A 72,089-nucleotide genomic window follows, 5' to 3' on the forward strand; every position below is an offset into this window, starting at 1 on the left:
GTAATAAATTCACTGGATGTCTTCAAGTAAAGGATGAATGATTGTTGGGTATTGTATTGGAAATTCTTTAGATTTGGGCTTAACTTCAGATTAGATCTCTTCCCACTTCAAATTGAAGGGATTCTGAATGTTAATGTGCTCTAAATTTCAGTGCTTGGAAAAATCACCACAATTCTAATCATGGTTCTAGGCTACAACAAAGGACTTTTGTTAAGAAGAATAATGTTGAGGCAGGAAAGGGAAGGTGGAGTCAGATTTAGGAAGGCCTTAGTTTCTAGGCCAAGGAGTTTGTATTTTATGTTAGAGCAAGAGTTCTTAACCTGATGTCCATTAACTTTAAATATATATGTCTGTGTGTATATGTATGTATACACACACTGTATTTCAATATATTTGGTTTCCTATGAAATCTTGTGGACTTTGTGCATTTAAGAACATTCTGAAGTGCCACATAGTTTTCATCAGACTGCCAAAATACTAAGAACCCCAACTTAGAGATACTGATGAACAACTGAAGGTTTTCAAACAAGGAAGTGATATGATCAAATAGATTTTTATTATCTACTTAGAATAACCCATTTTCACCTTAAACTCAACATGTCTTACACTTAAAAGTCATCTTTCCCCAATCACACATAATTGGATCTTCCCAACTTTTTTATTTCTTTGACCAACACTTCCTTCAAAAAAACTTGCCTCTGAATCTTAATCATTTTTACTTCTATTTTCTTCTCAATATCAGCACCAAAACCTTCCAAGTTTCTCTCACAACTTCCTTTTTTCAAGTGTCATAATTTTAGCTCATAGTGTTATGTTTAGACTATTATAGTAGCCTCTTTGCCTCTTTGCCTCAAATCTCTTCCCTTAAACTGATCTCAGATTAATCTTCTTTAAAGAATCATCTTTTCCTAAATAATTATTCTTAAAGAGTAATTCCCTTGCTTAAAACTGTAATAATTCCCCCCCCCTTATCCAAAAGTGTAGGGATAGCTATAAAAGTACCAGGCATATTCAACTAATAGCTAACCTTACTTCAGTACTTAACGAAGGACAGCCAGGTGGCTCTGGGGATTAAGAGTCAGCCTAGACATGGGAGGGCCAGGATTCAAATATGACCTTAGATACTTCAAGCTGTGTGACTCTGGGCAAGTCACCTAATCCCCATTGCCCAGCCCTTACCACTCTTCTGCCTTGGAACCAATACTTAATATTAATTCTAAGACTGAAGGTAAGGGTTTAAAAAAAATGCTTCAAGAAACATGGGGAAAGTACATATCCAAGAGACACCTGTTACTAGAATGTATATGTGGGAAGTGTATAAAACAGCCACCAATGTTGGTACCATTCATGGAAGGGCAATTTATACTTCTGGCACTGCAGAGATGCCCATATATTTTGGCAGTGTAATTACATTGTTCTTTTCTGTTGGACCTTACTCCCTACCACTGGTATCACTATCAAAATTCAGCAGTTACCCCTACTGAGCTTTTCTCACCTCTGCCACCTACTGGGCCTTTCATACTTCCTGATGATTTTTTTTTGTAGGTAAGGCATAGAAAAATGAAGTGATAAATGTGCATTTTTTTTGATATATCGTGCAAGAATTCTTTTTAAGGCAGAACAATATACATTCTTTTATCTTCTCTAAGAAATTCTAATGTACCTTCTGGGAAGGAGGTGATAGACTATAATTGCACAATAAGACATTTTTAGATATGACCAAGTGGGTTATTTGTTTTGCTTGACTATGAGTACTTGTTTAAGGCCCTCCCCCCCAATGGAAAGGAGGTGAAAAAGAAAAAATAAATACTTGTTAACTGAGAAAATTACTTAATTTAAAAAATAAACCAATAGAAAAAAGAGTATCTTTTTTTCTATGTACACACTGTGATTTCTCAATATATGAGTAATTAATTTATGGACAGTCTAGAACTTTAGCCAGAAGAGATATAATTCCTATTGAAGAAGTACTTTGAGGAAATATAGAGAGCCATACAAATTTACTGTCAAAATCTACTACCAGCTTATGATAGAATGGTTACATTTTTATTTCCTTAACTTAAAAAAAAAACAAACAAAAACCCTTACTTTCTGCCTCAGAAGTGAGACTAAGTATCAGTTCCAAGGCAGAAGATTAGTAAGGGCTTTCTTACATTCCAGAAACCATTTTTGGGGCATTTTATGTGTGTGTGTGATGGAAAATACAGGTAGTGTTTTCACTAAAGTAAATGTTTAATGATTTGAAATACAGTTAATGAAGGCAATGGATGGCCATCCAGTGAAGATATTTGAAGACTGGAAAAAAAAATTGTAGACAAATTGAGGTTAAGTGACTTAACTAAGGCTACACAGCTAGGAAGTGTTCATATTTGAACCCAGGACCTAGGTCTGGATCTCCATCCACTGAGCCACCTATCTGTTCCCGAATTTATTTATTTCTTAGAGGCAAAGAGGGTTCATTGACTTGGCCCAGGATCATAAATCTAGTAAGTATTGTGAAGATGGAATTTCGATTCCCGGTGACCAAAACTCTTAAATATTCAGTCCAACCAAAATTTTTACCCCTTACAGTATCTAAGAACCTCCCACCTCCAAGTTTGGCACTCTATCCACTTGGTCACCTAGCTGCCCCTATTTCCATTACTAACAATGAAATATTACTTCCGACTTGTAGTTGGTCCCAGGAAAATTTGCCCAAGTTTTTCTCAGCAGAGTCAGAATTGAAAGGTATAGGCAGAGTTGGGGAAAGGAAGAGTGAGAATCATTTTCCTATGGATAATTCATATCAGAATGGCTTGTGTTTACACTGCTCCTGAGACCACTTCTGTTCAGCTGATTTCTGTCTTTGTTTTGATAATAATGATAGGACATGTTGCTTGTTGCACACCGAAAGCTAACCTGCTGGGGGCATTTTAGTCAAAGAAATAAAACCATAGCAGCTTGCTCATCATTATAACTTTCTAACTTTATTACTTTATTTCTTAAATTTATTTATTATTATATTGTAACTTTCTAACTTTATAATTATAACATAGCTCTCAGGAACTGCAAATAACCATATTCATGAAGCACCTAAATTCTACAAGCAATTGTTGGACAAGTCAAGTAATCAAAGTATAAGAAAATAAATTTTATTAAAGTTCTTACATCATCAAGTTAAACTTGGAAAAGTGTTTCCAGAGTTCAAATAGTCCAAGATATTTTGCTAGAATATTACAATATTCCACAAATTGCAAATATAGATAAATTATCTTAAAATACAGAATAAACCATTAAAATAAATATTTTCCCATTTTAAATAAGAGAATAATAAAAAAAGAAAGTAGAAATTGAAGGTAAGAGGCAGATTTGAATTACCCTTTCACAAACAGCTGAATTTTTAAAAACCCTCCCATTGAGAAGGAATGTTTAGGGGCAAGAATATCTCAAATGACCATAAATGTAATAGCACAAGGAATAGAGGGGCACTTGGCATGCTTTGCCTTTCCATATCACTAATATGAACACTAGAGAGCACTCTCCTCCATGTAGGTGCCTTCTAACAGAGTATGTTGTTGTTCAGTAGTGTCTGACTCTTGGCCCTGTGGACTATAACCCAGAGTAGCATCTATGGGGTTTTCTTGGCAAAGAGTAGTTTGCCATCTCCTTCTACAGTGGATTAAGATAAACAGAAGTTGCATAGCTTGCCCAGAGTCGCACAACTAGTGAGTAAGGCAGGATTTGAACTTGGGCCTTCCTGACTCCAGATCCAGTGTTCCATCCACTGAGCATCCTAAGTGCTTCTACTAGAGTATTCAGGTAATTAAAACAGTAACTGAAAGTTTCCACCTCACTTTAAAGGTAACCCTAAAATTCTGCAAAAGGGTAGTACTCCCAGTGTCTTCCTAAAGAAAGCATCTTCTCTTAAAACAATACCCATACCCTCCTACAAAAGCCAGAAGGTGATTCCACTTTCCTGGGAGAAGACTGAAAAGCGCTTGAATTTTATGTCCTATTAATTTAGTTCAGGTGTTTATGGATCCTATTGTAACTAGCAAGAGAAAAAATTGAAACAACTGGAAAGACTATGCCTTCAAACCCCAGAGGCATACAGGCTCTTCAAGTCAGGGGGAAAACTTCTAGATGTGCTGCAAAGAAACTAGGCGGTCCATTTGTGGAGGCTCAAATGGGAGACTCAGAACTACACTTACTAGACAAGTAGAAGTCAGAGGGCTGCAAGTGGTAGTTATAACCCTGGTTATTGTCCCAGTAAATCTGCTGAACACACTGAAAAGAGAAGCAGAACTGGATGGTGCCAGCTGGGCCTGGAGGACCCTGGGGCAATGCCACCTGGAAACTGAAGATATCTATTTCACCTCTGAAAAGTTGAGGCACATAAACACAGGGCACGTCGTGGTAAGAAGTCCAGGCATTGAACGTGATGCGCATTTGCACGACCTTCTCATAGCCCAAGTTGAGCACCCGAATTGTACCTTGCAAGAAGCGCCCCTGTACTGCACACTGTTCCAGACACACCTTCTGGGCCTGCAGGCATCTGCAGAAGCGGCCGTAGTCATCTAAGGGCTGAGAGAAAGCAAGGACGTAGCTGGACCCAGGCGGGACGCAGGCTGGAGCCAGCTGCAGAATTCTGTTCTGGAACGGCAGTTCCTCCTTAGAATTTATAATACCGCATGAAAAGTTGTGGATGGTGATCAGAGCCAACCCCTTTGTGTCCGCGAATACCACCCGTTTCTTCGCGAGCTGGCGCTCGGGCTGCCGAACCAAGCAGGGACGAAGGGGCAGTTGAGGTCGAGGTTCCCCTCCATAGGACCTCAGGAACCGGTGTAGGAGTGAATTGTGACTCACGGAGAGACGCATTGGTGAGATCTATCCTAGGCATCCCTAGAAGGGAAAAAGATCCAGGGGGCAGAAACCTGTAAAAAGATTGAAGGGGGGAAAAGACAAGAAATTAGAGGAGCTGTGGGTACGGGATAAGGATGTGGGGTAGAGGGTTGATGCCCTCAACTTTACGACCAGCCTCCCCTCACCTATCCCTTTGGGCAATTGCACCCAAATCTTCCCATCCTTTGGGGTGGGGTCTGCGGAAAGAAGTTCCGAGAAAAAAAAAAAATTGAAGAAAAGCGAGACCGAAGGCGGGAGTGAGACCTTGGGCTATGGACTCTCCAAAAACAAAGAAACTTGGAGCTCTTAGCAAGCCTGAGGAGGGAAAGCGAGGCAGCAGGGACTCACTTAGCACAGCCGCAGATTCAGGAATAATCTAGATCGGTGCCCGCTTGGGAAAAAGGAGAGCCCTGACCAAAAACCTAGGCAGAAAACCTCTGGGACCTGCTTGTCTCCAGAGTTTAGTAATCGTGATCCAGTCAGTACAGACTCTATTTTAGAGTCAGCCAATCAAAAACCTCCACTGTTGTAATTAGCCAATCACTTAAAAGAGAGAAGTGAACCAAGTTTCTTCTCTGGACTCAGCGGCTGCTGCTAGCCCCAGGCTGACTCTAACTTTGACCCTGCAGTCCAGTTTCCAGGATTGTCTGCTGGTTACTTGCCTTTAAGGTTTTCTTTTCCGGCTCCTTCTGGTATTCTGACTGCCCCTGTGCGTCTACTGAGCTAGGGTCCGAGGGCTAAAGCAAGGACAACGAAGATGGTTACTTAATTAAACAAAACAAACAAACAAATAAATAAATGAAATGGTTATCACAAAAATGTAAGGTGCTTTATTTAACGAGTTCTGGTTTTTGGTTAATTCTACAAGTCAGGACCATTGTATATCGTGATTCGTCAGTTTAGAATGACCTCCAAAGTTACCGTTTGACATGAATCCATAAGGTTTAGAGTTCACTGCATGTTAGAACCGATAGGAACTCTTAACCAAACTTTATTTTATTGAAGAGGAAATTGAAGTCCATTCAGGCAAAGTGACTTGCCTAAGGTCACAGAGAGAGTTAATGCCATGAATGGAATTAGAGCTTCAGTCTTCTGATCACCACACTCCAGTACTTTTTCTGACACAATGGAATGTCTTAAAGGGTTTAGTTAGACCTTGATTTTATCACTTCTATCAGCAGAGATCAGGACCCGTAATTGATTCACAATAATCAAACCCACAAGAAATTGATTTGTAAAAAAGAATGCTGATTTATTAATTTATCAAAAGAGCAATAGGGCAGCTGGTGTTATCTGTTTATTTCCTAAATACTAAAGTTCTTTAACCAGAGCATCTGCTTGTCTAGCATCAAAGAAGCTAGAAATCTATATGACTGTGAGAGCAAAAGGTTACTTGGTGATCACGGAATTGCTAAGCAAGGAAATTAGTTGATTTTAGGGGCCACTTTTTTTCAAATATAAAAAATAAATCTTTCCAGTAACTGGCATTGCTCAATATAGTTTCTTTTAGGTAGTGCAGAGCTGGGCTAGGAGTCAGAAAGACCTGAATGCATATTTGATCTCAGATACTTATTAGCTGGGTGATCCTGGGCAAGTCACTTAACCTGAATGTAATCCCTATCCGATGGAGAAGAATGCCCTACCTTTTGTAAGGGGTAGGGTTGGAGTCCGTGAGAGTCAAATGTTCCATAATTTAGCCAGTCTCCTCTCTGGGGACTTTTCAAGTGATTTGTTTTCAAGACTAGCATCCAGTTGACTTTGGGATAGATAAAAGATGGAAAAGTCTAACTCTATTTCATACGCTCAAGGAAAAGGCTCTTATAAGGAAAGACATGAGAGGAGTGGGCAGTCACCAACATGTTCCTATTCCCAGCTTGCAACTCTAAACTTTGGGGAGTTTCTCTTTGGGTGAGATCCACGATGCTCTGTTTTGACTGAAATGAGTTACCTTATTCCCCAATGGGAGAACACCTTCATTCTGTATTGTCTGGTATAGATTTTCCTATGTATATTTTTTCTGATTTCTATTTTGTTACAATTTGAATAAATGGACTTCTTTGCTATTTGCTATATGTACTCGATGTCCCTCAGAAATCAAAAAGTGTGGGGGCAGCTGGGTAGCTCAGTGGATTGAGAGCCAGGCCTAGAGACAGGAGGTCCTAGGTTCAAGCCTAGCCTCAGACACTTCCCAGCTGTGTGACCCTGGGCAAGTCATTTGACCCTCATTGCCTACCCTTACCACTATTGGCTCCAAGACAGAAGGTAAGGGTTATTAAAAAAAAAAAAATTAAAAAGTGATCAAAAGATACCTCAAACACAATCATATCCCTTATTCCAGTGATGGGCAAACTACAGATGTGGCCCCCTGAAATGTTCTCTCCTGCTGTGAGACATTATTCCTAACCTGAGGAATACTGTGAGTAGGATACAATACAATGAAACTTCGAAAGAGTTGCCTTAGAAACAGATTGAAAGATGAGCATTTCCTTTCCTTTGGCTCCCTCTTTAAAAAGTTTGTCCATAACTGCCTTATACTAATAATATTTATGGAAACAGACTGATATACTTCAAGCCTAGTACACCATCTCTCTGAGAAAAGCAGAGTGGTGGTTTCTAGCCCTAATTTCCTGCTTTTTCTCCTGGCTGGAATGAAAGCTTCTCTTGAGGAAGGTAGGAGAAGAAGGGGCTAGAAATGTCTATTCTGCCTCCCTTCAAAAAACACAATGACAGGCCTTCTGCCATATGTGGGCCCCTCTCTGTACATAGGACTTACTCTGTTGTTATATACTTGGGTGCTCCTTCGATAGGAATGTAATATTTGATTGCTTATTTTTTGCATGATATTATGGATTTGGGGGGGGGTGAGATTTTTAACAAAATTTTGGATAATTTTCTTTGTCTTGGACAAATTCAATATATTTCCTCCAGACCAGTCAATTTCCTTTTAAATGGTATTGCTTGACTACACTTTTTAATGAGATAGTATTTTATTTTATTTATTTTAAACCCTTGTACTTCAGTGTATTGTCTCATAGGTGGAAGATTGGTAAGGGTAGGCAATGGGAGTCAAGTGACTTGCCCAGGGTCACACAGCTGGGAAGTGGCTGAGGCCGGGTTTGAACCCAGGACCTCCTGTCTCTAGGCCTGACTCTCACTCCACTGAGCTACCCAGCTGCCCCCTTGACTACACTTTTAAGCCCAGATCAGCTTAGGCTTTTATTTAATGGACAATAACTGCCCCCCCATACACACACACACATACACACCAGACCAAATCTTATTAAGACTTGTTGTTTAGATTTTGATGAATTTAAATAGCAATTGATTTTTACTGATAACAAAAAGTGGTGGAGCTTTCTCTCCCAATATAGATATTTTTGTGATAAGGAATCCTAAGGCCATCTTTTGTCTCAGTTCTTACCTAGCCCTTAATGATAGAAGAGGCAAAGACTTTGTTTTAGAATAATAGTTTGAGGCTGGTTGCATGAGTGAGATGTGGGATGTGCTCAAGGTGCACCTATGGAAACCAGCTCACTGACATGTCTTCCCAGAGTGTTTTCCCTTTAGCAACCTGAAGTATGGTTGGATTTTTCCATCTTTTCTCTTGAAGGTTACTGAATGCTAGACTCAAAGATGAATGACATGTATAGTCTCTTAAGGGGCTCCCATTTGAAGAGCCCCCAAAGGAAGGACTGTCAGAACTGAAGCTCTTGCCTCTCACCAACTCCATCTTGCCGCTCACACAAGGCAAGGCATTCATCTCTTCTGGCTAGTATTTTATTTAGGATTTTTGTATCCATATTTATTAATGAAATTAGTCTATAATTTTCCTTCTCTGTTTTTGTTCTTCCTGGTTTAGGTATCAGTACCATACTTGAAGCCGTCCAGCAGCTTCACGAAGATTCCTAGTGGGTTGGACACTCAGAAAGGGGAACCAAGGACTGTGTGAAAATGGGTTACAGGTTAAGGATTAATGGAAAGAGAATATAAGGCGAGAATAAAGACACGCAGACACAGAAAGTTTTTGCATAAGGTAGACAGACAGACAGCTAGTAAGCTCTGATGATCAAGAGCTTATTATTAGCTGATTTCTTGTCACATTTTATTGGGGTTACAACAGTATGGGGGGAAGGGGAGAGACCAGTGGCCTGATACATTAACATTATGAGATAATCATCATAAAATGCAAACTACCAAAACCAGAAACAATATGTAGAGTTAAGATCATTATCCAGGGTGTATCTGGCCTAAGGTATCTACTGGTGTTTGATACCTATGTTAATTGATTCTTGAAGGAGAAGTAAGGAGACTGAGATAACTGACTCTCTTCTGGGGTGCAGCCTTAGGGAAGGGCTAGGGATTTGGCAAGGTCAACATTCAATTTGACTCAGGATTGCAGAGATCAATCATTAGCAGTATAAGAGTTAAGTTTTTGAATACTTCTTAAAATAATATCACAATTGATATATACCTGGATTGCTACAATACTTGTTTCATAAAAGGAGTTTGGAGTCCTAGTACTCCAAATAATTTGTTTAATATTAGAATTAGTTGATCTTTAAATGTTTGGTAGAATTCATTTGTAAATCTATTTATAAGTTTTGTTTTGTTTTGTTTTGTTTTCCTTAGGAAGCTCATTTATGGCTTGTTCAATTTCTTTTTCTAATACAGGTCTACTTAGACATTCTATTTCCTCTTCTGTTTGTCTAAGCAGTTTATATTTTTGTAAGTATTCTTCCACTTCACTTAAATTGTTAAATTTGTTGGCATATAATTGAGTAAAATAATTCCTAATAATTGTTTTGCTTTCATCTTCATAAGTGATTTGGTTTTCTTTCCTCTTTTAAACCATATTAACCAATCATTTCTCTATTTTATTTATTTTTTCATAAAACCAATTCCTACTTTGATTTATTAATTTGATAATTTTCTTACACTCACATGTATTAATCTCACCTTTAATTTTTAGGATTTCCAATTTAATGTTTAATTGGGAATTTTAAATTTGTTCTTTTTCTAGTTTTTATTTGCATATCCAGTTTGTTGATCTGTTCTTTATTTTACTGATATAAGCATCTATATATATATAAATATATATATATATATATATTTTTTAATCCGGGGACTCCATTCTAGGAGCATAGGGCCACAACCAGTAGGCAATGGGTCACTCAGGGTCACCCAGCTGGGAAGTGTCTGAGCCCGGATTTGAACCTAGGACCTTTCGTCTCTAGGCCTGGCTCTCAATCCACTGAGCTAGCCCAGCTGCCCCTACCTTAGGATGCAGTTTCTTTAGCAGATGTAGTTTTTACAGGGTGGGGTTGCTAGCCCCACGCCCAACCCTCCTCCTTTTTTCATCCGGGCTAGGGACCCTCCTTAGCCCAGGAGTGGTAAGGGTGGGCGATAGGGGTCAAGTGACTTGCCCAAGGTCACACAGCTGGAAGTGTCTGAGGCCGGACTTGCACCTAGGACCTCCAGTCTCTAGGCCTGGCTCTCAATCCACTGAGCCACCCAGCTGTCCCATCTAGAGATATAATTTCCTCTAATTACTGCTTTTATGTTAATCCCATAGTTTTGGTATATTGTATCATCATTCTTTAATAAAATTATTTATTGTTTCTATGACTAGTGCTTTAACCCATTCATTCTTTAATATTATGTTTCTTAGGGGGCAGCTATGAGAACTCAGTGGTTTGAGAGCCAGACTCAGAGACTGAAGGTCTTGGGTTTAAATCTGACCTCAGATATTTTTTGGCTGTGTGTTCCTAGGCAAGTCATTTAACCACAACTGTCTAGCTCTTACTGCTCTTCTGTCTTAGAACCAATACACATTGATTCTAAGATGGAAGGTAAGGTTTTTTTTTTTTTTAAAGATTAGATTATTTGGTCTCTAATTAATTTTCAATTTGTGTTTCCATCATCCTAAATATATTAAATATAATGCTGATTGCATTATGAGCTGAAAAGGATGCATTTAATAATTCTGCTTTTCTCCATTTAACTATAAAGTTTCATTCCCTAATATATATATTTTTGTAAAGGTGCTATGTAAAACTGAGAAAAGATAAATTCTATTGGTATGTATAGGTTTAGTACTGATGTTACTTCATTATCTATGGTACCTTTTAACATAATGTAATTTCTCTTAATTAACTCTATTTTAGCTTTAATTTTGAAATTATAATTGCTTTTTTCCTTTTCATTCTCCCTTATCCTCTCTATTTACCCTCTTAGTTCTAAACCAGTTTATTCATCTAATAGTCTCTTCCTTCTCTCCTCCCCTTATGCTCCTAGTTCTTAAGATGACCACCTTTCTAAGAGTCCCTCTCTTATTTTATCCCCTTGCCTTCTTTTCTCTTGATCTGTATACTCCTCTAAGAAACCCTCCCTTATTCTATTCTGTCCCACTCTTATTTCACTGTAAGTTAAGAAGACCTTTATTCTTTTAGATGTACGGTATTTCCTCTTACTCACACCTGATGAGAATTAAATTCTAGCACTACCAGCCCTCCACTCCATCATCTGCTTCACAGTTATAGTTCTTCCATTCATGTCTCTTTTGTATAAATGTTCCATTTTACTTTTCCCTGTCCAGTTTCATTTTTTTCTTCCAATTTTTTTTTGGTCTTATTCCATTATATTCAATCCAACTCCAAGCTTTTTGTTTATATATGCTCTTTTGAACTACCCAAGTAAAGAAAACATTTATCTTACTTTTTATTTATTATTTTTATTTAATTAGTTGATTTAGAATATTTTTCAATAGTTACATGAATCATGTTCTTTTTCTCCTCTCCTCCTATAGCCAATGAGCAATTCCACTGGGTTTTACATGTGTAAATCAAGACCTATTTCCATATTATTAGTATTTGCACAAGGGTGATTGTTTAGAGTCTACATCCCCAATCATATCCCCATAGACCCATGTGATCAAGCAGTTGTTTTTTTTTTTTTTTTCTACTCCCACAGTTCTTTCTCTGGATGTGAATAGTGTTCTTTCTCATAGAGATGTCTATCATATTCTATTGTGCCACAGTGTATCAGTCTCTGTGTATAAGGTTCTCCTGGTTCTGCTCCTTTCACTCTGCATCAATTCCTGGAGGTCGTTCCAGTTCACATAGAATTTCTCCAGTTCATTATTCCTTTTAGCACAACAGTATTCCATCACCAACAGATACCACAATTTGTTCAGCCATTCCCCAATCGAAGGGCATCCCCTCATTTTCCAATTTTTTTTTTGCCACCACAAAGAGTGTGGCTATAAATATTTTTTGTACAAATCTTTTTCCTTATTAACTCTTTGGGGTATAAACCCAGCAGTGGTATGGCTGGATCAAAGGGCAGGCAGTCTTTTAATGCCCTTTGGGCATAGCTCCAAATTGGCTTAAAGATATCATTTTTAAGGGTTACATATGTTTTCCCATATAAGAAGTAAACGGTTTGACTTTATTGGATCCCTTATAATTGATATTTCATGTTTATATTCTTTCTCTCTCTTTTTTAAAAATTCCTACCTTCTATCTTGGAATCAATACTTAGTATTCCAAGGCAGAAGCATGGTAAGGGCTAGGAAACTGGGGTTAAGCAATTTGTCCAGGATCATACAGCTAGGAAGAATCTGAGACCAACTTTGAACTCAGGACCTCTCATCTTCAAACCTGGCTCTCTGTCCCCGATCCACCTAGCTGCCACTATGTTTATCTTTTTATGTTTTTCATAGGTCAAATTTTCTGTTCAGATCTGTTTTTTTTTTATTCAAGAATATCTGAAATCCTTTAATTCATTAAATATTGATTTTTTTTTCCTTGTAGGATTACATTCAGCTTTGCTGGGTAGGTTATTTTTGGTTGTAAACATAGCTTCTGTGCTTTTCAAAATATCATGTTCCATACCCTCGTGGCCTCTTAATGTAGAAGTTGCTCAATTTTATGTAATCCTGACTGTAACTCCACAATATTTAAATTGTTTCTAGTTGCTTATAGTATTTTCTTCTTCTCTTGGGAGCTTCAAAACTTAGCTATATAACTCCTATGAGTTTTCATCTTGAGATGCCTTTAAAATGGTAATCAGTGGATTCATTCCATTTCTATTTTATCTCTGGTTCTAGAACTTCAGGGTAATTTTCATTAATAATTTCTTAAAACATAATGTCTAGACTCTTTTTTTAATCATAATTTTTCAGGTTGTCCAACAATTCTTATATTGTCTCTCCTGTATTCCAGATCAGTTGTTTTTGTAATGATATATTTCACATTCTCTTCTATTCTTTTCATTCTTTTGATTTTGTTTTATTATACTTGGTATCTTAAAAAGTCGTTACTGGGGGCAGTTGGGTAGCTCAGCGGATTGAGAGTCAGGCCTAGAGATGGGAGGTCCTAGGTTCAAATCTGGGCTCAGACACTTCCCAGCTGTGTGATCCTGGGCAAGTCACTTAACACCCCCCCCCCCCCTTGCCTAGCCCTTACCACTCTTCTGCCTTGGAACCAATACATAGTAATGATTCCAAGACAGAAGGTAAGGGTTTTAAATTTTAAAAAATAATAATAATAAAAAATAATTTAAAAAAGTCCTTACCTTCCCAACATTCACTTTTAATTTTGTTTCTATGTTTTTTTTCTACTTATGTTATTGTAGTCATTATGTAAATCTTCTTCTTGGCTAACTTCATGCAGATCTGTCCATGTGTCTCTATAGTAATCATATTTATAATTTCGTAGTAATATTCTATAACATTGATATAACATCATTTATTTAATCATTCCTTAACTGACAGGCATCAGCTTTGTTTCTAAGTCTTTGCTATCACAAAAAGTGCAGCTATAAATATTTTGGTGTATTAAGAGACTTTCTTTAATCATTGGCCTTCTTGAGGTACAAACATAGCAACAGAATCAAATGTTTTAGACATTTTAGTTACTTTATTTGCATAATTCCAAATTGCTTTTCAAAATGGTTGCACTGATTCACAGTTCCACCAACAATGGATTAGTGTACCAGTCTTTACACAATCCCTCCAAAATAGATTATTCCCATTTTTTGTCATCTTTGCCAATTTGCAAGATGCGAAGTTAAAACTCAAGGTTCCTATTTTGAATTTTCTAATATTCATTTCCCTAATTACTAATGATTTGGAGCATTCTTTCAGATGGTTGTTAATAGTTTGCTATTTTTCTTTAGAGAATTCTTTGTTTATATCCTTTGTTGTTTAGTCATTTCTTCAGTTATATCTTACTTATTGTAACCCCTTTTGAGATTTTTTTTGGTAGATATATTAGACTGATTTGTCATTTATTTTTCCAGCTCATTTTATAGATTAGAAAACTGAGGCAAACAGGATTCAGTGACTTGCCCAAGTTCACACAGTTAGTAGTGTCTGAGATCAGATTTGAATTCATGAAGATGTCTTCCTGACTCAGCACTCTATCCACTGTACCACCTAGTTGCACCATATCCTTTGACCATTTATCTATTGAGGAATTGCTTTTAGTATTTATATGTTTATATTGTAACAATTGAAATTCTTGAGAGGCAACATTTCTTAATTTTAAATTAATTTGAGGGGAGCTGGGTGGCTTAGTGGATTGAGAGCCAGGCCTAGAGATGGGAGGTCCTAGGTTCAAATCTGGCCTCAGACACTTCTTAGCTGTGTGACCCTGGGCAAGTCACTTACCCACATTGCCTAGCCCTTAATGCTCTTCTGCCTTAGGACCAATACACAGTATTGATTCTAAGACAGAAGGTAAGGGTTTAAAAATTTTTTAAGTTAATTTATTTTTAGACTGCTCAATATAATCTAAATTCCCTCCACAATCCAAACAGGTCATGAGAGTGATTGGGATTTAGAGATCCCAACTCCTCTCTCTCTCTCATTACTTCACCACAGGAAGAAGTCAGTGTTAAGGATGCCAAAATGCCCCTTCATCCTAGTTGGGTCACTGCAGTCCAAAATGTTAAGCTTGCTGACTTCATCACCCAATAGAATTTTTGTTTAGAGATAAATAAGAAGCAGATCTTTACCCTGCCTTCAATAAAAGCTAGCCCAGAGACCAGAGAGCATATCACTTTAGCTTGGAGGCTGGCTAACCTTCAAAACCCAAGGTTTAAGGAAGGTTTCATATAAAAATTATAATTCAATGTTAATTTTCCACTATGGATATTATATATATACACATATTATTTATATTTATTACATATTTATATATAATTTGTAATTCATATGTAATTATTTATATATCTTAGACGCTAAAACCTTATTTTATTGGAGAAATTTTATACAGATTTTTTTCCTATTCAACTGCATCTCTTCTTATCTAGGTACATTAATTTTGTTTGTTCAGAGGCTTTTCAGTTTCATGTAATCAAAATTATTTATTTTATCTCTTGTAATTTCTTCTATTTTTTATTTGGTTAAGAATACATCTCCTTCCTATAGCTGTGAGAAGTATATATGCTATTTTCTTCTAAATGTTTTATAGTATGATCTTTAATATTAAGGCCATGTATCCATTTAGAATGTGTTATGAAATATGGTGTAAGGGCAATTGAACCTCACATTTTATACGAAATACAATATGGAGACCCAAAGGTCATGACAAATTTCTATTTTCTGTCTTAAAAGAGGCATTTGTAAGACAGTGCCTGCCTGTGCAAAGAGACTCTGCTACATGCTATCCATCTAATCCCCCCAAATGTCAGCATGTCAGAGAATTATAAACTTATGATCCAGCCCCTTGCCTTCAGGAAAGTGATTTTTTGGCATTAAAGATCAAATAATAACATTTGACTGGAGTGTGATGGAAGGCCATCCAGGAAAGATAACTACCTGTCTTTTTTTTTTTTAAGAGCGTCAGAAATGGAGACTCTTATTATTTTTCCTCAAGAGTCTTTTCTATTTTTCCACTACATTGATAGTTAAGATAATTCTTCTTTTTGCTCTCTTGATTTGAATAAAAATTGGAAGGGATTTCAGAGGTCACCTAGTCCACCCAGTATCTGAATAGGAATCTGCCTCTATGTCATCTCAGACAATTATAGTTATCTTATACTTGAATATGTCTAGTGATGGGGAAAAGCAGCTCATTTCTTTTATTTTTTAATTGAAAAAATTTAAAAAACCTTACTTTCTGTCTTAGAATTGATACTAACCATTGGTTCCAAGGCAGAAGAGTGGTAAAACTAGGCATTTGAGGTTAAACACTTGCCCAGGGTCACACAGCTAGCTTGTTCCTTTTAAATAGCTCTACTCAGTAGGAAGCTTTTTCACACAAAGAGACAAAATCTTTTTCTCTGCAACTTTCCCCCATTTCTTCTAGTTCTACTATATGGGGCATGCAGAACAGTTCTAATTTGTTTTTCATTTGACAGTCCTTCAAATACTTGAATGCAACATCCTTTCTCCCCTCTATCTTCTCTTTTCTGGGTTAAATAGTGTTAATTCCTCAGTTTATCCTTGTATAGCATGATCTCCAATCCTCATTATCTGTATATCGAAGGTAATCCTTCTGGCTCTAAATTCTATGATCCTCTGGTCAGACTGGTGGATGCACTCTAGTTTTTCAGTCATTTCTAGAATGTGGTGCCCACAATTAAATGCAGTACTAAAGATGTAGCTATTTGTCCACTCATTTTCTGGTTCATTTCTAAGTGCACAGAGAGAACAAATCACATTTTATGACAGTTCTTACATATGAGGTTAGTAATCATCTTCCTTCAGCCTTCTCTTTACTCCGCTGGGCAAGTCAATTAACTTCTGGAACTCAGTTCCTTATCTATAAAGTAGGAGAGTTGGACTAGAAGATCTGTAAGAGTCTTTTCAAATATAAATCCATGATCCTAGGTTAATCTACTATAATGATAGGATCTATTTTCTAGCCTTTTAGTCATTCATTCAAAAGATATATAAATGCCTATCTATATGACCTTTGTGACTGTTCTCTAAACTATCTTCAGTTTCTAGTTTTTTCCTTTTTTTTTTAAACCCTTTTGGTCTGTCTTAAGATAGAAGCCCAGTGACGGTGAACCTTTTAGAGATTGAGGGCCCAAACTGCACCCCCACACCAAATGTGAGTCCCTCACCTTACCCCAGACAGGGGAGAGAGGAAGTGCTCCCATTGGGCTACTGTGCCGAGGTGCAGGTGATATAAAAAATGTCTTAAGGCATGCATGGAGAGGGAGAAGGGAATAGCCCCCTCTGGCACACTATGGCATGCATGCCATAGGTTTACCAACATGGGGCTAGGCGACAAGGATTAAGTGACTTGCCCAGGGTCACACAGCTATAAGTATCTAAGGTCAAATTTGAACTCAGGTCCTCCCAACTCCAGGTCTAGCTCTCTTTCCACTGTGCCATCTAGCTTATGCTAGTTTCTATTTTTTCAAACATGATGACCCAAACTTGACAGAATATTCTAGTGAAGGCTTATATTATATAAGAGGAAAATAATTTCTGACTCCTGTATACTATCCTTATTTTTAATATATTATGCTACCATCTGTTTTTTTTTTAAAATAAACTACTAGCAATTGCCATTCAACTTGTGGTCAGCAATCATTTCCAGGTCTTTTGTGTGTGTGTGTGTGTGTGTGTGTGTGTGTGTGTGTATAACCAACATTAATAATGACAAAACTACATGGTTGTCTATGTGAATACAGGACAGAATAAAAAGCTTTAATGAAATTAAAAGGGGCCACTTAGAAGAAAAGTAATAGGTGTTTCCTAACATGTCATCGCAGAAGTTAAATTGGTCTGGAACAATTTGCTCAACTCAAAGACATGGTGATTGCTACCCACTACCTTTAGCTCTTTGAGGTAATTGCAAATTGATTGATGATATTTTCCCCCTGATATCTTTCCAGTATCTGATGTTAAAATGACTTGTTTATAATTTTGAAGGTCAAGAGTGATCATATTTCATTTCTAAAAGATGGGCAGATCTGCCCTGTTCCAATCTGTAAGAACTTTGTTAGTCCACGATTTGTCAAAATTAATGGATAATACCATCGTTACATGTACTCTCTTCTCATATTAAGTGACAGATGCCTTATTTTTCATCATTGTGATTAAATCCACAACTAAGAATAATGTATTGAAGGGCATAGGATACTATAGGATACAATGCAACTTGTATATGTCCTACTATAGAGGGTATGCACTAAAACAATTGGTTATTGTTGAAGAGTATTGTGGTATAGTGGAAATAGAAATGGAGTATGAATCAGGGCTTCTGGTCTAGGCCAGAACCGTGCCACTATCTGTGTGGTCTTAAGTCTGTGAATCTTTATGATTCAGGAAGGGATTGTATCTCTAAGGTCTCTTCCAATTCAATTGTTCTCATTTCAGCTAATAGGCCACCTTCTACAATTTGTTAATGCCTTCTCTCAGTTAATTATCACCAATTGATCTCATATATGGTTTGATTTTACACACCTAGTTATTGTATTCTGTCTCTATCCCTTCGGTCTTTGAGGCCCTTGAGCAAAGACACCATTTTTAAAAATCATTTTGCCATTTTTTATATGCGTAACACAGTGCCTAGCATATAGTGGGTACTTAATATTTATTGACTGAGAGATTACTTATTTTCTGTTTTAGTAACAACTCTTAAGATAGAAGGGCAGAAGGGGAAAGGCTAGTCAAATGGGGTTACGTGACTTGCCCCGAGTCATATAGCTGGCAAGTATCTGAGTTCAGATTTGAACCCAGGTCCTCTTAACTCCTGGCCTGGTGCTCTATACACGGTGCCATCTAGCTATCCTCATGGTGGGACAGCTTTTTGCTAGACACCTTATAGCCAAGAAACTTTTCTTCAGTGAGAAAAGCTTGTCCTTAGTTCCCATGGCAGACATTGCTGGGAAGCCCACACCTTCTAACCTCTTAAAGAATGGAACATGTGTCTTAGGTTTCCCCCAGTAGGATGTAAGCTAGGATGTGATATAATTATTTTGGGAGAAGTTTGGATCTTTTGCACCCTGGTGGTAGGCAGAGGAGTCACAATTACATGGGTGCCAGAAGGCTGGATTCCTGGGTTCCCTGTTAGGGTGGGTGTCCAGGTGCCAGAGCCACGTGGCCAAGGAGGGGGAGCCATGAGGGTTTTTAAACCAATCTCTCTTAGCTTCCACACCCAACACAAGGCTGGCGTTTTTCTCATTAGGTGCTCTAGAAAGTGGCAGCTGTTGCAGCCATCCAGAAAAATGGAGTATCAGTTCTAGGAAGGTTCTGCTAATTCTCTTTACTAATTAATGCTTCTAAATTGGGTGGCAATTGAGCCTCCAGATCAGCTTTTATTTAACAGAATATAGAAAAGCTTCAGATTTATCATTGATGTCAGGAATGCATTCTTCTGTAAAAGATATGGCAGATCTAAGAAAGCCTTCTCCCATTACTCTCTGGGGAACATCTAAAGACATAGGCCTCAACTGGACGAGGAAGGTAGCAATGGGAGGTATTCTCCAGTACTGAAAGGCTTGTCATACGTAAGGCAGATGGACACATGTTCTTTGGGGCACTAGAGGGTACGATGCTGGGGCAAATGATGACTTTTGCAGAAGCAGATTTCAACTCAATAAGAAACATTTTGCTAACCATCGTAACCAAGAGTGGAAGAGGCAGTCACTGGACATCTTCAAGGAGAGGCTGTCTCTCCACAGGGAGGACCACCTTCAGATGTGTTGTGGTGAATGTTGGAATAAGAATTCCTTTCCAAGTCTGGGGTCAACTTGCATGACCTTTCAGCTTTTGTGATTCTATGAACAATGAACTCTTTGAAGATGGCTTCAGTTCTCTATTGAATAACTTCAGGGAAAGTAAAACCTTATCTTCTCAGAGTGACTAAAGTCAGTTAGTTTGGTTTCAACTAAAGCTACATAGTTTGTGACTGTGATGACTAAACCTAAGCATTTACTATGTGTGTCACTAGGGATAAAGAGGCAAAAATGACACATCTGTCTTTGAGGGGCATACATTCCAATGGGGGAAGCAACATGTAAATGATTCTTAACACAATCTATGTAGAGTAGATGAAGGGAAAGACAATAACATCTGGAGGGTGAAAAGGGGGAAAGGTTCAGATTTTTTCTTAAAGGAAGCCAGGGAAACTAAGAGCTAGAGGTGAGGGAGTAGCACTTTCCAAGTGCCAGGGACTGTTGGCGCTAAGGCACAGAGATGGGGGAATGATTGTCACTTTGAAGAATTCTGAGTAAGTCAGTGTAACAAGATGGAAGGGTTTTCAGCTGTGTGACCCTGGGCAAGTCACTTGACCCCCATTGCCTACCCTTACCACTGTTCTGCCTTGGAGCCAATACACAGTATTGACTCCAAGAGGGAAGGTAAGGGTTTAAAAAAAACAAAACCAAACAAAACAACAAAAACAAGATGGAAGGGTTTATGGAATAAATTGTACAAATAATGGAAAGGTAGGAAAGAGTATGAGCAGCTCTAAATGCCAGGGGATTTTAAATCTGATCCTGGGTGGTAATAGGGAGCCACTGGAAATCAAGGAGCAGGATAGGTGGCTTGGCCAGATCTAGACTTTAGAAAAATCATCTTGATAGATTAGTGGAAGATGGTTTGGTGTGGGGAGACTTGAGGAAGACTAAATGAGGCTCCTATGATAGTCCAGGCCTGATGTGATGAAAGCCTGAACCAGCACGGTGGCTTTGTGACTGGAGTGAAGGGGGACAAATGTGAGATGCTGTGAAAGTGGAAACTCTAAGATCTGGCAATGGATTAGATAAGTGGAGCCAGTGAAGAGTCAAGGATAACACTGAGGTCGTGGGCCTGGGTCAGTGGAAGGTGATGCTTTTGACAGTAATAGGGAAGTTCAGAAGTGGGGGGAGGGTTTGGAGGAAAAGAGAAGTTCTGCTTTGGACATTTCTAAAGTGTTTATGTGATATCCAGTTCAAAATATCCAAGAGGCAATCAGAGATACTTGACTATTGCTTAGCAAAGACCAGGGATAGTTACATAGAACTGCCTATATATCTATGTAGATATATAGTATATATAGAAATGCACAGAAATGGTAATTAAGCTCATGGGAGCTGATGAGATCACAGTGAGATACTATAAAGCATGGGTTCTTGCCTTTTTTTGTCATGGACCACTTCCTAGAATATTTTAAAATAAGGAAATACTAAATTTCAGTTAGAGGCAGGTGAAAATAAAGGTAATTGTTTTTCCCATTCAAGTTCATAAGGACTCAGGACAGAACCTTTGAAGACACATGACATTAAAAATCCAACAAAGGAAACTGAAGAGTGGTTAGGCAGAGGGGAGAACCAGAAAACACTGGCACAAAAAACTCACAGAATTATCTAGAAGGTGAATGAGTATCAAATGTTGCCAAGAGGTCAAAGAAGATCAACACTGAAAAAAAGGTCAATAGATTTGGCAATTAAGAGATCACTGATAACTTTGTAGAGGGAAACGCCAGGTGGATATAATTTAGTGAGAAAATATAGATTTCTTGTAAATTATATGATGAAGTGTGCGTATTATAAAGAACACTGGACTTAAGTCTAAAAGCTCAAGTTTCAGTTCTGGCTTTGCTACTTCAACTACCTGCATTACTTTGACCAAGTCATTTAATTTATTTGGACTCAGTAAAATGAATTCAACTAGAATGATCATAAAGATTCCTTTTAGCTCTAAAGCCTAAGTGAAATGGCTATAAATGGGATGCTAAGTGTAGCCTACGAACTGGTAATGATGTTCCAAAAACGTTTTGACCAATGAGAGCAACATTAAAATAGAAGAGCCCTTCATGGTGACAATGTGGAAGGAGAGAACACTCAATGTGGATGTGAAAGTCTTAGTAGAGTTCTTTTTCAAACAGTTCCTCATGATGTCATCATTACATTTTCATAAATGGCAGATTTGTACAAAGATTCAATACTGCCATGGCTGGCAACCAACAGTATTAGGTAAAAAGCAGTCTGAGTTTTACTACAAAGTTATACCCAACACATAGGAAATGAACAAAACGACCTCCTTGAAAACACTTTTCAGAAGGACAGAAATGAAAACCCCTCCCCCTCTTGTGACAGCCAAGGTTTCCGGTTCTGAATCGTATCAAATACCCTCTTTCCGGGAAGAAATTTACGGTCAACAACTGTTCAGAGAAAATGACGCAATGAATTTCACCATATCCTCGGTGACTGAAAAATCTCTCATTTCAGCATCAGCTAAGCTATGCCACATCATTTCCTACCCAACTTCATTTTGAAATGCAGTTCCTTTTTATTCCTAATTTATGCTTCTAAATCATCATCTTCAAAACGAGCCCAGGAAATGTAGTAATCGCAAAACTAGCTTTAGCCGAAAACGCAGCTACGTGCAGCCCAGCACAAACATGATAGAAAAGGGTGACATTTCACTGGAAAAGTCCAGGCGTGGCTGGTTAGCAGAGCCTACAGCCAGTAAGAGTTAAGAGCCATAGGTTACAGTCCATTACCAACTAGCTGTAACAGGCATGCCAACCCGTTCTGTTAACTCATCTCTGATAACGGGGATGCCTGCCTGAGCTGCCGCAGAAGGTGGTTGTGAAAGCCAAAATAAAGGCCGGAGCGCTTTGGAAAATATAGCTTCCGTAAGAACTTCAGGTGTTGGTTAATAAATATCTTTTAAAATGTCAGGAATGTATATTTAGGGGGAGCTGACGGTGTAGCACTCTCCACTCCTTCCCAACCAACATTAGGTTCATCTTGAGCTATTTCCCACAAGAATAAAAGACAGAGCAGAATTGGCTTAAAAAGCTGCTAGGTAATGATATGAGTAAATTGATATCCCCAAGACAGCGAAGCATCAATAAGAAGATAGCTAGTCTCTCTAAATTAGAGCACAGGCAAAATTGCTCAAGACTGAGGGATTCAGTCTAGCAACAAAATAAATATGCCTTTGAAGAATCAGAGCTAAGAATTTCCTAGAGACTTCTTTTATAGAAATTTAGCATCTAAAACTCTCTCTTATTAGTTTTGCTAAGGCTCTTAGTTAATCATGTTGGAAATATTTTTGATTGTGATTACATTATTGTCGATTACAAAAGGGGCTTCACAGAAGAAAGGACTTGGTCTATTAATGGCCATCTATTCTAAAATTAGCACCTCATTGCCTGCATGCATCTAGTTATATCATTCTAGGCCAGAAAGTAATACAAGAAAAAAAAAATCCTACTAGTCTCTTAATATACTCATTCTCCTTAACTACAGGTAAGAGTTCCTTTGTACAGGTGTAATTACACACATTTAGTCAACAGTTCCCGAGAGTTCACAGGAAAGAACTGTTGTCTCATATTCAGAATGTAGAGAGTGATGGCTCCACCTGCTGACAAAGGCATAAGATTGCAGAAGAGATGTACAAGTTTTGAATTTCTGCCTTCCTTTTAAATATCCAATCTAGTCCAGCAGCCCTAGTGAGAAAAGTTTGAGATATCTGCACAAATGTGTCATAACTATCATTGGTAAAGACAGATGAGAGTTCTCCAAGATATTCCAGTCGTCTCTTCAATGACCCCATAGCTTTTCCACCAGTTCTTTTCAGTTTAAATCAGCTGTACAGCTCCAGATGCCACTAGAGGTGCAATGGTTTTGTATCTGATCAAGTGCTGAGAACCTTCTTCCAAGTCAATCACATATTCTCTGAGGAAAGAAAAAAACAACGCAAATTTGGAGGAAGAAGAGAGCATGGCTATTTTTCTTTAGAAGACTACTTTTTGCTACTGTGATAACTAAGTCACTTACCTTTGTTCATCTGTCTCTGGCTCTACCAAAATGTTTTCTTGTCTTTCCTTCACCCTCAGAAATACATATGAATCTAAATCAGGTTTGGGAACTGCCAGAAAAATAATGAGTTATTAATGGTGAAATGAAAAGGGGAAGCAATATGAAAAAATGTCCTTCCTATGTTCCATGTACAACTCACACACACATTCAACAAGAATTTACTGAGCACTAAAGATGTACTGGGTAGAGATTCTAGCCCTCTTAAAACATTGTCAAATTAAAATAGACTACCCTTAAAACATTGTCAAATTAAAATAGAGAAGGGAAAAGATACTCTCACAGGATATAATTTACAAGACAAATAACTGAAAAATCAAAGTAATGAATAAGCAAAACAAATACAATGAAAATGGGTTAAGATAGAAGTAGGAGAAATATCTAAAAGGAAGTAAGACTATAAGAACTATACCTCTAAAAGAGAGGATGGACATTACAAAAGAATCTTTAGAATGGTTTAGAATCACAAAAAGAAATATAAAGCATGATCTGGCATAGATAAGAGGGCTAAACAAACAATTCAAGAAAATATATATGAGAAACAACCTTGCAAAAATTTGGTGATGAAAATCTCCATGAAGCAATGGAGATTCTCTTAAGAGTAGAATAAGCTAAATAAACAAACAAATAAATAAAAGCCAGACCATTAAAGAGCCTAAATCAGGACTAGCCCAGAACTATGCGCAATATCACTACTAATCATAGAAGTGCAAATTAAAACACTTATGAGATATAACTTCACAACTAACTGGCTAGGTTGGTAAAATATGAAAAAGAATCAATTCTGAAAGATTTGAGAAAAGAGCTAATACAATTGTGAATCAGTCCAATGTCTTAAAAAATTGAGAAATATGCAAAAATAGAGTATAAAATTGTTCATATTTTAAAAACATGATTAAGCAGATGGGGTGAGAATTACCATGTCTCATAATTAACCATGAGAATTACCAATCAATCCTAAAGACACAGAGGAATAATGCAAATGGAGCCTCAAATGCCCGCTCTGTTCCATTCCAATTCTGTCTGCCTATTCAAATCTTAATGAGATGCTATTTGGGAAAGTAGGAAAAATTAGGATTATTGAAGGTTTTAAAAAATCTAATATATACCTAGGTTGGACCTATAGCTCTTGACACTGTAACCTGGGGCAAGGATAATGACTTAGCCCATAGATTCAGGCTGGCATGCATCTATAGCTAAATAACGAGGCATAGAGTCAAACGGGGACATCCCTTTGAATCTGTGGAGCAACAGAAAAATAGTGTAGCAGATAAAGCACCTGACCTAGAATTAGGAAGACTATAGCTTAAAAGCAGCCTCAGGTATTTCAGTTTCTTCAACTGTAAAATGGGGATAATAATAGCATCTACCTCTCAGGGTTATTTTGAGCATAAAATATTTGTAAGATGCTTAACATAGTGCTTGGCACATCTTCATCGCTTAACTGTTACTTCCCCTACCCTGTCTACTAAATTGACTTGGAAAATGGATCAAGAAGATGCACTCCCTAAAAACCATGAGAAAAAAAAAAGATGCTGTATATAATATTTCGATAAATTATTGTCCATTATCATCTATTAGAAACAGAAAACTAAGTGAAACTAAAAAGTATCCATTAGTCACCTCCCGAAAGGATCTCAAAAATGAAAATTCCCAGGAATACCATAAACAAAATTCAGCATCTCAGTTAAAAGTAGCCATAAAGCAAGAGTTCAAGGACAGAGAAGCCAAAGTGAGGATCATACAAGATATGAGAGTCACCACTATAAAGGAAAGGAGAACTCGGAATATAACATTTTGTAAGGCAAAGAAAAGACCTTTAAGCAAGAATAACTTGCCCAGAAAAAGCAGGAAAAAAAAAAAGATCTTTAATGAAATAAGAGGATTTTCAGGAATTCCTCATGAAAATACCAGAGCTGGTTAGAAATTCTGAAGTAAAAGGGATTAAGAGAGATTCTCATAAACAAATAAATAAACAAACAAATATATATCAGATATTGATATTTTCATTCTAATATGGGGAGATGGTCTCTTCAAAACCCTAATGTTATTGGGATACATGAAAGGAATTAAGACAAAAGAAATGGAGGAAAAAAAGTAACTGAATGGGGGAAGGGTGGATAAGTTTGTTATCTCTCATAAACAGGATAAGACTATCCAAACAATGAAGGGTGGGGAAGGGGGCATCACCTGAACCACAGTTCCATCAGAAATGGCCAAAGAAGGGAGAACACATAGTTTAGTGTATGAATATATTAAATTTAATAGGGAAACAGGAGAGAATGGGGAGAGGACTTCTTATTTGGAAGTTCATTTGTGACTTATTCAGTTTCTTTTTCAGCAGATTTTAATTTAATTTTATTGACTTGCAGTTAGATAAAAGTTTCTAATAATCTCCTTGATTTGCTTTGCATTTGTTCTGATGTTAAAAAAAAAAAAGATTGTAAGATATTGAGAAGCAACAATTTCACTATTTATTCTTGGAAAGTGAGGCTTTGCTTACCTGACCTTAGAAGATCTACCTTTTGCAGGTTAGGAGGCATGTGCCTTAAGGCCACAGTTTTCAGGTAAGTTTCTATGTTAGCCATGTATCTGAAATATACAAATTCTGATTCATTATGTAGGTAGTAGGAAAGAACTGGTATTTACCAAATGCATAAGAAATGTATTTCCTGGTACTTAATAGGGTTTCAGAGTTCCACAAAACCTTGGCTTATAATCCAGGTTTTCTTCTGACACATTTAGCTTCATGGTTGGAAGGGCAGGTAACCGAGACAGAATATAATTGAACAAGAACGAAAGGAAATGGATTATTTCTTCTAAGGGTTATGATGATAAACATGGAGATAAGGCAGAACTGAATGTCTATTTTGCTTACTTTTGGTAATAAGGAGAAAGATCCTCAGAACTGGAGGGATAGAATAAAAAAAGAGGTCATTAAGAAAATGAAACAAGACAGAAGATGATAAGAGCACCTACCTTTAATAAATTCAAGTCATTTGGTCAAGTTAAACTACAATATAACTTAGAACAGTGATGGTGAACCTTTTAGAGACTGAGGGTCCAAACTGCATCTTCACATGGCATGTGAGCCACCCTCTTACCCCAGACAAGGGAGAGAGGAAGCCTCCCATTGGGTTGTTGGACAGAGGGGTGAATGATGTGAGAAATATCCTAAAGTACTTGGAGAAGGGGAGGGGAATAGCCCCCTCCAGCACATATGCCATAGGTTCACCAACATGGTCCTAGAATATAAAAATAATTTGTAGATAGAATTGCTAAACTTTTGTCATTGACTTCTGAGAAAATGTGGCGAATAGGAGGTATTATAAAAGATGGAAAGTGACTCTTTTAAACTACAGAATTGTGAGCAGGAATTCAATCTCTGTTAAATTCTAGCATTAAAGGAATGAATTATGAGGATTTAGCAAATACTAATCACTACAAATCAGTGCTAGTTCCACAAGTCACCCTTTAAATATATATATATATATATCTCTTGGCATGCTGCCTCCATTAAAATGCGAATTCCCTGAGGGCAGGGAATGACTCATTACAGAGTCTACCACAAAGAACTCACTTAATATATGCAAGATCTTCTGTCTTGAACTCAAATGTAGGATGTGATGACTGAAAGGATGACTCTCTTGATCTTGGGGACTTTAATAGAAGTACTTAATTTCACAAGGTTGTCAGGAGTAAAGTTCACTAGGTATATAAATTATTCTGATTTCCAGAACAAGGGAGGTGATAACTTGGCCTAATCTATTTCGTTCAAATCACATTTGGAATACTGTGCACAATCCTGGGCACCAAATTTTAGGAGGGACAAAATACGACCCAAATCTTTCATGATGTGTATAAGAATTTGGCACGGTGGTGCATGAGTGTAATTCCTATTCCTGTTGGACTGCCTGAACTTGGGCGTTCTGAGCTGCAGTAGGACTGAACCAGATAGGGGTCTGCACTAAGTCTGGTACCAATATGGGAGCTCCTGGGAGCGAGAGGCATCCAGACTGCCTAAGGAGGGGCAAACCAAGTCAAGTGGAAACAGAAGGTCAAAGTGTCCGTGCCAAAACAATAGTGGGACCGTGAAGCTTGGAAGAGGCAGGCTCAAAAAAAAAAAAAAAAAAGTATCAGGCCACTAAGTTCTCAGTAAAGCTTTGATATGTTCTGCCAAAATGAAAATGTTTCAGGTGAAGACCTGGCAATAGATTATGTCTACTGCCCAAGGACAAGATTAGCTAAGTATGTGAAGGCTCATCACTAGCGGGCACACGAGGTAATAAAATTCTTTAGCCACAGCAACTCATGCAACATCAATAATACAAAATGATACTCTATCCTGTGCAATCTCCTGCTTCTGTAGTAAAAGTGATAGAAAAGTGTTGGGTAAAGTCTTTAGGATTCAGTTTTTAAATAGGGAAGGGAGAAGGGAATACACATTTCTATAAATCCTACTATATATCAGGCACTGTGCTAAATGCTTGTAAAACTTTTAATGTTTAAAACCCTTACTTTCTGTCCTAGTTCTCTATACAAAGAATCTAATTCTAATACTCAGTATTGCTTCCAATGCATGAGAATAATAAGGGCTGGGCAATTGGGGTCAAGGGACTTGCCCAAGGTCAGAGCTAGGTAGTATCTGAGGCCACATTTGAACCCAGGACCTTCTGTCTCTAAACACAGTATGATACTCTATCCACTGAACCACCCAACTAAATGCTTTTTACAAATAGTATCTCATCTGATCCTCACAACCATATAATATAGGCACTATTGTTATCCTTACTTAATAGATGAGGAGACAGAGACAGACAAAAGTGACTTATTATGAAGATGGGATCAACTCTAACCAGCCCATTTTTCTTTGCTATTTTGAGGGGAGACAAAACTGAAAAGGGTTAACATCAACAAAAACAACAGAGTCTAAGGGGTACCACTTACTGCCCCACACCCTGCCCATTTTTAGATTTAATCACCAAAAGTGTAAACACCCCACTTACACTTTTGGTGATTAAATCTAAAAATGGGCAGGGTAGAATTAATCCCATCTTCACATTATCCAGAGTCACACAGCTACTAAAGTATCTGAGACCAGATTTAAACTCAAGTCTTTCTGACTATAGATCTGGTACTTTATCCACAAAACCATCAGTTTCTTCTACAAAGCTAAATTCTGCTGTTAGTTCTTTAAGTGAGTACTGTTAGCCTGGAGAAGCCTTAGGTTAGACGTAAGAGCTGTCTTCAATTATTTGAAGAGTTGTCAAAAGGAAAGGAAATTAATCTGTTTGGCTAGAGTGGGCAGAATTAGGAGCTAATATAAATTTCAGACACAGAGTTAGGCTTAATATAGGAAAAAACTTCCCAACTACTCTATCTACCCAAATGTGAAATGGGCTACCTTGGGAATTAGTGAGGTTGTCAAGTATAATGCAAAGGGGATTATCTTTCAGATGGGTTGAACTAGCTAGCCTGAGTTCCTTTTTAATCTTGAGATCTGTATCAGTAGAGAGAGTTCTGTAAGATAATAGCTCTACTGAAGTAGCAGAAAATAGATAAGAGAAGTAGGATACAAGAACTCTGAGTTTTTGACTCAACTCATACTATTTAAGCATCAACTGAAGCATGAAGATTCTTAACCTTGAGAAGAGATGACTTAGATGGGGATACAATGATTATATTCAAATATTTGAGAAGTCATGTGAAAGAGGAATTGTTTTGCTCAGTTTACAGAGTGAATGAATAGAACCAAATGGGTAAAAGTTAAAGGGAGGCCAGATTTCAATTCAACAGAAGAAAAAACTTCCAAAAATAGAACGGGTTGACTGAGGAAAGTAATGAGTCTACTAATAGCTTGATTACTACGTTTTTTCCTATTAATGAGCATCTATCTTCAAGCGGAATCTGGAAGAACATCTGTAATGTTTTAGTCAGGATCCATACTAGGTAAGGGGTGGACTAGATGACTTTCAAAATTCCTTGCAACTCTGAAACAATATGACTTACTGGTCACTCACTCTTTGGCAAAGGCAAACTCTTCTGGAGAGAGAATGGAAGGTTCTTCATTAGAACGTGTCTTTTCCTTTTCAAGGACATGAGGGAAAAACTTCTCTATCTGCCATGGAAAAGAAAAGTTATTATTCACGAAGCTTCCATTATCAAATAATCTATTTCTAAAGATAGTTACACCTCAATTTATCATGTTTGCTGGTAATAAAATGTCCAACATTAATCTTCAATAAACTATATACATGCTTATAACAGCTAAAACCTTTTTTGGTGAATAAGAGGGATAACTGCTAATATCAGAATCTTCTCATGGTGTTTTATTTATTTTTACTGGCACCAATATAAATGACTACAGGGTTCAGAAAAGTGACTATACTATCGGATATTTCTTTCTCTCTCTGAATGTCTAATTCTCTAGTCAAAAAGCATACTTTATCTCATGGTCTATTTTATTTCTATTTAATAGTTAATCCCATTCAATATTTCAAACCTTTTCCTCCTCTGCTCAGCATTACTATGTATGTTCAACCAATTCCTCCTTCCTTTATTGCAAATAACTATCACCTTATATTCCATTTTCTTCATAATAATCTTTGCCTATGATTCTTTACTTCCTAGACAACCTAATTTTTTTCCATTAGCAGCATTTTTTTCACGCCTGAGGATTTCCACAGTCTACAAAGCACTTCTTAGGGATCTTTGCTATAACTAAAATTGCCCTAATGAAGATATCTTAATGTCTAACCTTCATCAGTCGGCATCGCAAGTAACTGCTGAGGACGTAGCGGATTCTTTCTACCTCCATATGGTGGATGCTAACCTTCAAATCACCCTTCTTTGCTCTACTGAGATTCTTTTCCTATTGAAGAACAAACACTTAATTAAAACATCCTGACCACTATGTGTAAAGATAATTTTTGACTACGTATAGTCTACAAAGGAAAAATGGCATTGAATTTAAAATATCCTAGCAGTCTAACACATAGGAATCTTTTTTCAGGCAGAGAATCAGAAAATTTCAAATACCCCAAAGTTTGCATTTATTTTGGGATTGAATTTATGTGTACAAATCCTGAAACCCCCCAGGTCTGGAATTGGGAGGGCCTGGGTTTAAATCTGACTTCAGATATTTCTTAGCTATGTGACCCTGGGCAAGTCACTTAACCTTGACTGTCCAGTCCTTGCTGTTCTTCTGTCTGAGATTTGATACTATGACAGAAGGTAAAGGTTTAAAAAAAAAAATCTGAGACCCAAACATCATCAGAAAGAAATGAGTCAGGGGGCAGCTGGGTAGCTCAGTGGATTGAGAGCCAGGCCTAGAGACAGGAGGTCCTAGGTTCAAATCCAGCCTCAGCCACTTCCCAGCTGTGTGACCCTGGGCAAGTCACTTGACCCCCATTGCCTACCCTTACCAATCTTCCACCTACAAGTTAATACACAGAAGTTAAGGGTTTAAAATTAAAAAAAAAAAAAAAAAAAAAAAAAAAAAAAAAAAAAAGAAAGAAATGAGTCATACTTCTAATAAATAATGATGGCTAGCCATTGCAATTCCCAAACAACTGTAATGATGATGATATAGGAAACTCAGGAATGGTACTGGAAGGACCTAAACCCTACTTTGGAAGTAGCTAATATTCTGCCCTTTTGCGATTGATATTCTGAAAGCAACCCCACAGTCCAGGTCACCTTAACTAAGCAAACCTATCTTGCTTTCTTTCCTCTTTTACATACTGAGAGTGTAAGCCTTACCATATGGTCCAGCTGCTCTATGACACATTCTACAATTTCACACTTATTCTCCAGTAGCTCAGGGGAAAATTTTTCATTTAGCCAGGCCTATGGAAGAAAGCATAACACATAACATGAGTACTCATGTGAGGAAGCCACTGTGACATTCACAGAGGAGTAAAGGCAACTTAGACTGTGTGAGCCCCATCACCAAAACCATGGAGTATTGGAACCAATACACAGTAGTGATTCTAAGACGGAAAGTAAGGGTTTAAAAAAAAGGAAAACTATTATTTTCCTAGCAGTCGAAGGTATTGGCTATACTATGAAGCCAAAGTAATGTTTAAAGAATGCTTGGATGGATTTTCTGGGTTTTTTTTTTCCTGGTTTTGTCTGGAAAGCTGTGTTCACAGCTTTTATTATATTCTGAACACACAAAAAAAGGGGCAAATTACTTCAAAAAATACATCAGAGTGATACTTTCCTCTGACAGTAATGCCACCTGATATTCAATAGTAGTAGCAAAACAACTTCTGCCTCCAGGTATTGCCCCCCCCCCCCATAAGCTGGCATTTCCCACCAAAGGGCAGTGGTACTACTCTTGTAGTAATAGATGAAATAGCAGTTTGTACATTTATATATATCTTCATCCACAGAGTACAAAGAATTTTAGAAATACCATTTCATTTATCTTCCTAAATATCCTGATGATATAAATAGGAAATGACTATTATTACTGTTGTTTTACTGGTAAGAAAATAGAATGAAAGGATAAATAATTTGTTAAAGGCTTAGGAATGTGACAGGGACCATAGTGGAAATTGGTCTTCATCTCCTAATTATGCTCATTCATTAAGGCAAGATGTCTTAATTCTTGGCTAAGGTCTATTGGCCTTGTTGGAGACATATAGCATAGTTGTTCTACATTTACATACTTGATCATCCACAGTTGATGATGGCTATCTACAGATATTTCTACTACAAGTAATGATTAAAATTTTATTTATGGGCTATATGAAGAATAGACTCTTCTTCCTTTTTTCCTAATTGAACTCCTAGTCTTCCAATCAATATCATTAACAAACATTATGAGTGATTAACAACATTCACCAATTTATTAATTGCTTATGGTAGTCTATATTAGCACTATGGATTTGTCAAGTTAAAGAGAAAGATGACATTTGTCTACATATAGCTTATAGTCTAGGAAGATACATTCAAAGATAGCATAAAAGGGCTTTTTACTAAATTTTAAAACTGGATTCTATAGTTTTTTCCCTCTCTCTTCTCAATTCAACAAGCATTTACCAAAGGCTCTACTATTTGCAACTTCAACTAAAATCCCCCTTCTTTGCTTCATCATGGCTAGAAATGACTCCGGGTACTAGAAAACTATGCTACAAAGCACAAGCTCTGGAAAGTCTTAGATCAAGCTTCATAGATTTTAATGATGGGCCCAATGTGTGGGTGAGTGAGGCTTGTTACTGTAAAGGTGAGGCATCGGGGATGTTATTATTATTAAAATATAACTAAATGGTTTGTGGGTCCACACTGGGTTGAAGGAGAGACAGGACCAACCAGGATAGGGAGACCAGGGTTAACTGACACAGTAATGGCAGTTGGCCCAATGGTCACCCAGCTCACTGTAGGCCAGGGTCTATGGAACCAGCAAGCAAAGGTAAAAGTTTATACAGTTTAATTGAGGGTAACTAAATAAAGGATGGGATAGGGGATTCTACACTTAAAACCTAAGGGCAAACCACAGGGGGCAGGGAAGGACTTAACTACACTATCCTATTGACCTAAGCCAGGCAGGGCCCAAAGGAAGCAGTACTGAAGTCACAGGGAAAGCTTCTTCAAACCTGGTTCCAGCCAGGTTTGGTCAGCTCAGCTAAAGGGCCTGAGGGTGACTTTGGGGTCTCACGGTAATCCAAGGACGGTCACAGGATGCCAAGAGCCAACTCCACCAGGTGATCCAAGGTACCCAGGTAGGGAGAGTGAGTTTGAAATGCTGTCCACCAGATCCCAAACCACTTCCCCACTTGGTGCAGCTCTGCAGGTCTGTTGTCCACTTGCTGAAAGCCTTCACCTCTCAGAATCCCAGGGAATCTGGATGCAGGTTTTCCCTAACTCTGAGATCTCCCAGGGTTAGCAACAGTTATCTCCAACCACTAATGGAGTCTCTCTCAGAGCACAAGCCCACTTCCTGCTCCTTCATTCCATCTTGGAATCCTCCAGCCCTTCCTGCTAGGTCCAACACTATTACTAAATTAATTGCTAAATAAACCTCACAACATTACAAGGCAACAATGAACATAATTTAAGGGTAAAAGTTACAATCTGATTTACTGGAGGTAGTAAAAGTTACAATCTGATTTACTGAAGGTAGTATTCACACTGATACAATCAGATCTGAACATCAAGACGATATGCTAGACATGTAGGGAGAAAGCTAAATAAGACACAAGTCTCTTCCAATGTAACATGCAATCATATGATGAGTATAAAATACTGTAAGAGGATCACATCTGTTAGGTGGTTGGGGGTAAGGATTAGAGAAAGTATAAAGAGATGGCATAGGATTGAAGAATTTCAGCTAGAGAAATGGGGTAAGGGAAGCAGAAGGATATTAATCTGGGCTTAAGAAACAGGCATAAAGTTGATAAAGTATGGTGGGTGGTAAAGACTGACTATGATGGTAAATAATGATAAGACAGATTGGAAAGGAGTCAGATTATAGAAAGGGTTGAATACACAAGGTAAGGAATTCAGTAGGCAATGGAGAGTCACCAGTGGCTTTTGATCAAGGGAATGTGATTAAATATTGTAATGATTTAAATTCTCGAGAGGTAATATTTCTCAATTTAAAAATGATTTACTGACCACCTAACCTGCTAGTTGACTCCCTTCATAATTCTAGTGAGCATTCAAGAGAGCAAAAGAGTCCCAACTCCTCTCTATATATTCCTTGTGTTCTCACCACTCAACATCCCAAGACATTTGATTGGTAAATAACATGGAGGAAGTGGACTTAGAGACCCCAACTCCTCCCTTATTATTTCATATTTTCCCTCTTATATCTTATATTAAAAGGGAAAGAGACAACCAGTAGGGATAACTGCCAATTTTTCTTAAAGAAAAAAAGAAATTTCAGCACTGTTTTCCTATGTCTATTTCTCTTCAGGGAGCCATAATAAATGTAAAAAGAAGCTTAAGATGACCAAGTTTTTACAACAGTAGGCCATATAAATCAGAAATCCATGTATACAGACCATTTAAATTCTTTATAATTACTAATTAATACAAGCCTGATAGCTTGATACTTGATGGCAATCAGATAAACAGTAAAAGAATGATCAGACCCTGTGGGTCTATTAGCTTGTTTATGTATGCTAGAGAATGAGGTAAAAGTTTTTGTGAAAAAAAACTTAGGAGAAGGGGCAGAGCAGAGAGAGCTCTAGGCCTAGAATTGAAGATCCTGAATTCAAATCTGACCTTAGTAACTTCCTAGCTATGTGACCCTGGGCAAATCACTTAACTTTGATGGTCAGGCCCTACAGCCTTATCTTGGAATTGATGAATTGATGATAAGAGGGAAAGGATTAAAAAAAAAAGAAATCCACAGAACTCAGATGAGCTGAATAAATTTGGCCCACAAACTTCCAAACCAGCCCATTAGAAGCTAAGGTGTGAAGGCTTGTAAGGACTCTACAGCACTATCTCTGCACTTACCACAAATATGCTCCTCCTGTTTCATCAACTATATCCAAAGGTATTCTTCAATATTACCATCAAAGGGTGTGTGTGTGTAAAACTTCCTCAATGGAGAACTGAAAGATTTTGTTAGAGAATTCCCTGGTGCTTATTGCTTCCTTTTATACAAGGGAGTTAGATTGGTCCCTGTTCTCTTGAGATTTGCCTTGATTCTGTTTCTGTTATCTTTAGATCCTACAACTAAGTGTAAGTAATAAAATTAAGGTGTAGTGCAGGCTTCTCTTTGGGACGCTTACCTGCTCCAATTTTTCAATGAGTTCTGCAGGAGTTAGTACCACTTCCTCACTACCTCCATCAGAGTCTTGTTCAGTGAAATCTGTCTCCTCTGTCATTTTCTGAAATCTGAAACCCAAAGAACACATTACAGTGTGCCTGTCATCATGTCATAATAAGAACAATGGCTCATATTTATTTAGCAGTTTATAGTTTATAAAGCACTTTCTACACAATTCCTTGAGGTTTTATCTTAGATGAAGAAATCAAACTTCATGGAGGTGAAATGACCTAGCATGACTAAGCCTGGAGATAAAAAAAGACTTTGGAGATCATTTCATCTAGTCCTTTCACTTTATGGATAAGCACACTGCAGATTAGAGGTAAAACTTTCCTAAGGTCACACAGATAGTAACTAACAGAAAGAACTCAACCCAGGTCCTGAGCTGGCTTCTTTCTCCTAATTACTTTAAAAATAATTTTTTATCTTTTCCTACCTTTCCACCAGCTCTGAGTAATTAAAAAAAAAAACTCTCAGTAAATATGTACACTCTAGGACAACAAATCTCCACATTGCCCAAGCCCAAATATAGGTTTCATTGTGCATTTTAAGTCCATCACCTGTCTAGCATGAGGTGAGTGGTATTTTTTCATCTTCAGTCCACAAGATTAATGGTATATCATTGATCAGCATTCTAAAGTCTTTCAAAGTTGTTTTTCTTTATAATAACTGTTGCCATTGTATAAAATAGCTTTCCTTGTACTGCTCATTTCACTCTAGATTAGAGCTGAGAAGTCTTCCCATTTTCCTCTGAAACTATCTGGGGTATAGGCTTAGTAGTGGTATTACTTGATCAAAGAGAAATAATGATAGCTAACATTTATATAGCACTTACTATGTATCAAGCCCTTTATAATTATTATTTCATTTGAACCTCACAATAACCCTGAGAAGGTAGGCGCTATTATTATCCCCATTTTATAGATAAGGAAACTGAGGCCAACATTCGTTAAGTGATTTACTCTAGGTCACACAGTTACTAGTTACTAAGAGTCTGAGGTTGAATTGAGCTCAGATCTTCCTGATTCCAAGCCTGGTGCTATTCCATCTAGCTGCCTGGGTATATGCAGAGTTTGGTAATTTATGGGGTGAAATTCCAAAGTGCTTTCCAGAACTTCCCAAACAACTCAAAGTTTCAACAACAGAACACTGGTGTGCCCCTTTACTTTCTATTTTTTTTTTAGTCACTTTGTCTCAGCTCCTTTAATTTGCATTTTTCTAAAAGTATCCAGCACTATTCCCAGCCTGCCATTCAGATATTTTGATAGTTTGTATTTACAGAATTTTTTACGTAAACAATTTCACTTGATCTTCATAATAAATATAAAGCAAGTAGTTCCAATATTATTGAGTCTCTTATAAATGGAAATTCAGACTCAGAGAGATCAATCTACTTCCTTAAGAACATTATTAAAGTTGCACAGCAAGGGGGAAGTGTAGGGTGGAACCTTGATCTTCTGACTCTACATATCCTTACTACTAGGATACAGGGGACATAGGCAGTGTTAGGCCCTTAATACACATCCAGGGCATCTGTCCTGCTCCTTCCACTAGACTGCATGAGTTTCTCCACCTTTTTTGTGTCTTGGACCCCTCTGGCAAATATGGTGAAGTCTTTGGGTCCCTTTTCAAAATTGTTTTTAAATGTCTAAAATAAATTGCTTAAGGAATACAATGAAACCAACTCTATGGAAATAAGGAGACAATTTTTGCCCGTCCAACTTCAAGGTGTCACAGATTTCAAACCCTGAAATGTTATCCACAGACCTAGGAATCCAGGAACCCCAGCTCAGGCTCCCCACCTCCCTCCCTGAATCCTAGACAGCCTGTCTCTTGATTCATACAGTAAGGTTAGTGCATTGCCAGTTCAGAGACCACACAAACCCTGAGTTTGGGGCCTCTGAGGCTGTGTCTGAGTGTGGAGCCTCTGATTCGTAAGTCCAACTCGGACCCTCAATAGTTGTGCCCATCATGGGGGCGGAGAGGGGGGGTGGAACACTTCCACTTCGCCTCTCCAAGCCTCACGGGGTCGCGCGCAGGGAGGTTCCAAGAGACTTTACGGATAAAGAGTTTTGCAACGTTTGAAAGTGCTATGAAGGGTCAGCTGCTATTTTCCGGTGAGCGTCGCGGCGCAGAAGCACCAGGACCAGGTTCCCTAATCTCAGGGGTCATCTTGGGGTGAAACAAGCCGCTGATTTCGGGGTGGGGGGATGGGGATCAATTCTCCCTTTACCTGGCTGGACTCCGCCCCACCCCAGCTCTGGGTTTCATTCTAGGCTTGGGTTCAGTTTCCGAGACCAAGAAAGAGGACAAAGTGGAGGGCGTGGGGGGGGGTGGTCCATCTGGGATTGAGGGGAGCGGGAGGAAGGAAAAAGGGCGCAGAAGTTCTTTTACCTGCTTTTTCTTCCGACAGCTCCGGTTCCCGCCTTTTCCTCCAAACCTTCCTTCCCAGACGATTACGTCATTACGCCAACGTGAAAGCGGAGCATTGGCCAATCAATGTTCGAACGCAGCCTTCACTAGGGCCCCCTCCCCTAGGCTTTCTTCGGCTCCGGGAGGGAGGGAGCTCGGCATTGTTAATTGACGTTAGCCCCTCCCATCACGCTCCCCCATCCCCATAGCCAGCGGGGGGCGCGCACCGGAGGTGGGGTCTAGGGTGGCACAGCCTCATCGGGCCTGGAGGGGGCGCCCCAGCACCACAACTAGAAAGGAAAAGGCTGGGCTTTGTCCATGGCAACGTGTCGCGTTAGCGCAGGAATCCTTTGGAATCCGTAGTGATATACCGTTTTATTGCAGGTCATTTTCCTTCAGGAAAACGGCTTCTTGTCACTTCCATAGCATTTTAATTGAGATTTACAAACCTCCTCTCATCCTTTATTTTTTTTTTTTAATTCGCAGTCTACATTTAACAAATTGCAAGCTCCCACCTTGGGATGGACTGTGCAAAAGTTACCCAGGGTCCTAGTTCTCAACGAGGGGGAGGGACGCCCCGCAGGGGCCTCTGCTCAAGACTATAACCCGAGACTGTGTGCCCAAAATTAATCTACTAGTCAAAGAGCTAACCTCTCTGGCAAGCCTTGGCGACGCAATGCAATCCAATACAATTCGACAAACGTTAAATCCTACTTTGCGCCAGGCGAACTAGGGATTTGAAGACAAAAAACAAGGAGCATACACAGAGGGGAAGAGGGAACGTTTATTTGTTGTTGCTTAAATTCGATATCATTAACTTTTATTACACCTAGAGGGAAAATGGATATATCACAAACCTATTCCGTTGAGACATATCACAAATACATAATAACGTATCTCTGCAACAAAATAGTTGGAGTCAATGACCAGACTATTGCACCAGTGTCCATCTCAATCAATGTTCACAGATTAAAATTTTAATTAATATTTTAAAAAAGAAACCAAGACTAGCAACTTATCTTGGCACCGACTGGCAGCCATGATGTCATATTGCAATTATGATTAAAAACTAGATGTATAATTATTAATATATGTATGTATTTATGTATATGTGTACATATACATATATATGTGTATATATATTTGGAAAGGGGCAGTGCAGGTTTACTTGAAAGGGCTTTTTCTTAATAATAAAACAGGTCTTCCAAAGGGCACAATGGAAGGGGAAGAAAAACTAGGGAAAGGACACTGGAGAGATGAAGCTGAGGTATGGGCTCATGAGGAAGTCTGTACAGATGGGAGTGTGAGGGAAGGGAGCATTTGCCTAGGCAGTCCTCAGCTCAGAATCAAAGGGATTTTGAAGCCACAAGGTAAGTAGACTTCCCCACTTTTCAGAGAAGGAAAGGTAATGCTGATTTGATTATCAGTCTCACAAAGAGATAGAAAAGATGAGGCTGTTAATAGGAGAGGGGGAAGGATGCTGAGGTGGACAGGACCAAAGGTAAGGAGTTCAATCCTTGCTCTTGCCTGATAATAATAGCTAATAATAATAGTGGACATTTATTTAGTGCCTACAATATGCTAGGTACTGTGCTAAGTACTTCACAGAAATAATTTCATTTGATCCTCACAACTACCCAGGAAGCTAAGCAATTCCTGATGGTAGTGTCCTGGTCATAAGAGAATAATACTAAGATGAAAAAGAAACAATTTCTACCCTCAAGAAGCTTGCATTCTACCTGGCTATTCTGATGATGAGCCTTTCATTACTTAGCAATGTAGCTAGGTAGTGTATTGGATAAAGAGCTGGGTTTGGAGACAGGAAGATCTGAGCTCAAATCTGGCCTCAGACACTTCCCAACTGTGTGATACTGGAGACAAGTCACTTAATATCTGTTTGCCTCAATTTCCTCAGTTATAAAATGGGGATAATACCACCTACCTTACAGGATAATACCACCTACTTTAGCACAGTGCCTGGCTCATAGCCAGCTAGCACTAAGTAATGTTTATTACCTTTCTCTTCCCCCAGATAGCCTGGTATTTAGGTGATATAGTCCATTACCACCTGCTTTGTCTTTTATATTTTGGTAGGACCTTTCAGAGCAGTACTTTAGTAGAATTTCAACACTTCAAAGATTCAATTAAAAAAAAAAAGATCCCTCACCCAGCTTACTTCATTAATATATTCACAGACATAAAAGTAGTGACTGTTCTGCATTAGTAGTGTTTTCTATTTTGTTGGGGACTATAACAACTCTTGTTTCTATAATCCTTGTTAAACAAGATTTGACAAGAACTTTTTTCATCTATTATTGGTTGTGAAGTGGGCATGCAAGTATTCTTCTCATTTTTATAATGAAACAACTGAAGCCCTAGAGCCATAATGGTGAACCTATGGCATGGGTGCCAAAGATGGCACACAGAGACCTCTCTGTGGGCATGCATCCCCTCTCCACTGTGCTTCCCTGCCCCTCTGAGCTTACTCCCTCCCCTGAATGGAGCACTCAGGCCACTCCCCTCTCTTTCTCCCTCCCCTATCTAGGGTAAGGCAGTGGGGGGGGGCATGGCACACAGTCTGGGGGGGGCAGCACTGCACAAGATCTCTAAAAGATTTTCCATCACTCCCCAAGAGGAAAAGCGACTTTCTTTTCTCAAAGTAACTAAGCCTCTGAGATAGACTTCTGACTTTTCCCCAAGTCTTTCATGCCATTTAGAGCAGCTACCAAATTTGACCTTTTCTCATGTGTGGATTTCTTCTCCAGAGTAGCAGGGAGCAAATGGTTCCACTCTAGGAGGGAGGTTAGTCTGTGATTGGCAATTAGGTGACACAGTGGATAGAGTGCCAGACTTGGAATCAGAAAGCCTTGTCTTCTTGAGTTCAAATCCGGCCCTGGACACTTATTAGCTGTGTGACCTTGGGCAAGTTACCTAGCCTTATTTGCCTCAGGTTCCTCATCTGTAAAATGAACTGGAAGGAATGGCAAACTACTCCAGTAGCTCTGCTTTAATTTTTCATATCGTTACCTAGAACCTTCTGACTCACTGCCATCTCCCTGTACTTTTAATCTTGTCCTATTGATATCTTCTCCCCTTTGTTCACAAAACACAGTAAGGTGGAAAGAGCAATGACTCTGGATGCAGAAGATATAGATTCAAATTCTAACTAATGCTTTCTGCATGTGCGACTTTGGGTAAGTCATTTAATCTTCCTGGGTCTCTGTTTCCTTATCTGCAAAAATAGGGTATTGGAATATAACAGCTAGCATATATGTAGCACTTAAAAAAAAAAAACCCAAACCCTTTACTTTCTGTCCTAGTAACAATTTAAGACAGAAAGACAAGGGCTAGGCAAGCAGGATTAAGTGACTTGCCCAGGGTCCTATAGCTAGGAAGTGTCTAAGGTCAGATTTGAATCCAGGTCCTCTATCCCTGGGCCACCTAGCAGTCCCTTATACAATACTTTAAGGTTTGAAAAATGCTTCCCCAATATTATCTCATTTGATCCTCACAACAATCCTGGGAAGCATATGCTACTATTATTCCCATCATACAGACAAAGAAACTGAGGCCAAGAGAAGTTAGATAACTTGTTCAGAGTCACATAGCAAGGGTCTAAGATGGTATTTGAACCCAGATCTTCCCGACTCTGCAGCCAGCATTCTCTTCACAGTACTATCGAGCTGTCTTCTCAAACCTAAATAACTTTTCCTTCCACCTGCATACTCTTCAAGTTACAATTCCATCTCTTCCTTTCACCACTAAATTCCTAGTAAAAGTAATTTATATTCCTTTCATGGGAATCTGACTGACTCATAGGCCTTTCTCCTCTGAGGCCATCTCCATGTGAAGAGGTTACATCACCTGAGCAGGCTGATGGGGACTGCACACATGCCAGTTTTTCATTATACTCCACTTCCCCCAACAATCACTTTTATATAGGACTTTAAGGTTTATGAATTGCTTTAGCTACAACAATCTCTTTTATAGATGAGGAAACAGGCCCAAAGAGTGTGTATGTCTATGGTAATGTGACTAACAAATGGCAGAGCTGGGACTTGAGCCCAAATTCAGTGCCATTTCCACTCTCCCTCATCTCTCTACTAATTTTTTAATCCTCTACAATCTGGCTTCTATTCTAACCACTCTATAAAAATTGTTCTTTTAAGTCACTGGTGACATTCAACAAATCCAAAGGAAATCTCATCCTCTTTAGCCTCTCTGTAGCATGGGACACTGTTGACTGACTATCCCTCCTTTTAAAAAACAAACAAACAAAAAAAAACTTTATTTTCTATTTTAGTAACAACTCTAAGACAGATGGGCAGAGGCTAGCAAATGGGGTTCAGTGATTTGCCCAGGATTACACAGGATATGGCTGAGGACAGATTTGATCCCAAGACCTCCTGATCTGACTCTCATTTCACTGTGCCACCTAGCTTCCTCTATCCTTCTTTCTTGATGTTCATCTTTGCTTTGGCTATCATGACAATGTGCTATCCTACTTTGCTGATCAGTCCTTTTCTGTTACCTTCCCCGGTTTTTCTTCTCTCTTTATAATCTCTCTGAAGGTAACCTCACTCTCATGACCTCAATGTCCCCATCTGTGTACATTATTGATATTCCATCCCTTACTTCTCTTCCTAGCTCCACACTCAAATTTGCAAGTTCTTCCCATACATCAAACACAGCACATTTAAAACATCAACTTTCCTCCAAATCTGTTCCTCCTCTTAACTTCCTTATGCTCAAAACCCTCCCAGGGTTGTTGTGGGGATCAAAAGAGATAATATTCATAAAATGCTTAGCACAGTGCCTAGCTAAATAAATGTTATTTATTATTATCAGGTAAGATCAAGGATTGAATTTCTTTCCTTGGTCCTGTTCACCTCAAGTACCCCCTCTCCTCCCCTATCTGAGGCTGAGGCTAAGCATCAACAAGAGTTCCTCCAGGTTCCTTCACTTCAGCCAGAAGACTTCATAGATCTCCTGGTCACCACTTATAAGCTCTTTTCTCCACCAAATAGCTCTCACACATAACATCTCAGGAACCAACCATAATTTCATAATTTGCCTGGACTGCCCAGAGGGGCAGTGCCTATGGAATTGATTTCTTATCTTGTTGGTTCCTTGGTTTGTAATGATTAAAAATGATAAAGGCTGATATTATGAGGGAAATTAATATTTTAATTAAAGCCATGATGGTAAATAAATTAGATCATGTGCCTGTAAAAATTTGAATTGCCACCAGTCCCCATCTTGTCTACGTAGCCAAAGAGATTGTCTCAAGCCCCACTTCTGAATTTAAGCTGCACTCTACATTGGTTCCCGTTGTCTGATGTTATCACGTCAGAAATCGGAAACCCATTGAATCACGGGGAATGTAGTTTCAAAGTCCCTGACATGTCCACAGGAAGTTAAATGTTAAATTTCTGTTTGGTCAGTTCTAATTTTCAGGGAGTCTGTTACTTAGGTAAGATTTTGTGCTTCCTGTATTATTATTACAATTATTATTGTTCCTTTCAAGTCTTTTCACCAGAAGTCTCATTTCTTTTCCAATTATTTCCTCTAGAGCTCTCACTTAATTTTTAATATCATTTAAAAAACAATTCTAGTTGATATTGTAGCCATGCTGAGTTTTTGATTCTTTGCCTGCACTGTTGTAGATTTGTTTTCTTCTCCCAGGTTTATGTCTTGAGGGTCTCTGGAGCCATATTTCTTACATCCTAAATTGGGACTCTTTTAGGGCCAGACAGCCCATTTCTGGAGGGAATGGTGGGGTCTTGTTTAGTCCTGATCTATATTATCTAAAATTATTTCATCACTTCCCCTGGGCATTGAGTGCTGTATCCTTCAGAGGCCTCAGAGATGGCTCAGGCCAATGATATGAAAACTTTCAATACTCTAAATAATCTGATCTAGTCTATAGTCCGATCTCTGTCCTCCTGGTCTTATATTTAAATGTTTCAGATCCCAGGTCAGAACCTGGCTACAGGCTCTCCCTGATTGAAGATTCAGTAGACAAGTGCTATCTCCCTCCCTCTGCCACCTCTGGTTCAGGGTTATAGTGACAATTTATATAGTAACTACAGGTCTGCCTCTAATCTTTGCTCCCTACCTTGGATACACAAGAAACCTTAGCTTCAATCCACAACTGGAAGGCTCTGAAAGGAATCTTCTGAAAGGTTAGACCCTGTCTGGAGATCCTTTAGGCTTTTAGCTATCTTTCTGGGCTGACCTAGGCTAGAAAAAGGTACCTGCTGTGGTTTCTACTTGGATTTCCACTCAGTTTTGTGTTCTTTGATATTTTCTGGAGTAGTTCTATGAAAGAGCAGGATTGTACTGGTTCCTCTAAATTTGTCATCTTTGCCAATTCCATGAATATTTCCCTGATTGCTCCATTGTCAAATGATTTTTACCTTCTAGATTTATGGAATTTTAGATCTTAAAGGAACCTTACAATTTTAAAAATAACCCCCACCCCCACCCAACGAGCCCTCAGAAGCTAGTGCAATTTTCCTTTCTGAGCTCCACGAAGGGGCCCCTCTGCTCTGGACCTGGGCACATGATCCTGACCAGGTTCAGTCCTAAGGGATTTTGGCCTCTAATGAGAGGGATTAAGCTCCCTTTTCTCACATTCTTTGGCTCATTATACTTCCACCCCAGTGCCCTGGAGACAATTTACTGAAAACTTAGGTTTTGCTTCATTTCTAAAGTCTTCCCAAAAGGGGGTAGTGGAAAGATATTTGATGTACAATATAAATCATGTAGGGAACAAGTATTTACTCATTAAACACAGAACCCTTACCAAAGCATATAGCTGACAGAAACAAATTTCCATAAGAGACAGTTCTAAATTCTGCTATACTATCTTATGAAGTATGTGCTATACTTAAACCTCAACTAAACATTTTTCATGTTGTCGAATAGAGATCTTACATTTTATCTCAGCTGTGTACTATCTCCTTTCATGACAAGCTGAGTCAGAACTTGTACCCATCCTCTTTTTGGTGGTTGTTGGCTCCAAGTGTACTGGAGTAGCTATAAGAGACTCTTCCTTGTTGCTAGTTAACTCTGACCAAAGGTACCAGGACTGCTGAATTTCTCAGACTGACATGGTGGTCTTCAAGGTTAGACAAGTCCATATTAAGATCAATATATGTTCACAGAAAATCAGGACCACTGAAATCTCTCAGATTTATATGGTGGTCTCCAGGCATGGATATGTCCACATCAGGATCAATATTTGTTGGAGTTTTTTTTTTAATAATACTTTTTTCCAATAACATATAAAAATAATTTTTAATGTCCATTTAAAAAAATTCTGAACTCCAGATTCTCTCACTCTCTTTCCTCCCCTTTCTCCCTGAGATGGCAAGCAATTTGATATAGTTTATACATGTATAATCACACAGAACATATTTTCATATTAGTCATGCTGTGAAAGAAAACATAGGCCAAGAAAAATGTCTATAAAAAATAAAGTGAAAAATAATATGCTTCTACCTACATTCAGACTCTATCAGTTCTTTCCTTGGAGGTAGGCAGCATTTTTCATCACAAATCCTTTGGGACTGTCTTGGATGGTTACAATGCTGAGAATAGCTAAGTCACAGCTGATCATCTTACAATATTGTTGTTGCGGTGTACAATGTTATTCTGGTTCTGCTCACTTAACTTTGCATCAGTTCATGTTTTTCCAGGCTTTTCTGAAAGCATCCTGCTTATCATTTCTTATAGTGCAATAGTATTCCATTATAATTACATACCACGACTTGTTCAGCCATTCCCTAATTGATGGACATTCCCCTCAATTTCCAATTCTTTGCCACAACAAAAAGGACATATATATATATATATATATATATATATATACATACACACACACATATATATATATAGATCTTTTTCCTTTTTTAAAAAAAATATATATAACAAATAGATCTTTTTCCTTTTTTTAAATATCCTTTTTATAAATACATACCTAGTAGTGGTATTGCTGGGTCAAAGAGTATACTGTGATTTATAGCCCTTTGGGCATAGTTCCAAATTGCTTTCCAGAATGGTTAGATCAGATCACAATTCCATCAACAGTGCATTAGTGTCCACATTTTCCTATACCTCCTCCAACATATTTTCCTTTTCTGCATTTTTAATCTGATGGTTATGAGGGGATACTTCAGAGTTATTTTAATTTGCATTTCTCTAATCAATAATGATTTAGAGTACTTTTTCATATGAAAGATTTTGATTTCTTCATCTGAAAGCAGCCTTTTCATATCCTTTGACCATTTATCAACAGGGGAATAACTTGTAAATTTATCTTAATTATTTATATATTTGAGAAATGAGACCCTTATCAGAGACACTTGAAATACATTTTTTTTCTAGCTTTTTTCTTTCCTTCTAATCTTGTTGTATTGGATTTATTTATGTAACATTTTAATTTAATGTCAGAATTAGCCATTTATATCTTATAATACTTTCTATCTTTTGGTCATAAATTCTTCCCTTATCCATAGATCTGACAGCTAAATTAGTCCATGCTCCTCTAATTTGCGTATGATATCACCTTTTCTATATCATGTACCCATTCTGACTTTATCTTGGTATGGGTGTGAGATATTGGTCTATATGTAGTTCTGCCAAACGATTTTCTAGTTTCTCCAGAAGTTTTTGTCAAATAATAAGTTTTTACACCAAAAGCCTAGATCTTTGGAATTATTAAACACTAGGTTACTATGGACATTTACTACTGTGTATTTTGCACTTAATCCATTCCAATGATCTATCATTTTATTTCTTAGCCAGTACCAGATTGTTTTGATGATCACTACTTTATAATACAATTTGAGATTTCGTACTGGTTGGTCAATTTCCTTCATATTCTCCCCTCCACTCCCAGCTTCAACCTCTTCCCCCTGCCCCCATTAATTCCCTTCATATTCTTGGCCTTTTGTTATTATTTTCTCTATCTTTTTTTTTTAAATTTTTTTTTTAAACCCTTGTACTTTGGTGTATTGTCTCAATAGGTGGAAGAGTGGTAAGGGTGGGCAATGGGGGTCAAGTGACTTGCCCAGGGTCACACAGCTGGGAAGTGGCTGAGGCCAGATTTGAACCTAGGACCTCCTGTCTCTAGGCCTGACTCTCACTCCACTGAGCTACCCAGCTGCCCCTGTTATTATTTTCTCAAGGTCTATAAAATAGTTTTTTGGTAGTTTAAATCTGACTTTATTTGTGTGAAAAATGTTCTGCAGTCATGTTCATATAGTTTTTGGGGTTGTCTTGGAAGGTAGACACCCAAGTATTTTATATTGTCCACAGTTATTCTAAATGGGATTTCTCTTTCTATCTTTTCCTGCTGAATTTTTTGGTAATATATAGAAATGCCAGTGATTTATATGCATTTGTTTTATATCCTGCAACTTTTCTAAAGTTGCTAATTATTTCTACTCATTTTTTTGTAAACCCTTACCTTCTGTCTTAGAATCAATACTGTGTATTGGTTCTAAGGCAGAAGAGGGGTAAGAGCTAGGCAATGAGGGTTAAGTGACTTGCCCAGGGTAACACAGCTAGAAGTATCTGAGGCCACATTTGAACCCAGGACCTCCTGTCTCTGGGCCTGGCTCTTATTCCACTGAGCCACCAGCTGCCCCCTCTATTTGGTTTTCAGTTGATTCTCTGGGATTTTCTAAGTATGCCATCATATCATCTGCATTGAGTTGTCATTTTGTTTTTTCTTTGTTTATTCTAATTCCTTTTTTCTTTTATTGCAATAGCTAGCATTTCTAATACAATACTGAATAATAGTACTGATAATGAACATCCTTACTTCACCCATAATCTTATTGGGAAGGCTTTCAGTGTATCCCTATTACAAATAATGCTTACTAATGTTTTTTTTTTAACCCTTACCTTCCATCTTGGAGTCAATACTGTGTATTGGCTCCAAGGCAGAAGAGTGGTAAGGGTAGGCAATGGAGGTCAAGTGACTTGCCCAGGGTCACACAGCTGGGAAGTGTCTGAGGCCAGATTTGAACCTAGGACCTCCAGTCTCTAGGCCTGGCTCTCAATCCACTGAGCTACCCAGCTGCCCCCCTTACTAATGGTTTTTAATAAATGTTCACAAAAAAAAATTAAGACTACCAAATTTCTTAAACCCATTAGATAGTCTCTAAGCTTGGATATATCTATGTCAGAATCAATAGTTATTCACAAAAATATTAGGAAAGTATAAACAGAGAAGAGCCAGCCCTTAAACTAGGATTGGGTTTGTTGAGGCAGGACAAGGGCTTTTGTTGACATGTACTTATGGCCACATGGTTGCCAGGTTAGAGAATTAGATAAGTTGGTTTTCCCCAACTCTTCATGAGAAGTGACTTACAAAAGTTCTGATAGGATCCAGACAGAAAGAGAAAAAAGTGACATGTGCTTATAAAGATCCACTAAGTCAATGGCTCTTTTGGATCAGAGGCCAGAAATCTTCAAAAAATCTTCAAAATGCCAAACTCTTCCTCGATGCTACATTATGCACATGGCCACCCCAAAACGGCTTCTCCAATTCCATCATCCTCAAATTGCCCAGGCTCTGGGCTAACACAGGTGGCCACATAGAAGCAGAAAGGAAGCTCAGTGAGTTTTCTCTCTGATAGCCCCATGCAATATGGTAGAGCATAACCTCTTAGAAAATAAGCATTAGTTTCCATTTTTGTTTTTGCATCCCCAGTACTTAACACTAATAATTTTACACAGAGTAGGTGTTGAATAAATATTTGTTAAATTGAACTGAATTAAATCCAGTCCATTTATCTTACAAGGGAGGAAGTCAATAGCCAGAAAGGTGATGTATCTCAGGTAAAGCCACAGAGAGTAGAATCTAAATCCCTTGGTTCATAGCTCAGAGTTCCTTCTTTGTCCCTCTGTTTCCTTGTCCTTCAGACCCAGGTCCCATCCGGGGCATTAGCCCTCATGGAGGTGCAACCTGGCAGCTGCTTCTATAGGTGGTTCAGCCTCCACTTCCTCAGCAGTCACAGCTACTAAAGATCTAGAAAAGAAAATTCCTACCTTTGAAGTCCTTGGTGTCATCAAACATTCAACTTCAGAAATGGATATGGTTTTATCGGTAGAAGAACACTGAAGATACATTAAGATCTGCTTTGCTATTGTACCCTAAGGACCCTGGGGCCATTCCATCTGTCTTCTGAAACCTTCTATATTTGTTGACATTTGTTGTCCTTATTCGAGAAGAGTAAGAGCAGAAGCAACTAGGAGAGGAAAGATCAAGGGAAAGCTTCACACAATAGATGGCATCAGAACCAAACCTCAAAGGAAAACAAGAATACTATAAGTAGCATTCTGAAATAAGACCAAAGATTAGAATGGAATGGAAGAGAGAAAAGATAATGCAGAAGTGTATGATGAACATAAATGGACTGTAATAGTAATTAGCATTTGTATAGTACTTAGTATGTGCTAAGCACTTTTTCTACATTTTATTTCATTTAATCCTCAAACAGACCCTGGAATAAAGGTGCTATTATTATCCCTATTTTACAGTTGAGGAAACTAAGGCAAACAGAGGTTGTGACTTGCCTAGGGTTACATAGCTAGTTAGTGTCTGAGGCCAGATTTGAACTCAGGAAGATAAGTCTTCCTGATTGTAGGGTCAGTGCTCTATCCACTGGGCCACCTAGCTGCCCATCTGTCAAGAAGCATAAGAAAAGAAATGGAAAAGTGTATAATCTAGTCAGTGATTCCCAAAGTGGTCGCTACTGCCCTCTGGTGGGTGCTGCAGTGATCCAGAGGAGCAGTGATGACCACAGGTGCATTTATCTTTCCTATTAATTGCCATTAAAATTAAAAAAAAATTAATTTCCAGGGGCTAAGTAATATTTTTTTCTGGAAAGGGGGGGCGGTAGGCCAAAAAAGTTTGGGAACCACTGATCTAAATGATATTCTATTTAAGATGGTATCTTATTTGTTTTCAATCCTTTTCCCTTTGCTAAATAGGACTATAATTAATCAAATTCAATTTCCTTATAGAAACGATTCTTCATTATAATTTGGGGTAACAAAAGCATCCTCATAAAATGATAACATATTTGTTGCAAAGGAAATATGGAAAGGGAATTGAAAACTGGAATGTTAAAGCTGACAGGAACCTAAAGTTTATCCAGCCTGACCATAATAAATGTTTATAGAGGAAAAAACTAAGGCCCAAAGAAATATCGAAGGTAACATATAAAAAGTTATTGGCAGAATCAGGATGAAAACTCAGGTTTATTTGATGTTTAGGTCATGGCTCTTGTCACTACTCCTCACTTCTTCTTCATCAGGACCAATCAGTTGAGTCATGACCATAGTCCTTTGGATATCATAGGAAAGGGGTGAGATCAGGTCGGGAAGCAGTGCTTAGGAAATGCTTAGACAGGCTTTCAGTTTCATGCTATTCATGGACTTTTATGAATTCATTTTTTTCTATTTAACCTCAGTAGAGGATGGGGCCAAAGGAATACCTCAATTCTCTAACAAATGGCTATTAGATTGTAGGCAAGTCATATAACTTCTCTTAGCTTCCACTATCTTATCTACAAAATGAGGATAATAAGAAGCATAATAAGGACTGAGCTGTCTTAAGGTCCTGTCCAGGTCTAAGATGCTTTAAAATTCTAGCCCAAAGTCATCATACAAAGATTATTTGAAGGGAAAGTCAATTCATAATAGATGTGGCAAGATGTGAGGAAAAAAAAACATTAAGGAAATAGCAAGAAATTAAAACTACAGAAACACCTGAGAGGTATAGCGACAAAGGTCTGATGATCCAGAATGGGTAACTGGTGGCGATGGGGTGATGAGAAGTTTTGGGAGGTGGGAGAAAAGATATCCTGAGACCAACTTGTGGGAAATGGAGAGAAAACCAGGAACACCTGGTTGGTGAGAGGCCATTATTAAGAAACTTTTAGAAATAAAACAATTTCTGGCCTTAGACACTTCTTAGCTGTGTAATCCTGGGCAAGCCACTTAACCCCAAATGCCTAGCCCTTACTATTCTTTTGCCTTTGAATAAATTCTTAGGATTGATTCCAAGATAGAAGATGAGGGTTTAAAAAAAAGAAGAGAAAACAAGGTCAGAAATGGAAATGAAATTCAGCAAAAATTTGTCGTGTGAAAAACTATGCAACAAAGCAGATCTTAATTTTTATTATTAAATTTTATCTTTTTCTGAACTAACAAACATCAAACAAAATAAGCATTTCTATGTACAAAGTAGAAAAGAGAAGATTGCACTGAAATTGAGAATTTTGATTATATGTAGCTGCTTTTCTTTTTAAGCATGTAATAAATCCAACATGTAATTTCAAAACCAAAGCAGATTTAAAAAAAAATAACCAGAACAGTAACAATTGTAAGGACAAGGTAAAGATGCCAAAATTATTTTCAGAGCAAATAAAATATGAAGTCACAAATAGAACAAAGGAAAAATGAGGCTGTTGTACAAAGGGCAGATTGAAAGTAAAACAGAGTATGGGCAGCTTGGTGGCTCAGTGGATAGAGAGCCTGGCCTGGAGATGGGAGATTTTGGGTTCAAATCTGGCCTCAGACATTTCCTAGCTGTGTCATGTTGGGCAAGTCACTTAATCCCAAAGACTTAGCCTTTACCACAACTCTGCCTTGTAACCAAAACTTTTTTAGATTCTAAGACAGATGGTTAAGGGTTTTTTTTTTTTGTTGTTGTTGTTTATTTTTAAGGGGGGGAAAATGTAAAACAGAATTCCCTATAGCTAAAGAAAGCCACTGTGACCTAATGCAGTTTCCAATACGGTACCAATTTTAGGTTAAAATTTGATGAAGATAAATGTGTAAGTTAGAAGTGTAGAAATGGTAATTTGAAAGAGCAAAGATTTTTGTGAACAGCCAAGGAAATGAATGTTAACTATTATAAGAAGGAAATCAACCTGTATAATTAAATTTGAATAGTTTTAAATCCAGGAGAGTAAAAGACATGGTATTTATAAAGCTTCATGAGTGAAAGGTACTATATAAATACAACCTCATACTATTATTCTCATATAATCATTGCTCTCAAGGTGTGGTCAGCAGCTGTTTCTCAATTTCTTCTTCTGAAAAGCACCACCAAACACTGGTCCCAACTTCTTGGGAGTTAAAGCCAGGTTTCACGTGGCAGTCAAGAGCCAAAAGAGTGGGAGCTGGTGACGATGTGAGTTAAGAGAACTCCCTAGTATTTCTGAGTGAACAAAAGCTTGTTCACTCAGAGGGGCTACATGACAAGGGAAGGACAAATCTGTTCTTTATGACATTTCATTTTATTCCCCCAAGGAAGACTATTCAAAAATGATCTATCTCAACATTCCTCTGCCAAACATTAAGCATTTTTCCTTCATGGGATCTGCCGAGATGCCTGGTGAGTTCATAGGGTTAAGGGCTATGGGGCACACGTTGGGGAAGACCTTGATCCTCCTTGAGAAATGTCAAACCTGGTTGGCTCATGGTATTCTCAATCCCTTAATTAGTTTTCCTTTTAAAGTTTCCTCTTTATCCCTTAATCCTCTCTTCTTGAACTTGGCCACCTTCTATTTTAGGTCATGTACATCCCTGTCAGGAGCATATTTTTCAAACCTCTGATTTTTGTTTCTGAGCTCAATATTTTTTTTTTTTGGTCTAGCAGTTTTATTTTATTTTTATTTTTTAGAAAAATTTTCCATGGTTACATGATTCATGTACTTACTTTCCCCTTAACCCCCCTCCCATAGCCGACACACATTTCCACTGGTTTTAACACGTGTCATCGATCAAGACCTATTTCCATATTATTGATAGTTGCATTGGTGTGGTTGTTTCAGAGCTCAATATTTTTCAATGGTCAAAGAGGAATGGCTCCTTAGTGTGTCAATGTTCCTATGTACCTGCCATCTCATTGATGGTACTATAGCCTCAATTTATTACTACATTATTCAAATAAATAAATCCCGGGACAGCCCCGATAAGTCCTATTTGTTCTGTGTAAAGAATTTAAGGGATTCCAGGGTGTTCACTTGAAGTGTTGTTACATCTTTGATAGCTGCACTTTAAGTCCCTTTTTTAACTGCTATGTTTTATATGCCGCCTCATAGTTAGCATCAAAGTGGCATTTTTTTTTTCTTTTGAATGAGTCTAGTATTAACCTGAGAAAAGCAATCTATAAGAGAGGGATCTTCTAGCTAGAACAATGATTACTGGGAACCAGAAAAGTTGGTTTTATTTCTGAGCTTCAACAGTGACTTCCAGTGTATCCTTAGAGAAGTAATTCCTTTTCTTAAAATCAATTTTTTTTTAAACCCTTACCTTCTGTCTTGAAGTCAATATTGCGTATTGATTCCAAGGCAGAAGAGTGGTAAGGGTAGGCAATGGGGGTCAAGTGACTTGCCCAGGATCACACAGCTAGGAAGTATCTGAGGCTGGATTTGAACCTAGGACCTCCCGTCTCTAGGCCTGACTCTCAATCCACTGAGCCACCTAGCTGCCCCCAAAAACCAATTTTTCTTAAAATGAGGAAACTCATCAGATTTAGTCAAACCTTAGCTACCTCAAAGTCCCTTCTAGAAAAATGCAGTTTACTCCCCCTATCCTTCTCTTCCTACCTATTATAAGGATACTGGAAAGATCTGTAATTTTATCATCATAGGAACTAAAAGCCTTTTCTGACTCTGGAGATAAGCTTTAGAGAACATTTACCTTGACGAGCTCTCATAATAATATTTGTTTGATGTTCAGTCATTTCAGTTGTGTCTGAGTCTTTGTGATCCTTTTTGAGTTTTTCTTGGCAAAGATACTGGAGTGGTCTGCCATTTCCTTCTCTAGTTCATTTTTTACAGATGAAGAAATGGAGGTAAACAGATTTAAGTGATTTGCCCAGGGTTACACAGCTAGTATCTGAGACTGGATTTAAACTTGGGTCTTCCTGGCTTGGAGCTCTATCCACTGAGCAACCAAGCTGCCACTTCAGAATTATGCACACACATGAGAAACATTTTTTATTCTCATTATTTCTTCCTTGGAATCACCATTTTAGGAAGGTGATCTAGCAGTATCAGATCTCAAATTGTATTACAAAGTAGTAATCATCAAAACAGTCTGGTAATGACTAAGAAACAGAGAGGTGGATCAGTGGGATAGATTAGGTAAACAAAACCTAGTAATAAATGGCCATAATAATTTAATGTTTGATAAAAGGTCTAATCTTTTGAGATCAGAACTCACTATTTGACAAAAACTGTTGGAAAAATTGGAAAATAGCATGGCAGAGAGCAGTGATAGCCCATCATCTCACATGGTATATCAAGATAAGGTCAACAAGGATACATGATTTAGATATAAAAGGCAATACCATAAGCAAATTAGGGAAGCATGGAATAGTTTAGTTGTCAGATCTGGATAGGGGAAGAATTTATGGCCAAATAAGAGACAGAAAACATTACAAGATATATAAATAGATAATTTAAGTTATATTAAATTAAAAAAGACTTTGCATAAACAAATGGAATGTAGCCAAGATTAGAAGAAAAGCAGAAAACTGGGGGAATTTTTTTTTTTTGCATCAAGTATCTTTGATAAAGGTCTCATTTCTCAAATACATAAAGAACTGAGTCTAATTTATGAAAATACAAGTCACTCTCCAATTGATAACTGGTCAAAAGATATGAACAGGCTATTTTCAGATAAAGAAATTAAAGCCATCTATTATCATATGAAAAAATGCTCTAAATCACTACTGATTAGAGAAATGAAAATTAAAACAACTCTGAGATACCAGGTTATACCTATCAGATTGGCTAATATGAAAGAAATGTTGGAGGGGATGTGGGAAAATTGGGACACTAATACATTGTTGTAGGAGTTGTGATCTAATCCAACCATTCTGAAGAACAATTTGGATCCATGCCCCAAACTGTAAAAATTTATGTACTCATTGATCTAGTAATACTACTAAATCTATATCCCAAGGAGATTTTTTTTAAAAAAAGGGAAAGGACCTATTTGTGCAAAAAGATTTATGCTTTTGTGGTAGTAAAGAACTGGAAATTGAAGGAATGTTCACCAGTTGAGGGATGACTGAACAAGTTGTGGCATATGATTGTAATGGAATACTATTGTGCTATAAGAAATGATGAGCAGGATGTTTTTGAAAAAACTGAAAAGACTTATATGAACTGATACAAAGTGGAAGTGAGCAGAACCAGAAGAACACTGTACACATTAACAGCAACATTTTTTGATGAACAACTGTGAAGGACCTGGTTATTCTCTGCCAAACATTGATCCAAGACAATCCCAGAGACTTATGATGAAAAATCCCATTTGCCTGCAAAGAAAGAACTGATGGATTTTGAATGCAGACCAAAACATACCATATTTCACTTTCTCTTTTTTCTTCTTCGAAAATTTTTCCACAAAATGACTAATATGGGGAAAGGTTTTATACAATTGCACATGTAAAATCTATATTAGATTGCTTATGGTCTCTGAGAGAGGGGGAACAGGTGGGAGTGTGTACAGGAGGGAACATGGGAAGGAGAGAGAACTGGAGTTCAAAATTAAAAAAATATTAAAATTGTTTTTACATGTAATTGGGGACAAATAAAAAATATTGTTAAAAATAAAAAAAAAATTATCTCTCTTCCTCTCATCTTCGGTTTCTCTCTATTTCTTTCTGCCTACAAATACACCCAGGTCTCTTGTCTTTTTAGAAGCCTTCACTTGACTCTACAGTCTCCTCAAGGTATTTTCCAAAATCTCTCCTTCTTTTCCATGTCAAGTTTTAGAAAGATGAGTCTATTCTGATTGCCTTTACTTCAGCATCCTCTCCATCTCATTTTTCAACTCCATGCAATCTGTTCTTAGACACAAACTGTTCTTTCCAAAGTTGTCAAGAAAGTCTTAATTGCTAAATCCAAAGAACTTTTTCTCCCTCCTCTTTGCCTACTTTGTCTCTTTTCCTTGCTATCTTTATTTCCCCTTCCTTTCCACTCTTTCTTAATTATTTCATTAGTCCTAATGGGTTCAATTATAATTGCTGGCTTCAACTGTCAAATATATATATATTTCACTTGAACACCAGTATTGCCTTTCCAACTGTCTGATGGATATTTAGACCTGGATGACCCTTTGGCATTTTGACCTTAACATTTTACAAAGTGGAATGGATGTCCCTCAAACTCAACTACCTTTATTAAGGTCCCCTTTTTCTGTGGAAGGTACTATCATTTGCCCAGCTATCCAGGTTCATAACCTTAGAACCACTGTAATTCTAGAAACCATCCTAGAAACCAACTATTTCTTACCCACTTCTGTCCAATATATTACTAAATCTTGTTGATTGTGGATAGTGATGGACCTGATGTCAAGAAGACTCATCTTCCTGAGTTCAAATCTGGCCTTAGACACTAGCTGTGTGACCCTGAGCAAGTCATTTAACCCTGTTTGCCTCAGTTTACTCATCTGAAAAATGAGCTGAAGAAGGAAATGACAAACCACTGCAGTAGAAAGAAAACCCCAAAATGCTCATGGAGAGTCGAATGTGCTTGAAACAAATGAACAACTAGCTGTTGATTTCATTGCCATAACATTTTTTTGTGCCTGATTCTTTTTCATCACAGACATAGCCATTACCCTGGATTTGAAGTCAGAGGCTCTGGTTAAAATCCTGCCTCCAGTTACAACTTGCTGCTTATATAACTTAGATAATTTAATGAACCTCTCTAGGTCTCAGTTTCTCCAAATGCAAAATGGTAGAGTTGAACTAGATCTCATGGCTCCCAACCCTAGTACAGGGTCCATCAATTCTCACCTGCAAAGTTGAAATAAGCTCTCATTTGATTTCTTTACTTCCGTTCTTTCTGACTTCCTAAGCAATATTAATATAGTCTTCCTCAATCTTAGGTCTGACCATGTTGTTCTCTTGCTAAAAAAATACTTCTGGGGCTCCCTATTGCTTCTAAATAATAAACTCAACATGGCATTTAAGACCATCCACCGTCTGGCTCCAATCTACTTTTCCAGCCTCATTCCATATTCCATATTCCATGCCCTATGCTTTAGCCAAACTGAACTACTAGCAATTGTCTAAACTTGATGATCAGTTTTCCACCTCTGTGCATATGCTGTGGTTATCTCCCATGTTTGAAATGCATTCCTTCTTGTGTCTCTCCTTTATCTTTCTTCAAAGTTCAGATCATGTATTTCCTTCTAATGCAAAACTTCCTTGATCCCTCAGTTGTTAAAGCTTCCTCCTTCCTCGGATTATCTTTTTATTACTAGTAAAATGTCAACCAATAAATATTTACTAAGGCATTGTGCTAAGAACTTGATACAAAGAAAGGCAAAAGACAGTCTGTGCTCTCAAGGCACTCATGGTATGATGGGGAGAAGACAAAATGCAAACAACTCTTTATATGTTATAAATTGCATGTAAGTTTGATGAGGGCAGAGATTGTTTCATTTTTTTTCTTTGTGTTCCCAGTACCCAACATGATGCCTTGGGAAATTTAGAACAGATACAAAGCTTCTTCCCTCCCCACCCCTTTTTAAACCCTTAACTTCTTTTCTAGTAACAACTCTTAAGAAAAAAGGGCAAGGGCTTGGGCGATGGGGTTGACTTGCCCAGAGTCATACAACTAGAAAGTGTCTGAGGTCAGATTTCAATTCAGATCCTCTGGACTCCAGGCCTGGTGCTCTATCCACTGTGCCTCCTAGTTGTCTCCACTGCCCCCTTTTTAAAGCCTTCCTTTGTGTTCTAAGTAACAATTTTATACAGAAGGGCAAGGGCTAAAAGCTTCTTCTTTTTTTTTTTTTTTGCTGGAGATCATAAACTTTTTCCCTTCTTAGAAGAAATACATTGAATTGAATTCAGGCACATTTCTGCTTCATCAGTGGCTTCCTTGTCTGGCGTCCAATAGTCCAACTTGGACTTCATGGTAAGACATAATAGGCTTCATTCTACAAAATGTTGTTGCCCCAAAATTTCTAATTAGAATCAATGCCCATGGGGGCAGCTGGGTAGCTCAGTGGATTGAGAGTCAGGCCTAGAGACGGGAGGTCCTAGGTTCAAAGCCAGCCTCAGACACTTCCCAGCTGTGTGACCCTGGGCAAGTCACTTGACCCCCATTGCCCACCCTAACCACTCTTCCACCTAGGAGCCAATACACAGAAGTTAAGGGTTTAAAAATGTAAAAAAAAAAAAAAAAAAAAAAAAAAAAAAGAATCATTGCCCTGGAAAGGTAACCTGTACTATAAGGTTTAAATACGAGCATTTTCTTTTCTTTCCTATAGGGGGCTTCTAGGGAATATATATCTCCTTAGCTATAAAAACTCTAAATAAAGAGGGTTGGATAACCTGGGTTGACATATGATAGTTTTTCCATTTCAAGCATGAATGAAATCTTGAAAACTTCCTGGCACTTAGTTAAGTTTTACGCAATTGACTAGTTCTCCAGTAAATTCTTTGGAATAGTTACAGTTTTCCCATTAGTGAAGCTAAAGATCTTAGTTAATTATCCTTTCTGATCAGAAGGCATATGAAAGGATGGATTGATTAATTACACTCTGTCACATATGGATATCCGATTATTGTGTTAACTTCAAGTTAGTTTAGGGCAGATGTTATGATTCCACCTTAAGGGCATCCCAAAGTGATGGAAACTGTTAGCTTTTCAGGTTATGCTTTAGATCAGCTTTTCAGCAGAAAATATTTTTACACTGTGGCCATGAAATTGTGTTAATCGTCCCCTGGAGTTGGTATTTTTTGAAACAAGAACCAGAGCACTGAATCATTTGGTCTGTTATGGCCTTGCTGGGTGCAGCTGCCATTTTTGTGAACTGCTAACCAGCTCCAGTCTGCAAAATTTGCAAAGGAACCATGGAATTTGGTAAGGGATGAAATTAAAGTGGATTTCCCTCTATTTTGGGGGTGAAAAGAATATAAGATGTATGTCCCATGCATTCTCTCTTTGGACTTATCTTTGCTGTTAAGCAATTTAATTTTGCCAAAAATGCAGTCTGATTTTCAACTTTGTCCTTAGAGGTTACTTTTGAGACTGTAAATTTGAGGATCATCCCACCATCTTATAAACAAAGAATTGTTATTTGTTCTTCTCCTTTTGTACTTGTGTGAATCTACAAGTTATTTCTCTGTGATTCATAATAAACTTGTACAAGGCTACAAGTATTATTCTCTGGGCTCAACACCAAGGTCAAGTAATGATAGAGGGAGGAGTAAGTGGAAATCCAAATTCAGTAAGAAATAGTGTATTGGATGATGAATGATTTTTTAATTACCTAATTTGGTAATTCTGTGTGTGGTGGGCTGCAGAAGATTTCACTTAAATACATAACTTGGATTCTGGTCATTTGTTTAAATGATTCATCAATTTCCTAATTGGAATTCTCTATGAAATCGGTTGTTCTGAAAAAATTCCCACCCTGTATGTTGAAATCTCTAGTTTTTTTACCCATATTTTCTGTTTTAGAATTCATTCTAAGTATCAATTCCAAGAATTAGAACAGTTAGGACTAGGCAATTGGGGTTGTGACTTGCCCGGGGTTACACAGCTAGGAGTGTAGACTGAATTTAAACTCAAGGACTTCTAACTCTATCTATTGTACTCACTAGCTGTCCCTAAATTTCAACACATTTTAAAGACATTTTAAGCTTTTTAAAAAATAAGATTTTTATGCTCTGCACATAACTCCAGAGATATAGCTATATTTCTCTTATGAGTAAAATAATTTGGGTCATATTAAAATCTATGCTACTTTGGGATCACTTGGAACACAAAAAAAGCTACATGTAAATGTCAAGGTAGAATAATAGATAAGATGCTATTCTCCAAAACATTTGTCAGGTGAGGACACATTTGGATTTGTTCACTAGATGTGAACATGGCCTGGAAAACTCCCCATTCTACAAGAAGTCTGCTTAATTGTAGAGGAACTTGGTCCTTCCCTTAGGGGCCTATAACAAGCCCCTGAGCTGGTTAGAATAGGGAATCTGACTGTGTGGCAATAGAGAGATAAGGATTCCACCCTTGAAAAAGAATTTCTTGCAGGGGAGGAGCCTTAGCCTTACTTTGGTCTCCAAGGTGACCCTGTGAGCTCCAGAAAGTTGGAGGATTTGGACTTCATTTGGAGTCCACTGGCATTCCCAGAATGATAGGGACTTGGGTAGCAAGGTCTTTCTTGAGACCTATGGGCAGACTACAAACGGATTTGAGGTTCTACAAAAAGTTCAGCCAAAAAAAAAAGCAAAAAAGCTACATCATACCAAAAGAGAACATCTTGAGGACTTCAGCTAAAAGCCTTCCAGGGGCTGTGAATTGCACTCTTTGTCAAATGAGCCCTATGCTTGGGCCCACTTACCCCTGGATTCTGTATGGCATTATAAGAGCATCACAGATATTTTTGGGAAAGGTTTGTACCAACAGTTCTTACTCTACCCCTTAGTATATATACCTTTCTCAAATCTAATTAAGTCTGGCTAAATAATTTATTTCAGGGATAATCCTGGGGGAAGGACACAGTTTGGATCATGAACTATATAGCACTAAAAGACAAAACAACAATAAAAAATCCAATCCCTCAGCATTATCCTTAGAGCAGTGATGGTGAATCTATGGCACAAGTGCCAAAGATAGCATGCAGAGCACTCTCTGTGGGCATGCAGCCATACCCCCTCCCCAGTTTATTATTAGAAAGGCAGAGGGACTTGGGTGAAGCTGCTCCTCTACCCCTTTCCACCATGCCTGCTGTCATTTTTTCACATGCCCTGTCCCTCTGTCCAGCAGCCAGTGGGAGTGTACAGGGGGGAAGGTGGGTGGCACATAGGCAGAAGAGCTAGAGGGGAGCAGAGCATTCAACCCACTCCCTTCCCCCTCTCTACTTGCTGAGGACATTCCTCACTTCACCCTCTCCTTTGCCCGGAAGCACAATGGGAGCTCTTTCTCTTTCCCCTGCTTGGGATAAAGGGAGGATGGGTGTGCCTGGCACTTGGTGGAGGGGGCATGGAAATGGTCTGGGGGATGGGGGTGAGGCTCAGCACTCCATCTCTAAAAGGTTCACCATCACTGCCTTAGAGCCTTTAAAGGATATAGTGGCCATGTCGGCCATACTCTGAGGACTTCGTGCAAGAGAGAGTTGGGATAGTTACCTAAGAATCTATACTATATTAGTAAGCTTTTTACTCTTATTTTTATAGAAATTTTCCCTCAGAAAAATCTGATAATGATTGTAGGTTTTTAAAAAAATTTGCATCTCCACTTTCTTTGTATTCTGGGTTTGGTAATGGTCCTATGGTAAGTCGTTCCATTTCCCTCCTCTTTTTGGAGTATTGGTTTCTTAGGCAAGACTGGAAAAGTTCAGTTTTGTTTAACACATTTGGGCAATCTTACCATATTCCAAGGGTAAGTTAGCAACTGAGGTGCATTTAGAAAAAATGCTTTATTTATTTCCCCCTGAAACATTAAGAATGTCACCAATTTTCAATCATATACACACTGAGTTCTGTATATCCAGACACAATGAAGGCATGTGGTACATTATAGGTAAATAATATGCATGATAAATTGAAATTTGCCTCAGTTATTGACCTAACTCCTTTACATTCACATGTGAATATAAAATGAAAATCTTTTAATAGTAATTTTAAAAATGTACCCGATCTGGCCTTTTCCTTCTTTTGCTACCTGGGTAATTCAATCACTTCTCATTTCTTACTTAGACATTTACCTTTCTCCAACAAGGTCCCTTTTTCCAACACAAATCCTTTAAGTATTTGAGAACACAGGTATTAGAGTAAATGAAACACTTGCACATTGTATGAGACACACACAGATGTGCAAAAGCTATACACATCATTTCTTTAATTGGAAAGAAAATGTCAAATGACATCCATGTTTCTGAGCCCCCTATATACCACAGGATCTGAGGTTATACAGTTAGGTTGTTCAGCAATTGGTTGCCCCCAGAAGTGTAATTGCAAAAACATTTTCAGTACAAATTATTACATTCATTTCCTGGCAATAAACTGGTCTGTGAAAATACGAGGTAAGGGAGCATGTACATGAACAGAAACATTAAGATCAAGGAAGTTAGCTCTGGGGACCTGTGGCTTCAGATTTCTGATTTTTAAGGTATTTTGGATTTTTTTTTCTTTAAGAAAGCTTTGTAAGGAGAAAGGAAAAGAAATTCTTCAAAGACAAAGTGATTTATGAACCCAAACATTAAAGATTCTTCCACTGGGGTAACAAAGTGAGTGCCTAAGTTAAATGAGTTCCTACTTGTAGGATGCCTATTCATAAAGTCCATTAATATGAAAGTCTTGTTAGCATAAACTTGTGTTTTTTTGTTTTGTTTTGCTTTTTGGTAATGGCTCCTGAATTCTCTGGTTCAGTTTCTTTTGGGAATCTTTTGTAGGGTGGATCCTCAAGATTCCATAATGTTCTATAGCTTCCTAATGTAGTCTTTTATCCTTAGTACTATCAAAAGCAATTCTTTTCCCTGAAAAATACCTGCTTTTTGGTGGTGAGGAGCGCTGGGAGGTTGTCCTAGTTTATGAGAAATTTACATCAGAGAATCCACTGTACAGAATTTTAATTTTACGTAATCTCAAACCTTGCATCTTTTGGGGTAGGTGAGAAAGACAGCATGGCATAGCGGATAGAGGTGGCCTGGAAGCCAAGAAGACTTGGCTTCCAATTCCTCCTCTGACACAGCCTGACCATGAGATCCTGGACTTTACTTCTAAGTGCTCTAGACAACTTTAAGACTTTAAGTTTCAGAAATGGTGACAACTTGCATTAGGGGGAGTTTTGTCACAGGTGAGTTCCCTATTCCAAAGAAATCACAGGTCTAGTCCATTCCTCCTGTATAAAAGATTAGCATGGGGAAAGCCAATCAACACCTGTATTTTTATAACTTAATCAATCTATAGCCTACTACTTTTGATGGTAAAATATATTGATTTCACAAGTTATTCCAAAATTCATGCTTGCTGCTCAAGGCTTCTAACCAGTAATTCATGAAAAATAAGTAATCTGTCAGATATTTGATAGCCCATGCACGTTCTGCTTTCTGTGTACTCAAGCAAAATGTCTAATAAAGTAGTTATCAGCAATCCTATCAATGTCCATTTGAGTAACTCACTGTAGCTCTTTAGAAGGGAAGAATGAAACCTTTCATATCTACTTGATTTTCTCAAACTGAAGCCAAGTCAGAAATAATTGAAGTTGTTTGTCATTTTATCCTCCCTCTAATAAGCATGAAGGATGAAGGGTCTAGCAATTCCTAAAGAAAACATGCTTCTCTATATAAGCTCTTTTCTTAATAATCTGAGCACAAAATTTCTGTGTGCCTGGAGATGGAGCAAAAGTTTAAGGAAAGAACATTCTTTCCCCATTTTATTCACTATTAATTCTCATGGATTAGTTTTTCTTGAGTTTAGGTTAAAAGCTTGTCTTGTTCATGTGATGTATTTCTAAAGGGTAACCAGTACTTTTTCCACACTGCTTCTTATTTCAATTGTATACAGAGGAAAGACGTAGCACAGGCCTCAGTTATGTATAAAGTATCAGTCATGGTTTTATTGGCTCCTTAGAGAATTTTGAAAAGTGGAAACTTTCTTAAAAAAAAAATGAAGTTCTATCAGAAAGCTAAATACAAAGAGGCAATTTAAGAGATTCAAGAACAAAATAAACATCTTGAAAAATATTTTCATTTTCAATCATAGCCAAGATTTATTAACATAATAAATTAGCTATGTCAATGGTTTTTATGGTGTCATAAAAAGGGAAAAGTGTGAGTTGGAGGGTAGCTCATTATTTGCCCAAGTAACTACTTAGGTAGTTGTGAATGCAATCCATCTCCTGTTCCTCTGTCCCACTTACTACCTCAGTTGAATCCTCAAATCTTAAGGCTTATGGGCTCCAGAAAACAGTGAACTATTTGTTTTTAGGCTATGTTGTATTTTATATATTTTAAAAATGCATTTTTATTGTTTTTACATCATCATTTCCCACTATTTCCTTCTTTGAGGGCCATCCCTTAAAATAATCTTTAAAAAGGAATAAAAAAATGAGTTCAACAAAAGTAACCAATAAATATATCAAAGAAGGTTGACAGTATGACACTCTACTTCTCTGTATTGATTATATTCATGCGTGTATGTCGAGAAACCAACCACCACTATCCCTTCAACCAATATTTCTTCTCAGACTTCACTGGAGACAATTCAGGACTATAAGCCCAGTACTTTGAGAACAGTAGTGCCCCTGATGCCACCATCCAGGAAATCAATCCTTAGAAATACAATCTGGCTACTATACTGAAGAATCCAGAAAATACTGCTACCAAAGTCACTGACATTATCAAATGGTTCAATGTTAGAATTGAATATAATTTTATCAGTGAGAAAAACATTGAAAATTACCATCGGACAAGCCGGACAAGCCTTTGAAACCCGAGCTCTTTGAGAGCAGGGACTATATAGGTTTTCTATTTGTAACTCCTGCAAATAGCAAAGTACTGTGTAGTGTAGAAAAGATAATAAATAATGGAGACACCAGGGATATTATAATAAATCTAAATGATTGTGGATACACACACTGGGGTTTAGGAGAGACAGGACCAGGACAGGGAGACCAGAACAGCTAAGCTGCTCCTAACTGACAAAGGGACTGTTGACCAACTGCCACCACTGGGCCAGAGACTTTGAACACCAACAGGCAGGTAAAGGTTTTAACAAGTTTAATTATATTTAACTAAAATAGAGGTGGGAAAGGGATTTCTATACTTAAACCCTAAAAGACAAACCCACAGGGGCAAGGGGAGGATTTCCCTACTCTAATCTAGTGATCTAAGCAGGCAGGGCCCAAGGAGCAGTGCAGTCTCTGGGAAGCTGATTCAAGCCTGGTACCAGCCAGACTTGAACAGCACAGCTATTGATCAGAGGGGCGGCTTTGAGGGTTCTCAGTTTTCCAAAGAGGTTCACAGGATGCCAAAATCCTAGGTGGTCCAAGATACCAAGTAGAGTGAGTGAACTTGAGGTGCTGTCCACCAGGTCTCAAACTCCTCCTCTGCTTGGTTCTGCTCTGTTGGTGTTCTCCTCTTGCTGGAAATCCACTTCCACTCAGGATCCCAAGGAAATCAGGAAGCAGGGTCTGAGATCTCCCTGGGCTGGCAACAGTTTGCCCACCACTAATAGAGTCTCTCAGGGCACACACACTTCCTGCCCCTTCATTCCATCCTAGAATGCACCAGCCTTCCTGCTAGGTCAACCTTAATACTTAATTACTTATTAACTAATCTTCCTCACAACAGTAGCCATTCTCCAGTTGATAGGTATCTATTTCTAGTTCTTTGTGATCACAAAGAGTTGCTTTACATGTTTTGGTAAAAGAGAAATAAATTGCTTTTCCTTTTGTCAATGACCTTGGGGTATATGCCTAGCAGTAATCCTTTTAGTCAGCCCATACCATGTTATATTCATATCCTGGGAAATGATGGATGCCACCTTGAATGACAGGGAAGGCAGTTGGAAGACATGGAATGTTCCCAGGTGCTGTGAGCCAAGGGCAAGTGTTGGTTGGCCTGGCAGTATAAATTCCCCTGACAGCCACTTGAAAGGGGTCTTTGGGTCTTTGAGCTCTTTAGGTCTTTAGGCCTCTTGGTCTTTCTAGCTCTTTAGGTCTCTAGGTCTCTGAGTGGTGAAGGGAGGCTGGGAGGTTTATAAAAAAGAGGGTAGGAAGAATCTGAATATTTCCTTTAGACTGTGAGAGCTAGTGCATCACCAAACACTGGTAGTGAATAATCTGAGAGAATAAGATCACCAACACAGCTGCATCAATAGCAGTCCCTATTCTGTGGCTTGGCTGTGGCCAGGCTGGGCCAGAGGTGTAGTGGAGAATAAAGTTCCAGCTTCTACTAGATCAATAGCCTCCAGTCCTGATTGTTGACTAGTTATAACATTAGGTCGATAGGGTCTCCAATCCCCAATCCTTGTCCTGTTTACTCTTTCCCTGATTATAGATAAAGTGAGTTTAACAAGTACCTTCCTGAGTGGTCTTTATATCATGACCCTTGGGGAGGGAGTCAACACAGTCAGATATCAAACGTGATCCAAGGCAAATCAAAGTCCTATATTAATTTATCCAATCCCAGGTTGGACCTGAAAGGGCTACCCATCCATCTAACCTTGAGGGTCCTCATTGGGCAACTGTTAGAGGAAAGGGGAAATTATAACAACTATCAAGGGTGATCGGGGTTGGTGTTCCTCCATCATCTGCAACTAGGGAGAATACAGATAGATACACTCACATCACTGTATATCTATATCTCCCCAGGCTCCCCTTTTTGTTTATAACAACTATAATTCTAAATTTCTTTACAGAAATGAAAACCAGTGTACTCTCATTTTCCTTGCTCTAGAGCAGTGGTTCCCAAACTTTTTTGGCCTACAGCCCCCTTTCCAGAAAAAATATTACTTAGCGCTGTGGAAATTAATTTTTAAAATTTTAATAGCAATTAATAGGAAAGATAAATGCACCTGTGGCCATCACTGCCCCCCTGGATCACTGCAGCACCCACCAGGGGGCGGTGGCGCCCACTTTGGGAATTACTGCTCTAGAGCCTAAGGATATTTACCCTTCCAATACACAACCCAAGAGTCTGAAGAATAGTTCTTTAGTGCCTCTGCTAGTAAACTCTCACTGAGAATGAATCATAGAAATCGTTTCTCTTCTCACACTAGTTGGCATTAGATTTCTGTGGGGTACAAAACAATATTTAGGGTCTCAGAAATTCTGACTGAAGATTCCTTGACTAGCAAAGGTAGACTGTGTAATATAAGAGAGGCTTAATCCTCAAGTGTCTAGACTAGACAATGGTATGACATCCTCTTAAGTCATTTCTCTTCATCCCTGAAGTTTGTTTCAAGCACAGTTGCATTTTCTCCCTACATTTATGCACTTCAAAGACTGGTGATTTTTGTCAATGTGGGCTCACCATCAAACAATTCGACCTCTCCATTCTTCGGCAGATAATCATGAACATCCCATGGCCAAAAAAAAGGTCACCTGGTGGCCAACTTCTAGTGATGAGACATTTTAAAACAACTACAGCTATGCTCGAAAGCTCAACTTTGGTATTGTACTTAGAACCTTTCCAGTTAACCTGCTAGAGATTATACCCTTGTTGATACAACCTTCAAGGATCCCAGCTCACCTTCATGCCATAGTGGTAACAAAGAAGGACTTTATTGGAAGCTATATTTAAATAAGTGAAAAATCATTGTTAATACTGATACAAACTATGGCTCCTACCAGAACTTAGATCCAGAGAAATGATTTAATTCTAAACCCATCATATTGAAAGTAATTTACCTAAGGTCTTAACTTCAATTTCTTGTGTCTAAATATAGTGATATTTTGGATGAAGAAGCAGCTTAAACTTAGGGTGATAAAACTTCCTTAAGTGGGATGATAATACACATAATATGGCCTATCAAAGCATAGGCTATCGAGTATTATGAAATATTCCCATTACTCCCCAGTGTAACTAATCACACTAAGACTCTTTCACTGCAGCATTTTTGGCTGTTCACTGAGCTAAGATTTTGATAAGTTAACTTATATGAAAGAGATGAAAAGTATAAAGTGCTAAATAAACATAAGGAACTATTATTATTATTTTAAAAGTCTTACCTTCTGTCTTAGAATCAATACTAAGTAAGTATTGGTTCCTAAGTAGAAGAGAGGTAAGGGCTAGGAAACTGAGGTTAAAGTGACTTGCCCAGGGTCACATAACTAGGAAGTACCCGAGGTCAAATTTGAACCCAGGACCTCCTGTCTCTAGGCCTGGCTCCAAATCCACTGAACCACCTAGTTGCCCCAGGAAATATATATTTTTTAAATCAAAATGGAAAAACTCAGGCATCATGAAATACCTTAAAAGAAACAATTAAGAAGATATAAAACATTATCAAATGAGATTTACCACAAAACTATCAAGCAAATATAACAGAGACAATTTATTTAAGAAAAGTTTTACTAATGCATTAATATCTGGGCAAAGTTATTGCAATGGGTGTGAAAGGCAGACAAACATACTGTTACAAGCTATAGAAAAACAAAAAGGGTTTTATACAATTAAAATATTAAGCCTCTGGGATTTAGGTGAATGACTAACAAATTCATAAAAGAAATTAAATCTGGAAGATTAGCTCCAGTATTAGCACCTACAATATCACTGAAAGTAGAACTTTAAATTCTTCCATTCTTTTCTAGTAAATCCCTTAGCTCTTTCCAAAGAACAATGCTCTCAAGCCATAATGATTAACTTAATTTCAAGGTCTTGGGAAACACTGTCATGAAGAAAGTAGGTAGAAAACAAATATTAACTTAGATTTTGGGGAATTTTACTCAGGAAACATTCATGTTATTTTACCTGAACTAATTACAAGATCTATGTGCATCCTGAATACTGAATTCAAGAAAGGTTTAAGATTCATAAGTCTTGCTAGTGGAAATAGTTAAAAATAAGCACATACAGTAGTATTCCTACCAAATTATTTTCCCCATAAGTTATATTTATAATAAAGCCATAAGGAAAATATTCATTACACTTGCTTGTTACACATCAAGGGACAGAGCAAGGATGTCTATAGGTTTGATGGTTTAGCATCCACTTTATTGTGCTTACATAGTTTTAATAAAATAAACAACACATACTACATCCTCCCAATGTTCATGGCAATGCAGTAATGATATAAAATTCTCGGATGAGAATCAAGGTAACGGGAAATCACATGAAATACTGGTTCATTTAGTAATAAGTGCTACATTAAAAACAAATAGCATTATACATTATCTTTCCAATGAGCTTCTTCGGTATGAGAAACTAACAGTAGAAACAGATCTTCTAGCAATCCTGTGAGTTCCTTGAGGTCTGGGAGATGTATCAGCAGGCCACAGGCATCATTTACTCCTCATCAGAAACCATGCCCTGAAGAAAAGGCAATCTCCAATTCAGGAGAAATGAAACCAACCTCAATATGACTTGATGAAATCAAAAAAACACCTGGTATGACAGCAAAACTATTGAGTGGAAACAATAGTTGTGGTGGCAAATGAGAAATGGATTTTGGATTGGGCTCATTTACCCAGCTCATTTTATTAAATTGTTTTGAATTTAAAAAGTGAAATGCTTCATTATATTTTCTCAGAAATAACTACAAAGATTACAGAGTCCTACACAGTTTAAAGACACAAAGTGGATGCTGAGCGACTAGATGTCGCCCCAGGAGCGGAATTTTAGAAAGTTAGTCCTTGGAGTAGAATGGCACCGTGGCTCTGGCAGCAGATACAAAGGAATGATGCTTGGAGAGGAGGTAGGGGATACTCTGCAGTTGGCCGGTGGACAGAAGAGAGTCCCATTCTTATGTGGACTCTGAAAAAAGCAACCAACATGAGGTATTAGAAAACTACAAAGAAATATTAAAGTGTACTTTTATTTCTCTCTCCTGAATCAAATGACACGCTCATAGAGTGGTTCTATTTTGTTAAGAGGATTCTACCTGGGGGTTTTTCTAATAATTTCATATAGTTTAATGAAGTAGAAGCCAAAATTTCAGATTTCTGAAAAGTTACTTTTTTATTGTGACACTGGGCAAATCACTTCTCTTATTCACATGAGAAACCTGAAAGAGATAACATTAGGTATCTCACAGGGCTGTGAGTGAGAGAGTACTGGCATATTTGCAAAATGCTTTCCATAGTGCTTTATAAAAACTAAATTGTAAAGTGACAAAATGATACTTTAATTGAAGGTCATTTTTCTGTTGTGCATTCTTTTGTTAGAATATATACTTAATCTCCCCAAATGAACTTTAATCTCTGGACAACCTGCAGATTTGAGCTAGGGAGTATGTGTGTAGGAACTAGTGAAGCATTAAGTGTACTTTCACATACCTCACACACATTCATACAGCTGTTTGACATGATCCCAGCCCATATTGGGATCTGCCTCTAACGAGCATACAGCTTTAAAAACACAATTGTGCTGAACAAAAATATTTGCAATTCATGAAACTATCCAGAAGTTCTTAATGTAAATCTTTCCCATTTCAAAAATTTCACAGTTGTTTGAACATTGATAGATTAGCCTCTTGTGTGTAATTGCTTTAAACCCCACACTACCTCAGAAAAACATTCTGTTTAGCAATAATAGCTGCAAAATGAGTCATGACAAATGAATTGTGCCAAGTTAACGCAGCTGCAATTGATAAAACAAACTTATTTCAATGGCATGTAACAAAAACCACACATAAGGTTTCTGATTGCTCATTTTTAGAAATATCAGTTAGGAGATTGTAAATTAAAAACTGCATAGACAAGTAACTCTACATATTAAAAAATATGCTACTATCTAAGTCTTTTTTGTAAGAAGTAAATTATTGACAAAGGTATCATCATTTTTATCTTTGGGTTTTAAGGAAAATTCAGGCAATATTTTCTGATGCCAGAGTAGACAGTTTTTGAAAAGAAATTAGCTTAACTCTTTCAGGAGTTGTAAATAAACTGTATGGAAGCTACTAATAGCTTTGTTCTTCAAAAGTGCTGAAAAAATCCACAGGCAAAGGAGGGAAAATGAGAGCGTTTTAACTCCATGAAAATCTGCTTTCTATGTGGACCCTCCCATATCTGGGAAAAACCTGTTATCTATGCTATACTCTGCCACTGTGCAGGGCACTAGTCCATTACAGCAACCAGTTGAGAAAGCCACCAAGAGCAGATCTTCAGGGGAACCCAGAATTCAACCTCTTCAAAGATTTGCCACAACTTGGAGAAACCGGCCAGAAGCGAGGGAACACTACTAGCACCTTCTCCTCTGAAGGAGGTGCTGTTGCACTGTGGCCAGCTGGAGGTAGCTCAGGGTTTCAGAGAACAAAAAAATAGTTCAGAACAGTAGGAGGGCCACAGCATGATGGGATTTACAGATCTTTTGGTAGTAGTAACCCACTTATTTACTTGATATTCCTGAAGGGCAGACAGTGATGTTTAGTTTCACAGACTGGGTCAAGAACTGACTCTGTGACTTCACTGAAGAGAAAACTCTCTTTTCCAAGGTAGATTAGGATCTTCTCTGCAATGGTTTGAGAGCTGCTTTGGGCATGGAGAGGTTTGTTCTCTTGCTCCCAGCATTTGGCAGAATTGGGATGTGAACCTGGGACATCCTGAGTAGAGTCAGCTCTCTATCCATTCTATCCCCCTCTCAAGGCCAATGTACTAATGTACTAAACCAGCTAAAGTGACTTCTCTAAACATATTTATAAACATTAGATAACAAATAAAGCATATGTCCCTCCCCAAAACACATGTATCCCAAAGCCCTTAGGCTTGCCTTTCTTTATATCCCAAATGCTCTGCATATAGTAAGTCCTTAACAAACGTTTGTTGAATTGAATTGCTGGTACTCACATTTCTATGTGAACTGATTGATGGCAGGGCCTGAGCAGTCATGTGAGGAGGCTAGTCTAATATATAAAAATAATCTGACACAATATAGACAAAATTAGATTTAGATTTCTATCTAACCAAATTAAATGTTGATTAAGCCAGCTTTTACATATTATATTAATATAATTATTTATTTAAAGACAACACCATTCAACTATATGCATCAACTATTGATGATCGCCCATACAAGGTTTAAAAAGGTTTTCTACTTCCATGCAGCAGGGAAGAAAAATTCTAAATATTTCTGAATGTTCAGAAAATTTGAAAAAATGGGTCTCTAATTTGTTATTTACCTTTGACTCCATGGTTTATCTCCCACTGCTCATGCCTCTGTCTTCATAAATGGTAATTTCAATCTACATTGTAAAGCTGTTAAGAAAACATATCACTGGAGACTAAATAAGGTAAAGGATGAGTTGAGTTTGCTAACCACTGTCACCACCATTGCTGATTTTTTTAAAATGCAGTAGCTCTATATCCCCTGCTCTGATATTTTGTCATTAAAATCACTTATTAAATGTCCTTTGAAATAATTTTTACTTAACAAAAAAATCCACACTTACTGATTAGTTGGAGAATTGTTTTTATACTTCTAAATTTTGCTTCATATCAAAACATCATGATTAAAAAATCAAAGATTACCAGTTTTCCCATGAGTTATTTTATCAGAATAGATT

General features: G+C 38.0%; 3 protein-coding genes across 5 annotated transcripts in view; all 3 read right to left on the reverse strand.

Moving 5' to 3' along the window:
- Positions 1-4,161: 4,161 nt before the first annotated feature.
- On the reverse strand, positions 4,162-4,857 carry LOC123233419 (protein phosphatase 1 regulatory subunit 3C-like). Its single transcript, XM_044659534.1, has one exon. The coding sequence runs from the start codon at positions 4,855-4,857 to the stop codon at positions 4,162-4,164; it is 696 nt and encodes a 231-aa protein (XP_044515469.1).
- An 18,560-nt stretch (positions 4,858-23,417) lies between these two features.
- Positions 23,418-37,863, reverse strand: GINS4 (GINS complex subunit 4). Its single transcript, XM_044660843.1, has 8 exons — positions 37,838-37,863; positions 35,406-35,511; positions 31,417-31,503; positions 30,413-30,526; positions 29,676-29,773; positions 26,159-26,247; positions 23,617-23,707; positions 23,418-23,514 (listed from the first exon to the last, which is right to left on the reverse strand). The coding sequence occupies exons 2-8, from the start codon at positions 35,499-35,501 to the stop codon at positions 23,418-23,420; spliced, it is 672 nt and encodes a 223-aa protein (XP_044516778.1). The 5' UTR covers positions 35,502-35,511; positions 37,838-37,863.
- A 30,036-nt stretch (positions 37,864-67,899) lies between these two features.
- Positions 67,900-72,089, reverse strand: part of GOLGA7 (golgin A7) — a 22,230-nt gene continuing 18,040 nt past the window's right edge. For 2 of the 3 annotated variants that reach the window (XM_044663550.1, XM_044663551.1), the window contains one exon: positions 67,900-69,343. In XM_044663550.1, the coding sequence (XP_044519485.1) occupies positions 69,182-69,343 (162 nt within the window). In that variant the 3' untranslated portion in view covers positions 67,900-69,181. Of the gene's footprint in view, positions 69,344-71,705; positions 71,769-72,089 lie in introns of all 3 variants that reach the window. The other variant, XM_044663552.1, reaches the window with a different exon arrangement.

The sequence above is a fragment of the Gracilinanus agilis genome, chromosome 2 (genome assembly GCF_016433145.1).
Source record: "Gracilinanus agilis isolate LMUSP501 chromosome 2, AgileGrace, whole genome shotgun sequence".
NCBI lineage: Eukaryota > Metazoa > Chordata > Mammalia > Didelphimorphia > Didelphidae > Gracilinanus > Gracilinanus agilis.

Coding starts and splice junctions, on each gene's coding strand:
- LOC123233419 (XM_044659534.1), bottom strand. CDS start 4,857: ATGCGTCTCTCCGTGAGTCACAATTCACTCCTACACCGGTTCCTGAGG.
- GINS4 (XM_044660843.1), bottom strand. CDS start 35,501: ATGACAGAGGAGACAGATTTCACTGAACAAGACTCTGATGGAGGTAGT. Junction 31,504..35,405: donor TCATTGAAAAATTGGAGCAG/GTAAGCGTCCCA, acceptor TTTCTTCCATAG/GCCTGGCTAAATGAAAAATT. Junction 29,774..30,412: donor TGCGATGCCGACTGATGAAG/GTTAGACATTAA, acceptor TTTCCATGGCAG/ATAGAGAAGTTTTTCCCTCA.